We start from the raw sequence: 69,254 nt of genomic DNA on the forward strand, positions 1-69,254 counted from the left end.
TTGTAAAAATATTTTAGCCTAAAATCATTCTTTTTTGCTAGCTTTGGGGTGCAGGGGATGAAATGACCCATATCTTTTGGAAATCAATTAAAAAAAGCAAGTGATGAGCTTTTAGCCTTTTTATTTCAATTTTGTGTGCTGTACTATTTTTCTATCAATTTCCGCTGGAATGCCATGCAATTTTTTTTTTTTTGGTTATAAAAATCACTGTACAGCCAATTTAATTGGTTGTTGCTTTTTGAAATTGCTTGTTGCTTCTCATTTACCCATTCTTGGAGTTTGATATATAGTATTTTGACTAGGGGCTTCCTAATTTGGGATCCAGATGTCAAGGTGCAATAGAAAGTGCAGGAGCTCCTCTTAAGTGGCCATAGCGTTTTTAAGTTGCAAGATGTCTTCAATGCCTTTTCCCATTGTAGATGCTACCTCATGTTTTATATTTGCAATTCTATTTATGCATGCTAGTGTGGAGTTAAAGTTAAGGTTTGTTTATTTGGCCCATTTGCGCTCTTTGTTAAAATGAAAAACAATGGCCTGCTAAAAACTTATTTTCGTTTTTTTCCTCATGCACTACTGTTTGTTCATACTTTGGAGTTTGGAGCTGCTTTTTCTTCCCTAACTCTACTTTGTTTGTGTAGTTGAAATTAAGGCTTGTGTATTTGGTATCATCAATGTCTTTGTTGGAGTCATTGACCTTATATTTCTGCTGTTCGAATTTAATGTTTTGCTTGAAAAAGCTGTACCCACTCTGTGTTATATGATTTTACGTGAGAAATGTTTTGTATGTGGGCTCTGTGATAGACTTTTAGAATCTTCTAAAGGCATAATAGTTGGATGCCGTCAAGACATCTTAAAATAATTATAACATTGGTGGTTGGCTTTTTGGTTATTGTGGCATTCATGGAAGTGATTCTTTTCCTGGAGGACCTGGAACTACTTTCTTTTGCACTTGGTGTTGATGGTTGTCTGATTACGAGCTTTCTTGTCATTGAAATAGCTTTGTTGTTAAGGCCAGTGCATCCTAGAAAATCAGTTTTTTGAATAAGAACTAAATTATTGACTAGGCTCCTGGGCAAGAGATGCCTCGTCATACCCATATATAAGGACATTATGAATCTACAAATGTCCATATGGTAGTGCTTTAGACATATTTTACCTCTTACATTGTCACTTGTGCTACTGGTGATGCTTATTGAAAGTTTATTTGGATTTTTCTTTTTTTCTAGGTGTGTCGCAATGGAAAAACCATGGAAGTTGATGTTGCACGTGGTACAGTAACCCATCACTACAAATAACATTTCTTATATTTTGCTTGAATGGAAGGGCTTGTGCAGGTACTTTTTCCTTTGCTTTTGACTATAGCAATGGTTCTAACTGGAAGAAGTAACTGAGAAGTTGACTTTTATTTGCCTTTCACAACTGATATTGTTCATGATATACTTATGTAAATAAAGGATTTGTCAAAGGCTCTAGCTTTCTTTTGTTTGCCTAGAAAAACTTGATCATTATCCTCAATTCCTCATCATAATTTTATAGAGGATACTAGATTAATTAGTGGATTTATATGTTGCAATCATATGATTTTTAACACATCTTGATTGATTAGGTTTCACCTAATTGCTGAAATCAATAACACAACTGTCACAATTGTATCAAATGTTGATTAATGAGAAATTTGTTCCCCCTTTTTTTTTGATTTTGATCTTCTGTCCTATATGGTAAAATGCTCAGGCAATGAGAAGATGTTGTAGTCCTCAACGACGGGTTAATTCTCCTTTTGATTTTGATTCCATTCACGACCTTCCATTTTGAAAAATGTTATCTTTGTCTTGAATGGCCTTTGCGGCGTACTTCAATATAAAACATACTTATGTTCTCAATTTTACTATATACTATATTGAATGTCGTAGAATGTGTCAAGCAGATTGTAATCTCATAACTAATACTTAATTTTAATTAGGATGAGTCAAGACATGTTTAACTCGTGCCATTAATCCACTGATACTGTGTATTACGCTATTAGCACAGGCAATACTTTAGGAATTGGTGTCAAGTGTGTATTCATAACCATGAAGAGCATCAATCACTTCAAACCCTGTGCTTGTCAAGTCTCGCAATAGTTGCTTATGAAGATTATTTTAGACATTCAAATGGTAAGAGAATAGGTGATCACAAATAGATCTTCTGTAACTTGAGCGAGACATCAGCTAAAGCCAGTAACTTGCTTTTCTGGATCGTGCACAAGAAGTTACTAAATGAGTTGGTTTGAGACAAACTCACTTCTTGGTCTAGAACAATGATCAAATTATTTTTTTCTTTTTATTTATCCTATTGCTTCAAAAAGTTTGTCACTTTTTCCTGCCTGCACACTTTGTAGGGCACTTCAGCAAGAGAATGACAAATTCTAGTAGCAACTTCAATTCTCAGTAATGCCTTAGTCCAGTTATTATAGTCCTGGCTCCTACCATTTATGGCTCCTATATGGAAAATAAAAGCCTTTAATAGGTATGCCCAGTTTTTTTTGTAGTTAATGGCCGTGACGATAGTCTTTAGGCAATTTTTCTTCCTTTCTTTCCTTCTTTTTTTTATTATTTGATTAATTGGACAAAACAAAGTTAATGAAGTTAAATGCTAATGTTAGCCAAACTGGTATTCTTTGCACGTTGACGATGAAATGGTGGGATTATATTTCTTGCTGCCCCTCTATTTATCTACTCACGCTTCCAAGAGCATAGTAGGCCATTACTCAAATGGTGCAAGCATAACTATAGAAATACACACCTAAGAAGAAGAAGGCTTGCTCTGCCGCCATCGGGGCCGGCCACCACAGTTGCCTCTGAGTCCGACCGAGAGGGAAGAAGAAGGGGGGGGGTCACGGGCCCCTGTTTCACCAAACGACAAGAGAGGAGTCAGGAGAAGAAGGGAAAAGAAGAAGAAAAAAAAAAAAGAAAAGAAGGAAAAAGAAAAAAAATAAATAAAGAGAGGGGATGATTTACGGGTATGAACCCGAACTCGGGGTGCTAGGCACTTTTGCAGAATCAGCCATAGAAGCATATTAAAATTTAAGCTTTTGTATACATATATTGTGATGAATTTTAAAAGAGAAATGTGATTTTTAGATATCAGGTTTTGCGAGAAATTTGTGAAATTAATTAGATTTATTGTGGATCGCGTTCGCAAAGTAAGTAATGTAACTTTTTTTTTTAGATTTATCGGCAAGTTATAAATATTTTCTCGAGTCGAGTTATTCTTGATTTACAAATTCGATGCATGATGTTGTATGTCTATTTTTAGAATATTGTATAATTCTGATTGAACGTATTTGCTTTCGTTTTGGATTATGTTTGATTGATTCGATATCATATTTTCGGTTTGGAGCCTTGAACATAATGCAAGAAAAGATAATCATAACTCATAATAGATTCGGACTCGCAGTTGGGCTATATTGAGGACCTTTGCCAATGGGGGCTAATACATTAGTACCACAAGAACATTAGTCAGTGATATGACCCTGGCACAGGAAACATGTTGTCATAGTTTCCAGCTATTGAGTTGAATATGATAAATTAAAAGATATTAAGATATGGATGATATTTGGTTTGACACTGCATGTTTTCATAACTGAAATATGAAATAGAGAGCTAATTGAACTTCGACCTGGCTATGTTGAGGACCTCGCCAATGGGAGTAGATACGTTGACAATTGATTGTCCTGAAGGATTCACCGCAAGAAAATTAGTCGGTGTTGATGACTCTGCCACAGGGAACATGTGGCCATAGTTCAGAATTGACAACATAAATTAAATATGCAAAAGAATCTGGAAATCGTGAAAAGAATCTTAAAAATTTAAGAAATATTTGACTTATACCTTGGACTGCATATATATTTATTTTCTACATATTATTGCCGATTTATCTCGCTAGAGTGTTCATTATTTACTAGGCTGTTTAGCTCATTATACAATTTCTTGTTGTTTTACAGATTTCGAGAACTAGTCTATTGAGGTTCCAAAATGGAAGAGCGACTAGAAGGATTGTGGCGCAAGCTATCTTAGATTAGGGTTATTTAAGTTGAACTGTTATCTTGGACATTCATTAAGATTGTTAGACATTGCAAGGTTTTGTTATTTTAAGAACTAAGTTTTGCATATTGGTAAATTATTGTTTCGCTGTGTATTTAGAACTGTGAGACTTTATAACTTGAGTTAGTCAATGGAATAAGATTGCATTTATTTAGTTGAATTATTTTGGATTTATATAATTGAGATGTTGGTTAAGATGCCTTGCATGCTCGTGGGGAGAGTTTCCTATGGGTGTGCGGCGGTTGGCGCGCTCCCCCGGCTCGCGATTTTGGGCCGGAGGCATAACAACTTAAGTGGTAGTATCAAAGCTTAGGTTTAAGATTACTAGGGAATAATGATTAGTTATATCAGAGTTTAGCTTTTAGGATTCTTAGGATTCGTCGAAAAGTTTGAGAGATGGGGCAAGAAGACAAATATCTTTGTTTACTTTTGTTAGTGGTAAATTTGTGTTATCTTATCTGAATTTTGTGATGCTGAAATCAGAATGCTAGCTGTGTTTATAGCCAAAGTATGAATAGGCTATTTTGAGAGTTTTCTTGGGGGAGTAATTTGTATTCCAAGATATGAGTGGATTTTGACTAAGTTAAGTGAAAGAGTATTAGTTATGGAATATTATCGTGCAATGTAGGTATTTTGGAAGTTCAGATTGAAATCGGGTACTATGATGTTACTTCTAGCTTGAAGTTAATTAATTCAATGACAAGTTAAGGCTCAGATATGAAATGTTGTTTAAGGCTTGGGCTATATATATATATATATATATATATATATATATATATATATATATATATATATATATATATATATATATATATATATATATATATATATATATATATATATATATATTTGATGATATTCATTGAAATATTCTTCCGAGGATTGAAAACTATATGTGGATCATGTATGTAGATGGAAAATATATTTGGGATGAAATTCTAGAATTATTCTTTGGCTTTACCTCGAATTTGAAATTTTAGATCTTTTCAAATTACAATGCAAATTGGGATTTTGAATGGAAGTGATTTAGTAAATTATGAGAATATTGGTTGTTTAAATTATTTTAAGATGGTCAACAATACTAACTCTGTGATTGAGAAATATTTTCTGATGGGTTTTCTTGTTGAGGAGAATTTCGTTGTCAATGAAAAGGATAGTGTTTTTGATTTTGACTGATACGGATATTATCGTATTATTAGTAGGTTCTTCTATTTGCTATGAAAAAAAGAGAGAGAGAAATTTGGCATCCCAAGTCTAGGATTAATAGTTTCTGCATTAACTGATCTTGGATTTAGAATGTTTTAGCATAGATATCTTTTCTCTTAAATTTGTAGCTTATGCTTTTGAAAGAATTAAGGAATAATTATCAATCTTGAAGAAATAATTTTATTGGAGATTAGAAAGTATTCATCCCGGTGGAATTATTAATAATTTATATTATTATCTTTGGTTCCAAATAATAGATCTTGTTCATGTCTATCGGAGACTATGTGATGTATATGAAACTTCAATTCAATGTTTGGATTTAAGCCGATTTAGGGTCTTTTGTCAATATTGTTGCGGTTGCTGATCAAATCTAGATTTACATAAAGAATTTGAATTTTAGAAGCTTACATGGTTATGATGAAAGATTTTTGATAAATGCTGAAGATCTCGATGAAGAAAACTTTAGGAGAGATGGTTGAGTCGGTTTTATTCATTCATATTGATTTAACGTCTTCTAGTTTGGAAGAGCATTGAGAGAATTCTTCGAGTTGATTTTACTTGTAGTTTGACTTAGAATCCACTAGCTGAACTAATAAGAGAATTAAGATTCAATCAATCTTGAATCATAGTAACTAGCCTATATGATGGTTTGAATGCATCAATTGACTCGAGGGTGAATCTAGACGGATGTGCTCGAGGTAAATTAGGGGACGAGAATCAAAGATTTCTTTTTAGGCTTTACGTGGAAATTAAAATTTTGGATCTCTTTAGTTCATAATACAAAGCAGTATTTTGATCAAAAATTATTAGTGAATCCAAAGAATTTTGGTGGTTTGAATCAGAGTGCGCAGCAAAAGCGTAGTGGTCTGAATTATTTTTTTTAAATTGGTCAGAAGTATTATCTTTTTGATTCGGCAAGTTTTAAAAACAAAAGAATTGATCTATTTTCTTATGTAGTAAGATTTTTTTGATAAACGAAAAGCAAATGTTTTGATTCTTGGATATCGCTGCACTATTTTAGGTTCTCCAATTTTATGTCATGCTAAAGAAATTCTTAGCATCTTGAGACTAGAATTAATGGGCCATCAATTTTGACCTTCGGTCTCGAATATTTTGGTGTAGACCTCTTTTCTTTTGAATTTGAAGCTTGAACTTCTTCAATTAATATCAACCCTCTATCTGATTGAAAGAAATCAAGGTTATCCATTGATTTTGATGAATATTTTATAAGGAGTGGATTAGAATTATTTATGATCTAATCTTGTGATAGATCGATTAATCAAGAGCAGTTGATATTTTGACAAAAAAAAAAAATTTGATGTTCTTATTCAAACTTAAGACGTTGATTTTATTTATGAGATAGAGAAGTTTGACTTACATCATCTACAAAAAGAACTAAATTTGGAGGTATTGGACCTTATTCTAATGATAAGATGAAGTTGTATTGATAAGTAGAATTATTGAAAGATTTGAGTTAGTCTTCTAGTAGAGAAGAATGTTGTTGGTTCTATGAATAATTTGGAGGTAGCTATGTAATTTTCATCAGTAGGTTTTTCTATTGTTAATAATTTTTGAGAGAATCTTGGGCATTTTAAATTTAGTGTTAACGGATTGATGGTTACTTGGTTGGACTTAGACCTGAAATGTTTTAACATGGATCGCCTATTCCTAATTCTGACATTGTTAATCTGGCTATTTGAAAGGGGCTTGAGGCTTTCCTAAGACAAAGATTAATCATTATATTATGGGAAAAAAACGAGGAGCATTTGATACTAAAGCTTTCTCCTACTTATATTTAACCGATTAAATTTCTATGTGGAATTAATCAAGAGAAATTAATTTCTTGGAGAAAAGAATTATGGCATTTTAATCCAAGGCTGGAAGGTTAGTCTTATTTTGAAAGAGATCAAAAAAACTTGCTATGAATCATAGATGGAAAGGATTAAGTTTTGAGATGCCATGATTTTGCTAAAATCTTGTGAGGTTGCATTTCGAGATGGAGATTGTTTAGAAGCTCGGGAATGATATGATATTTCCAAACTTTCAAAATTTGAAGCCTTAAGTGAGTTAATTTCGGGGACAAAATTTTTTTTAGGAGGGGGGAATGTGAGACTTTGGACCTGGGCCTGGTCCACTTGACCGGCCTAGTCCCAAGTTTCAGCCTCACGTGCAACGGGATGGAATGATCCATCTCGAAGATGAAGGAGCCGTTGTTTTAGGGCTTCTTCTCCTTCTCCTTTGTGGTATCAGGAAGAGCCGCCACACCCAAGAAGAGGGAGGGGGGGTTCTTCTTCATGTTGCCGCTCGAGAGAGAGAGAGAGAGAGGGCCGTTGGGTCGGTCTTCTTTGGTACGGGTAGCCTTCTTCTTCCTTTGCCGTCGGAGAGGAAGAGAGGTGTCGGATCTTTGTCAGAGCGGAGGTAAGAGTCTCTAGCTTTCCTTTCCTCTTCTCTCAGTGCTTCGCCATGAGGTGTTGTGGTTTGGAGTCGGCCAAGCGCCGGATTTGGGTCCAAAATAGGGTGCTCTGCTTCGGCCTGTGTGCTCTAGCTGCCGGTGTGTTCGCCGCCGCCAGCCGCCGGGGGTGGTCGGGCTTGCTCCGCTACCTCCTGCCGTCGTCGGGGCCGGCCACCACGGTCGCCCTTGAGTCCGACCGAGAGGGGTGAAGAAGAAGAAGAAGGGGGGTCATGGGCCCCCTGTTTTGCCAAAGGAGAAGAGAGGAGTCGGGAGAGGAAGGGAAAAGAAAAAGAACAGAAAAACAAGAAAAAGAAAAGAAGGAACAAGAAAAAAATAATAAATAAATAAAGAGAGGGGATGGTTTACGGGTATGAACCGAACTCGGGGTGCTAGGCACTTCTGCAGGGTCAACCATGGGAGGATATTAAAATTTAAGATTTTGTATACATATATTGTGATGAATTTTAAAAGAAGAATGTGATTTTTGGATATTAGGTTTTGCGAGGGATTTGCGGAATTAATTGGATTTGTTGTGGATCACGTTCTCAAAGTAAGTAATGTAATCTTTTTCAAGATTTATTGGCAAGTTATAAATATTTTCTTGAGTCGAGTTATTCTTGATTTACAAATTCGATGCATGGTGTTATATGTCTATTTTTAGAATATTGTATAATTTCGATTGAATGTATTTGCTTTCGTTTGGGATTATGTTTGATTGATTCGATATCATATTTTCGGTTTAGAACCTTGAACGTAATGCAAGAAAAGATAATAATAACTCGTAATAGATTCGGACTCGCAGTCGGGCTATGCTGAGGACCCTGCCAATGGGGGCTAATACATTGGTATCGCAAGATTAGTCGGTGATATGACCCTACCACAGAAAACATGTGGTCTTAGTTCCTGGCTGTTGAGTTGAATATAATAAATTGAAAGAAATTAAGATATGAATGATATTTGGTTTAATACTGCATGTTTTCATAACTGAAATATGAAATAGAGAACTAATTGAACTTCGACCTGGCTATGTTAAGGATCCCGCCAATGGGGACAGATACATTGACAATTGACTGTCCTGAAGGACTCACCGCAAGAAGATTAGTCGGTGTTGATGACCCTACCACTAGAAATATATGGTCATAGTCCAGGATCGACAACATGAATCGAATATGCGAAATAATCTCGAAACCGTGAAAAAAATCTTAAAAATTTAAGAAATATTTGACTTGTACCTTGGAACTGCATATATATTTATTTTCTACATATTATTGACTGATTTATCTAGCTAGAGTGTTCATTACTTACTGGGGCTGTTTTGCTCATTATACAATTTCTTGTTATTTTACATATTTCGAGAACTAGTCTATTGAGGTTCCAAAATGGGAGAGCGACTAGAAGGATTGTGGCACAAGCTATCTTAGATTAGGGTTATTTAAGTTGAACTGTTATCTTGGACATTCATTAAGATTGTTGGACATTGCAAGGTTTTGTTATTTTAAGAATTAAGTTTGCATGTTGGTAAATTATTGTTCCGCTGCGTATTTAGAACTGTGAGACTTTATGACTTGAGTTAGTCAATGGAATAAGATTGCATTTATTTAGCTGAATTATTTTGGATTTATATAATTGAGATGTTGGTTAAGATGCTTTGCATGCTCGTGGGAAGAGTTTCCTATGGGTGTACAGCGGTTGGCGCATTCCCCCGGCTCGCGATTTCGGGCCGGGGGCATGACAATATTAATATTTGGATAGGTTGACTACTCTTTTATTTAGGGATAATTCCAACAAGTTAACTTCTATTGCATATGACTCTTCTTTATTTGGACTCTATTTGCATATGAACATTTGTTTGATCAATTTTATAAGCAATACATAATAGTGATAATTATTTTAGGATACAGTCATATCCAATGGTATTCATAGTCCATGGTTCCTTGCTCAACCGCCTTTTGTAAAAGAAACAACCATACATAATCATATGTATTTTATACGACTCATTGTATGGGTCCAGTTCGTATCTTTAGACATGACTTTCAAAAATTTTATATTTAGTTAAATAGTTAGCTATCATTTTACTTTTGGATCCGTTTAGCATATCTTCAGACATGTCTTTTAAAAATTTTATATTTATAATTTCACAACCATAATTTGATCAAGGTTTGAAAGATAAAAATTGATGAATCGAATTTGAATTGATTTTAATGATTAGGTAGATAATTTTTAAGTTTTGCATAGATTGATGGTGCAGAGCATAGTCATATTTAGTTCGATCTTACTGATTTTACTGATTTATATGCAGAGCATATAAAGTCATATTTTAAGACGCAGAGCATATAATATTGACGTTTCTTTGGGTTAAACCTTCAGTTTTTGGCAACTCTTTTCCAAAATGCGCAAATCATACAATTGTTTGAAACCTGATCAACATATTTTAGAGAGTCTATTTTAGGACATATTAATCGTCACCACTACAGCGTTGATCAACTTAGAATTTTCAAAGAAAATGTTCATGCTTGATGAAAATCAGGCTTAAATAAGCTAATATTCAAAACTTTATATGGCTCCTAAATAAAAATCCCTAAAGAAAAGTTTAATTTTTAAGTAGTCCATCCCTATCACAAAGTTTCACATAGCTGGCTTCACAATATTTGTAATCATGCTTTAAACTTCCGTAAATTTGTAAAACTTAATGGATTGGATTTAATATGGGTTCAGTTTGATGGCAGTTCAAACACAGAGCAAAAAATATATGAAATATATATACCTACTTGGATTCAGCTAGCTCTTACTTGACTTAACGACTAATCATCTTCTTCCCATTCTAATGATTAGGAAGGAAGGGGATGAAGTGGTGGCATGGATAAGCTTCAAATCAATCCAACTACTAGTTGCTGCCATTGCTCGATGACCATCTACTAAAAGTCCGTAAGTATCTTAATGGCTACTTGTTAACTAGTTTGGAGACTCTTAGTGAAGAACCAAGCTTTCTTCTTTTTTCTCTATTAGAATAATTTCAAAGCCAATATTGACCTACAGTCTGCATACCTGCTTCCACCAACCACAATTGCCAACCCATCCAGCAACTATAAGGTCAGTTTGAAAGCTAAAAAAAATTCATTTTCTCTTCTATTCTTGTTTAATAAATTAACTATCTCAAAGTTTTATTCAATAGAACAATGATTAACATGGATTGAATTTGGGAATTCAAACCTATTATTATTTGGAAAAGATGATTCCATCCAAATATGGATTTAACAAAGCAGATAGATTTATCTACCATTATAAAATAATGATTTTATTAATCCTAAAATAATAGAGAAAGCTTGGTAGCTTTCTTCTTTTTCTGTATTAGATCAATTTTAAATACGAGTTGACCTACTGGCTGCATACCTGTTGCAGCCAACCACAATTGTTTTGATAATTAGTTGTCAACCCGTCCAACAACTACAAAGCTAGTTTGAAAGCTAAAAAATCTTCATCTTCTCTTCTCTTCTTGTTTAATAAATTAATCATCTCAAAGTTTGATTCAATCTAACAATGATTAACACGGATTGAATCTAGGAATTCAAACCTATTATTATCTGGAAAAGATGATTCCATCCAAATGTGGATTTAACAAAGAAGACAATTTTATCTACATTATAAAATAAGGCTATATTAATCCTAAAATAATAGAGAAAGCATGATAGATCTTTAATAACCCAAAAAAGATTATTTACTCAATTGATTAGTGAAAATTAACTCGAATTGTAAGATCATATATTAACATGGATTTGATCATGAAGAGAAGAGAGGATTTGAACCTTCACAAAATTAGGATAATTATTTTAATCCAAAAATTAGAAAATAAACTCTTTAGGCCCATGCATTACCATGAACTAATCTTCTCTTGATTCCACATATTTGAAAAATTGTGTTGCCAAAATTGATCACAATAATACATAGGACAATGAGATAAGTTTTATTATAGCATACCTATTAGTCGCTAATTGATCTTATTGATTCTGAATCTTTCAAGAAAACAATGGCCAAGCCCTTCTATTCCCTCAAACTTCTAACTTGATTTAGACTAATTTTAGGATTTTACAATTATGAGAAGAGGGGGGACCTGAACCTAGTATAGGATTCTAATTGTATTATTAACTATATTTTAGGCTTAAATTTCTATAATGGTTGGTTAGACTTATGGGTCTTAATAAGTCAATATTTCTTAATAAACCTAGCTTAATTTGCTGTACCTTATAAATGCACCCTACAATCCAAGTTTTATAAAATATGAGTTGTTGCTACGAGGGATTACAATGGGTTGAGTATACTATTAGCCATACCTACCTCACACTTGCCTCGGAATGGGGCGGTGTGAGTAGAGTTAGATAGGATAGGTTGAATGGATCAGATCAAATAAAGCAATAAAATATTTTTTTCATACAAATCAAGCAAATAATAAAGAATAATAAAATAAATCTTAGTACCTTCCATAATATTAAATAAAATAAGAGTCGAAGACGTAGAACGTAACAAACCAAAATTTTAATATCATAATAAAAGAATAGTGATTTTTAAGAAGTCAAAAATTTCCCAAGCTAAGAAATGTAATCGACTAAAGAAATGAACAACTAAGCATATGGCATGTAACCTTTTCCATGCTCAATCTTTGTCATAAGTAGAATGACTAAGGCAAAGGATGAAAAGAAAATTTGTGAAGAGGTATATATATCTAGGTCAGGTTCCAAGAGACAATTCTTATTTGATATAGATATTTGCGCAATTAGGTCTGTATCCGCTACGGGTCGAGTAAAACTCGCTCTATTAGGATCAGGTCGGATTAGGTATACAATAAGGTAGACTAAATTTTTACGTCTATATGCCAATCACATAGAGTAACATTTGCAATACTTGAATGTTGTGTAGGTTTTGGAGCTGTCTTGCATGTGTTAAAATTTAGATATTATGAGAAAGGTAGGAAGAATATAGAGGAATAAAAACCAAGGACTTCTCTTTAGTTCTCTCTCATCACCCCATTCGGTGCAAGTTTGGGGGAGATAAGAGGCAAAGCAATGCCTTGAGGATAGGAGGAAAGCAAGCACATAGCTAGTAATTCATAAAGGTCCTATACTTTGGGGCTCAACAATTTTCCAATCTTTTGAGTCGTAGCTCTAGATTCGGATGGCTTCATAAATTTTTAAATCTTTTTTCTTTTAATACCTTCATTGTTATGATATATTAAGAACCTTTTCTACTGCATTCCACAAAAAAAAAGAATATTTTGATTGCTACATTATTGTGTTGTAGATCTTTTTTTCTTTGCAAAGCCCCAAAATAGCCATTGTCTTTTATTGCAAATTCTCAGAGTGATGCCTCAAAGTAAATACAAATAGATATTGATATAAAATGCAAAGTATAAAATAGTAAGAGGTATTAAAAGCTTAATATCATGCAGCTAGAAAATTGATGCTCATAGGTATTTGCAATTTCTTTTTATGATCAATCTTTCCTCTCTCTCTCTCTCTCACCCTCCTAGTTGAAGGCTTTGATTGAAAGAACAAGGCCCCCACCAACTCCTTCAATCAAGTTGATAACTAACTTTCTTAATGTTTTGGCATATAAGAGGAGACTATATTTTCTTATATGAATGCCAATAATCATGCTTTAAAAGATTACAAGTGGTATTTAGTTATTTAAGGGCCTTTCACATTGGAGATTCCCTTTTTTAAATAAAAGGATAGGAGAAATCTTGGCCAAAATCTGGATGAGAATTGGCTGAACCCCTTCTCTAAGTTGATTTTATTAAGTAGACTTATTATGGTTGTATGTTCAATCTACCAAATATTATCTAACATGACAAAATTCTTATGGCCAAATTGGATTCTCTCTTGATATGTTCCTCAAAAAATCTGATTCAAGTTGATTTCCCCCAATTGATGAAGAGATCTTCATAGACTTGAGCACAATTTTGCAAAAAAAAATCCATTTGTTTCTCGAGAAGACAAGGCAAACATGCTCAATATCATTTGCTTCAAAAGTTGCTTGAACTTCTTATTGCATGAAGAAAACCTCCCCTTTGATTGGTCTTTATCATGACTCCTAAATTGTCTTAAAATTACCAATAATAAGATAAATGCATTTTGACTCTATGTTTTTAGCATTAGCTTTGACCATTATCATCATTTCATCCAAATATTCTTGATCTAGACTTCAATTGTCATGACTTGGATTGCTTGAAAAAGATCTTTTAAAATTGGATCAAATTGAAGTGATTTGATTTCCTACTATGGATCTTTTAAAGAAATAGCTTAGCAAAGCTTTCTTTTTGTTGTTTCTCTTAGTGGTTGAGCTATAGATGTGGAGTGAGTACTATTGGTTATCCTTCCACTTCACCAATATTGAATCCTATTTACTTAGTCGTAGTAGAAGTCTTTTGGTTAGATAGTAATATTCATCTAATATGAGAAAAAAATGAATATAATAAAATCAAGAGAAAAGTTTGGAACCAATGTTGAAAAATCTAATCTTAACATTTTTCATGAAATAACATGAAAAATCTATTTCTATGAAGATCAAATTTAATCAATGAAAATAAATAAACAAAATTAGAGAACGAAAGAAGGATGGTTTTTGGTCAAGATGTGATTAGATGATGCCTACATCTTGATTATATCACTTGTGTGAGTATAGTAGTGAAGTCTTTTCCTAGATATAATAACTTTAATAGCTAAAATCCTTCCATTACATGATTGATCATGCACACAAACTTGTCGATCTTAATCATTCAATTTGTTAAGAATGACAAAAATGATACAAGAGTATCATTCGCAAGTTGGGGTTTCTTACTCAAAGATAAAAAAATAATATGTTTTCATGGGATAATCAAATCTCTCAATATGGATTTTCAAAATAAGCATCCAATTATTTGTTATCAAAGAGAGTAACTCCTTGATAAGAAAAAAAAGGGCTGCAACTCTTTCCATTAGACAACCAACATCTAGAAATAAATAAAAATATTAAAAAAATAAAAATAGAAAGGTACTACAAATTGAAGTGCAAAAAAACATTAAAACAGAAATGAGATAAAGGATAAATAAAATATCTATCAAATTCAAAATACATGCATGTGTAGGGTTGGATCAAATTTGGGGTAGGCTAAAAATCCTAAACTCATATTTGACCCATTTCGAATCAGACTTAGGAAAGTAAATCCATAGGGACTTATATCCAACATGCAAACTCATTCATATGATTTCACCTATTCAATTATATATTTCTAAAAGTAAAAACAAACAAGGATTGGAATAGGGGATTGAGCATCCAAATAATACACGTGCGTGTATAAAAGAGATATACATAAACTTGAAGTAAAAAATCCTAAAATCATATTTGACCCGTTTAGAAACTTAGGAAAGTAAATTCATATAGACTTATATCCAATATGCAAACTCATTTATATGATTTCACCTATTCAATAGACAAGGATCAGGAATAGAGGATCATAGATTGAGCATCCTAATAATACACGTGTGTATGATATATATATATATATATATATATATATATATATATATATATATGAAATTAAAGTAAAAAAATCATGATAAATCCTTAAACACTCTTGCACCATGGATTGAATCCTTTGTTAGAGAGAGAGGCGAGTACTACACGAGCTCGTTCCGTAATGAGCCTTGTCTACGAAGAGTAGAGCGACCTCATCTTGCTTGCTTCTGGCAAAGCTTAACGCTTCTAGCAATAGATAAGAAGCATTCTGGTATGGCACGCCCGCGCGTCTCGTGACTGTAATGGTTGGGGTTGGCTCTGCTCGTCGGTTGTGCTGCGTGAGCCTCCAGATGCCTCCAAGCAAGCGAAGTTCAAGTCCGAAAAAAATCCGTTCGAGAAAGAAGAAGATCAATTTAGGGTCGAACCACCCAACTTTTTTTATTATTCTTTATTTTTTACCAATCATTAATTGTATGACTTCTCTATTCATTTTGAATTTATGTTACCACTAATCTAGAAGTTTTAAAATTTTATGCACTATCTGTGATCCATAGCATTCAATAGGCTAAACCCAAAACTAACATATTATAATTGAGTTTGTGTCAACCAACCTAAGTCCAATTCAGTTTTCAAAAACTTGCATCTAAGCATGTTTATTTTGGATAGGTTAGAAAATGATCAACAAGCTTGCATTAAAAATAACCATTTTGAGTAGATAGTATGGTATAGCGTGACCCGTTTAATTGATAAAGTTATTGAAAGTTGATAGCAATAACCTGATCTCCTGCTTCCATCATTATAAAGTTTATTGTCTTAATAAATTAGGTGTGATCTGAAAAATCCTCTCTTACTCTTTAAACAAGAAAGTTTAGATGGTTTATTGGTAAAACTTAAAAAATTAGGAGGAGCTGGATATTTAGCATCGATTTTGGTTGTTGCCAGGTGGCTAGATATATTTTACAAAATTATTCACCCTCCGTTGCCCCGGTGTGCCCTCAAAATCTTAGGAAGCTACAAATATCATGTTCCCTCAAACGACAGGACCTTATCTCTAGATACTCCGAGGAAAACAAAAAAATGGAAGCGAGCTCCGCCGTTTTCTTCTTCTCCGTAAAACCCCTTCTCCCTTTCAACCTCTGCAGCTCTTCTCCCTCCTCCTCCTCTTCTTCTTCTCCTCCGAGACATCTCCTCGTCGTAAACTTCAAGCCAAGAACTATAAAATCCCTGATGTTTCCTCCGTCTTCTCGAGGTTCTCTTTCCCTTTCGCCACCCTTCGCCGTTGCTGAAGCCTTAGAGCAAGTAGCAGACACTTCGGATTCTCCGAGAGGGGCGTCGCACAAAATCGACAAGAACGGGAGATTTTGCAGCCCGAGAGCTGCACGAGAGCTTGCTCTGTGAGTTTGTGCACTTGTTTTGGCTCAAAGTTATAGTCTTTGGGAGTTTGGTTGCTTGTCAGGTTTCTAATTGGAAGAATTTTATTATTATTATTTTTTTGGACTGAGTTAGTTCAAAAAAATATTTTGAACACGAACCATGAGGGATGTTAGTTTTTCCATAATTAAACTCATGGAAAGAGTCATATTTTAGAGATGAAGAGAATACCGACCGAGTAACATGGAATGCATTATGAAACCCAATTTCATACTTGGTGATGCTTGGTATACTTAAAAGCCCACCGCGGGACACCAGAAACAGGCCCCACTGCCTATAAATTGGATCAAGAGCCCTCCGACAAACCGAGTCCCAGCGCCAACGCTTGTTAGGGTTTTCTCGGTCTCCGCGGCTCCTCGCCCTTCAGCTTCTTTGTGCGAGAAGCCCTTTTTACAATTCTTCCATGTTCCCTGATTTTTTTGATTTGATCTCTATTCTCTCCTTTCCTCCTGTTGGAAGATCTTATGCTAATTTCTTAGATTACAGGGTCATACATCGCTTCTCTGATATTTGCTTAGCTTTTCTATGGTTTCTGTTAGTGAATGATGTTGTTTTCATCCATTGTTTATTTTAGCTGTGTTTAAGGATGGCCTAATATTGCAATTGTTTGCTGCTGGATTTTGGGTGCAGCAAGGAATCTATCGTTAGGCCAAATGTTTCTCCTTCCTTTAGCTCCGAATCATCCTTTCTAGGGTTTTTCGGTGACAAGGTAGGTAAATTGCTTCAAATTTTTTTTCCAGTTTTATCGATATATTTCAACAATTTCTTCGATTACTTTTGCGTTCTTTTTTTCTTTTCTTTTCTGTTTGTTGTGATTTGGTTTATGTATTCTATAGGCGTGATGTTGGATGATGAAGAAAATCATTCGGATTCCCATTGATTTCCGTAAGATGATATTATTAACCAGCTACTTCTGAAACATTATGCCACCTCACTTCCATTACGAAGATAACGCTTCGTCAAAGTAAAGTTTGGTTTTTGATTTTCTTTGGTTATTCCTCTCATGCTCGTTATCGACTTCGTTTTAAATTTCTACATGCTTGTCTTTCTTTTCTATTTTGGTAGCATATGGTTCGAATTCCACTCTATTGAAAATTTTAATGAGCCTGTGATGTGAGAAAAATATATTTGCTACTCTTGATGGGAAACCCATCTGATGACAATCTACCACCAAGATCTCTGAGGCTCTGGTTTCCACTACCCTATTCAAGTCTTCTTTTTTCTGTTAAAAATCTCCTTTTTTTATTTAATTTATGTATGTTTAAGATTTAAACTATGGTCGCATGGTATAAATGTCATCAGGTCTCAAAAAACACTCGCATAGTTTAGATACTTTCATGAGCCTGTGATGATAGAAAAATATTTGTTGCTCTTGATGGGTGACCCATCTGATGATCATCAACTACCAAGATCTCTGAGGTTCTGTTTCTTCTTTTTTCTGTTTAAAATCTCATTTTCTATTTAAATCTTGTTTGTGTAAAAATTTAAATTTTGTGACCATTTCATACTAGGATTTTAGAATACATGCTTGTTGGATTTAAATAGTTAGCTATCATTTTACATCTGGATCTGTATAACATATTTTTTAGACATGTCTTTTAAAAATTTTATATTATAATTTCACAACCATAAGTTGATCAAGGTTTGAAAGATGAAAATTGATTAGTCGAATTTGAATTGATTTTACTGATTAGGCTGATAATTTTTAAATTTTTCACAGGTTGATGGTGCTAGTTAAGAATGTGGCACTTGCGGTGGAAATATTCTTTATTTTCTAATAAAAATAAAAATTTTGGGGAAAGCGGTTGATTCTTTGAATTTGTTGTTACAACCACTCTGTCATCTTATCTACACTCAACTTATAATGTTTGGAGAAATTAAATTGATTGAGGAATGAGACTGAACTTACTTCAGCATGCATGCATTAGATATTGGATTATATGTTGAATGCTGCGGAATCTAACATTATCCTTCTATATATCTCTTCTAGTCAAAATGGGTCATAACTCATTTGAGTTTTTGTTCAAGTCATTTTTTTTTATAATTTAGTTCAATCTTAACATAGTCATATTTTAAGATGCAGAGCATAAAATGTTGACATTTGTATGGATTAAACCTTCTGTTTTTGGTAACTCTTTTCCAAAATGTGCAAATCCTACAATTGTTTGAAATATGATCAAACTCTTTCGACCCATCTCCCATCCATCTTATCTTGTCAGATTGGAGTAACCCACTAGTTTTTGCTTGTGATGACCATCTAAATGGTAAAATAATCTTTAATATGATTGGTTTGAAGTTTAGCACCATGTCGTGAACATAATCTAGAGTTTTACATGAAAAATTGTAATGATTTAAATTGCAATGACAGTCCTTTATCCAATTTATACCTATGATGCCTGTCTAACTTGATGATCCCGATGGCTGATTTGAACTTTCTTTTTGCTAACCCTTTATTTGGATGCAGCAATATAAATCCATTGGAATCTATCCCATTTGTCTTGTCATCCACAGGTAGTCAGTTTTGATTTAAACTCAAAATGTTGCAAAATCTATTCAACCAACCAACCCAGATGGTACAACCATCTTGTTATTTTAAAAAAAATTGGGGGCAAATTTTTGTTATTTGTTAGCTGTTTGCTGATATTATACTTTTGGAAGGTAAAATTATAGTCTTTATTGCATGCGCTAGAACGGTTGTTGATGCTGCCAATCTTTGAGGCGCATTCCTATGGGCTCAATTTTCGAAATCAGCACACAATGAATGTAACCAATGGTAATGCACCTGGGTGAGTGGTGGCATGTAATGAATATTACGGGTTTTTTTTTTTTTTTTGATAAAAGCGGCATTTCATATAGCTCTAACTTGAGTACATCCAGCCATATCAAAAGAAAGTAAAGCATACAGGATAGGAGGAATATCTCCTATAGATGTCCATGTGACCTCTCCAGAATGCCGGGCAACAAAAGAGGCAACCCAGCCTGCTGCACTGTTTGCCTCTCGGAAAACATGTAACGCCCGAAAATCACTCGACTCCTGCGCCAATCTCCGAATCTCACTAATGAGAGGGTGCCCATCACCATATCTGTCCACTCCCCGAATCCACTCTATCACCACAGAGGAGTTCCCCCTCAAGGCATATATGCTCAGCACGAAGTACCCGCCTCGCATAGGATATCCCCTCCCAGGCTGCCCGCAACTCCGCACCGACAGCGGTGAGTCCCGGCGCACAGCGGCCACCAGCAGCTATCAGACCACCCAGGTGGTCTCTGATGATAAAACCAACTCCTCCAGACACCCCGTCCACCGACATACTACCATCAAAATTCACTTTGAGATGACCAAGGGTGGGGGTACCCAAGAAACTAGGGCGAACCTGGGCGCTGTGACAGCGGAAAGAGTACCCCAGGTGTCCCTGGCCATCTCAGAAGGGGACCTAACGATAGTAGTGGTAGCCTCCCTGGCAAGCCACATAGCTCTGTCCACCACCACCCTCGGGGGTAACCGTCTGCCCTCAAAGATACCAGCATTCCTGTCCAACCAGATAGAATGGGCCAAATAAGCCCACTGGATCCCCGGCCTCAACATTACTGGGCCTCCGCATGAAAACTCTCAACCAATGAATCCAATCCTGTGTCGACTCGACTGAGTAGGGCAGCAAAGATGGTGATCGGCTCCAGATTCCCCTAGCTCTGGGGCACTGTAGGATAACATGATCAATCGTCTCCACAGTCTCCGTGCCACTCCTCACAACACTGAGTAATCCTCACCCCACGCCGTGCTAACACACTCCTGGTCAGTAGCCAACTCCATACCACCTTCCATATGAAGAGCGCGACACGCGGGTGAATCCGCATCCTCCAAATCCATCCTCCATCTAATCTGTTGGGCTGGCTCTCGCTCAACAACATGGAAATATCCCTGGCTCGCACCTGCGATCGCCCTGTCGGCATCCAGACTAGTCTATCCGACCCCTCCCGGGCAGGAATAGGTAGAGCCAAGATCATCTCTGCCAACTGCTCCCCAAAAGCCTCTCTAATCAACTCAACGCCTCCAACGCCCCCCTTCCGGGCTCCATCAAATCTCTGACCCTGAGACCGACTAACCTCGACGTATCCACCATGATCGGTAGTCTACTCATAGGCTGCTCCGGTCACCCAGCGATTCCTCTAACACATCAATGGATCGCCCATCACCAATAGCCATCTAATCGCGGGAAGCACTTAACCCTGCTCTAGCGCAAATCTCCCTCCAGATCGGTGAGTGGCGAGCCCCGTACGGGCCCAGGCACCAGACCACCATACTTGGCCCTCATCAATGAGGCCCCACATGCTATCAGGCTCTAACACAACTCTAGCGGCGTGCCGTGCCGCTAGGACCTCCCGTCTCGCCACCCAAGGACTGCAACCCCAAGCCACCAAATCTCGTCGGCTGACATACCACCTCCCATGCCATGAGATGGATGCCCCTTCCGCCTCCGTCCTCCCCCAAATAAAGTTTCTGAAGATCGCTCAATATTCCTCACTGTCGCCACCGGTATAAAAGAGGTAGATAATAGGTAAATCGGGATCGAGGAGAGAACTGACCGTACCAAGATAATCCTGCCATCATAGAAAGTGAATGTATCTGCCACCCCTCCAACCTGTGCCTGATACTGATCTCCAGGGAAGAGCAATCACTGCTACGTAGACGCTGCCCTGAGATCGGCACTCCAAATACCTCAACATACCCTCCTGCCTATCCACCCCCAAATCTCCAGTATGGAGGTCTTCACATTCGGTTTGGTCTTCGGGCTAAAGCAAACTGCTGACTTGGATGAATTGACCCGTTGACCAGACACAGAGCAATAATCCCAAAAAATCCTCCATACAATCCGTGCTGCTTGTCTCGTCGCCCGGACTAACAGAAAACAATCATCGGCAAATAGTAAATGGGAGATCGGTGTGGCATCGGCACAGGCCTGTAAAACCTCCAGCTCCTGGTGAACACTGCATGCCGCAAGGTCGTAGAGAGTGCATCTGCACATAAAATAAACAGTAATGGGGAAAGGGGGCATCCCTGACGCAATCCCCCAGTAGACACAAAATACCGTGATGGCGTACCATTTACCAGGATGGCGAAGGAAGGAGCCCTGATACATCCCATGACCCATCTGACCCAAGTCTCGGGAAAGCCAAACCCCTGCAAAGACTGCTGCAACAAAATCCATCTCATCCTATCATAGGCCTCTCTCCATGTCCAGCTTGGATCCCCATCAAACCTTCTTCTACTCGAAGCCCTACCGAGATCAAACATAAACTCCTGGGCAATAAGAACATTATCTGTAATACTCGCCCTCCCACAAAAGCTCCCTGCTCCGGACTAATCAGTCTCGGAAGAATCTCCCTCAATCTAACAGCTAGTAACTTTGCTGTCGCCTTGTACAAGGTCGTACACAGGCTGATCGGGCGAAAGTGGCTAGGCTCGGAAGCATCCTGTCGCTTCGGTATCAGGGTGACTAGGGTCCTCTGCCAATCTGAAGACATCACGGCTGTGCTAAAATACTGCTGTATGGCAGCCGTCACCCCCTGACCAACAATCATCCAGTACCTCCGAAAAATAATGGTGGAAGCCGTCCGGACCCGGCGCCTTGTCCCCCTCAAGGGACCACAACACCTCCTGAATCTCCCTCGCCGATACCGGCCTAATCAGTGCGGCCATATCCTCCTCCGCCACCCGTATCAGTGGCGGCACGATACCCTCTTGAGATCCCAGTACCTGGCTGCTCAGACCATTTGGCCTGAAGAACCTCCAACACCCTCTGGATGTGTTTCATCCCTCATGGAGCTGCCCATCCTCATCCTGATCAACCTAATCGTGTTCGATGTCCCTTATCATGCCGCCTGGTGAAAAAATTAGTGTTCCTATCCCCTCCTGGATCCACTGTACCTCGATTTTCTGTCTCCAAAAGATCTCCGCTGTCTCAATAGGGATTCATGCATAGTAAGGATGATCTAAGCTCCCTCATCTCACCTCCGCCAGACTCCCCCATGGCTTCCTGAGCCTGCAACCTGGCAATGGCCTCCTCAGTCTCCTCAATCCTCCTAAAATGTTCCCTACCTCCTCCGGTTCCACCTTCTCAACCTTCTTTTCGTCAGCTCCAACCGGCGAGAACCGATACATAGCATCCCTCTCACGGTACACCCATGCCTCTCACAATCTCCCAAGACGTGGATAACATGTCCAAAACTTCTCAAATCTTGAAGAGAACGAATGGACATCTGCATCAGTATACAATAAAGGGCAATGGTCGGAGCAATCCTCGGAAGTGACGAACTGATAATCAGAAAGCACTGAGCCCACCCAGCTGTGGCATAGACTCTATCCAGTTTCTCCAAACCCGGGCCTGTCCCTGCTGTTATTGCACCATGTGAACTTTGGGCCGAAAGCCCACATCTATCAATCCATTTGACATAGTGAAATCTTGGAACTCCCGCTTTCCTCTTTAACAAAGGCCTTCCTTCATCTTCTCCTGGGGATCAAATACAATTGAATCACCTGCCAACATCATAGGATAGCCTGATTGATAAGCCTGAGATGCCTCCGCCACATCGCCTCCGGACTCTATAATCTGTACTGGCATACACTGCCTGCTAGAACCACGGCCTTCGATTAACCTCCGAAATCCTAAATGACCTCTTGTCTACAGACATTGAGACATCTAGTTTATAGTCACCTGTGCCAAGTCACAATAATGCCCCTGACAATCCTAAGAGATTCCACTGCATAGAATCCCAAGACCTTGGAACTGCCGCTCTAGCTTCTGAAGGCTTCGCCGGATAGTCGGGGTCTCAAACAAACACAATTTCAGGTTTGTGCTGGTGCACCAACCTGCGAAAAGCTGGGGCAAAGGAGGGCTTCCCTGCACCCGGGCAATTCCAAGGAGGGCTCTCATGGTGCCATGGTGCGTCGGCATGACCCACCTCCCTTGGGCCACTACCGCATCTTGGATCCAAATCACATCCTCATCACCATCACTTCCCTCCTTCTCAATTCACTGTGCATAACCCCATAGCAGACGCATCAGCCGTGCACAGCATTGTTATGTGACTCATGTGAATCTGTGCCAAATGTCCCTCTGTCACTGCTGATTACACCGAAATCTTCTTGGATCTTCCCAAACCCTCACCACGGCGTGCCGGCTCCTCCCTACTTGGAACAAAACGTGTTCCCACCAGAGCTGAGTCGGAGAAGAGAGCTAACCCTGCACAATTGTTGTCCTGGTGATGGCGTGCCAACGGCACACAGTCTCGCCCCTCGGAACGCTCCGTGGCCATAGAGCCTTCCTTACCGTACGGGTGATCTTCCCTTGTCCGCCGGCTTCCGTCCACCGCCTGCACATCGTCCAACCTCAACTGCCACGCGGCTACCGGTACCGCCGCCAATAGCTTCGCCGCAATCGACGCAGCTCGTGTCAGCCCCGCCGTGACGCGGTTTGCTTCCCAGGTATCCGGCATCCTTCCTCCGCCCTCCTCCTCGAGGCATGTCCGCCGACGAGGGGTGGCGGCGAGCTCTTACTAGCCTACGGCCACTCGACAGAACGGAACTCTCCCGGGGAGGAAGATCCCACTAGGTGTCACGGGGGGACGGTCGTAGACGACTCCAAGTTCCCTATTCGGCCGGAACTGGCGGAGCCTGCTGGGTCTTAGGTGGACTCGGGCCTTTTTAACGGACTTGGGCCCGGCCCAGCCCTACCAGTCCGCCTGGCCATAGAGGACGCCGATTCCCCCACCGGGTCCCTCACTGATTCACAAGTGGACTCGGGCTGCTCACGGTTGACTCAGGCCTTCGCCACCTTCCCGTCGAGCCGCCAACTCCTTCTCCAGCGACTCCGCCTAGCAACTTTTGTTGGTTTGCAACCTTCAAGTCTGCGTGAACGGGCATTTCGGCCCTCATCTCCATGCATGGCGCTGCAAACTGTTGGAATTGTGTCCCAAAGCCAATTTTTAATTGTAGAAATTGGATTATGTATATATTTTTATTAAAATGAATAAAATTTTTCTGGCATTTTCTATTCATCAACGTGTTACATCTTCAATTGAATCCTGTGTATTGTGATGAAGTCCTTAGGCTAATTTAGTGGTAAAAGAGGTGTTTATCATTTAGTCCTTAAACCGTTCGCGACCAAATGATGAGCTGTCAATTGGACAATAGCTATGTCAAGTTAAGGTCGTTGTGTGTCATTTAGTTGGTTGTCCTCTAAAACCAAGAAGTGTGGAGACACTGTATGGCATACAGGTGATGTAGGAGTACATCACACTGAACAGTGACTCACTGCGTAGCACTCTACTGTCGGGAGTTAGCTCGCAAAGCGTATGGGCATAGTACCTTGACCTGAGACTGTCACGGTGACTTGCAAGCAACTCACTGTACTAGGCACTGGATGACCTGAATTTCTATTCAGGGATCGAAGGATGCTGGGTGCAGTCAGTACTCGCGAAGTTCTGTGTACGAGTCAAGATGGATTGACCGCTCCAGATTATAGGGTTGATGTTCGCTATTTCATTCAGTAACCTTGGCCAGGTAAACCAAGTGATGGTCATTGATTTGATTATTGAAATCACTATGGATGACGGACCAGAGTTCGACAGTCCTCTGAGGTCATCTTGAGCATCGATGGTCATAGGGATGAATTATGCAACACCATACGTCTAGGTTCTTGAATGTTGCTTTGCATATTCGACCTATCGGACGTCGGTATCATTGCTAGATGGTCACCTCGATTAGTGCTGGAGTAGTCCATGTACTACCGCTTAGTGTCGAACCTATCGGAGTCACGCACATTAGTCAAACTAAGTAAGAAGGTCTTGACCAATTTAATTAAGAATTAAATTGTGGGTCATTTGGAATTTGGTTCTGTCTATTTCAGCTAGCACTGACATGAGGTACATGCTAATTCATGGATGACAACTAATTAAGTCTGTATTCGGGTCAATCAAGTTTCAATTAATGTAATGGAACTTGTCAGGACTCAATTGTTGAGATTGGATTTGATTGGGTCTAAATTAGTGTAATTGGGCTCGATCATGATTTAAGTGGGATTTAATTTCGTTTTGTTCTGATCTAGTCGGACTTGGATCGAGCCGAACTATACCCAATTGAATTCCCATGAGTCGGATCATGTGGAATTTTTTCGAGTCAAATCATTTAAATCGGCGTCAATTTGGATTAGAACCAAATAGGCTTGCTTTATTACAAAATGGGCTACCCTTTCCTATTTGGCTAAACATTTCAATGTTAACGGCTGACTTGGTTTTTAAATCCATTTAAATACCTCCTGTGGACCATGGACCTTAAGCTCATGGACCCTTAAGAGATGCTTGTGAGCCGCGATGGAAAGGAAGCCTGGGAGCAAAAACAGAGTCTTCTCCGTCCTTGGTTCAACGCCACGACGTGCCACCATCCGGACTCCGTTCGCTTGCCGTCTGGACCGGAATGTTCGTTTTGAACCGGCTACATTCCGGTTCATTTAGATCTTGAAATCTGGCACGTTTTCATCAATTCATTAGTTTTTTCCCACCGTTTGTTTTGAACAAGCGTTATGAAATTCATCCATAAATGATTCTTTAATGTTGGTCAATAGCGCCTCTTAACTCCTCTTGCGTTGGCTTTTGAGGCACCGTATCATTTGAAGACGAGAGGATGAGAATTTTCTTGAGAAGAAAATAATCAGACAGAAAGGAGTTTTTGATTCTGTGGAGAAGAGAAGAGGAGAGGAAGGAGTCCTTTCTCTCTGGTGGTTTGGAGCTCGGCCCAGATTCGATGTCCTCTCCTCCTTCTATTCCCTCTGTGATCAGGATCAAGAGACGGGCGTCTGTGGCTTAGGCGTGCTGTGAAGAAACGGGAGAAAAGAAACCGAAGAAAGAAAGAAAGAGAAGAAAGAAAGAAAGAGAAAAGGGAAGGTCCTTTTTCTGGATTTCTTTTCTTCCAAGGGTCCTTTTGCAAAAGATTGTTTTGCACGAGTAAAGACATCATCCAACCTTCTTGCGAAGCTTGACGTGCGTGCGAAGTAGAGGGCTTGCAGATCCAGGCCTTGCAGAGCTACCTTCAGGGATCCAGATCCAGATCCAGATTCAAATTACCTCGACCAACTTTCGCTACGGCTTGAGGTAATTTTATATAAAATTTAAATTTAATATTATAATTGTTATAAATAAAATAAAAAAAAATTTTAAAACTGATTTTTCATGCCTGGCGTTCGATTTTATCGGACAACTCGGGAAATTTTCCCTTCAAAAACGTCGTCAGAGCCGAGCCCTTACTGGTACTTGCCCCGGTCGTCTTCATCTTCCCACTCCCCCTTTAGGAGCCCAGTGCTATCGATCCAGTTCATGGAAAGCCAGGGACCATAGATCAGTGGGTCCTCCGATTCCCCTGGCGTCTTCCCTGTGTCTGAACACCGAACACCAACTCCAGCTTCCACCTCCATGCCTTCCGTCGTCGGGGAAGAAAACTCACAAGTCTTCTCCCCGTGACCGATACGGCCGCACCGGTAGCAGTAGTTGGGTAAATTTTCATAAACGAACTCGTGCCATAGCTTCTCTCCAATCCCTCCTTAGCTCCCTTCAAGAAGATCCCCGGCTTCAAAGGAACTCTTATATCGAGCTCCACTTTCACCTAGCAAACCCCCTCTTCCTCCCTTGATCAGTGGCCGCATCCAAAGCCATAGGTCTCCCAGCCGTAGCAGCTATCTGGAGTAGGGTCTCCTTTGCCCAGAAATCCAGCAGCAGCCATGGGAGACGCAGCCAAACTACCACCCAGCCAGCACCACCGGAGCCGGTGATGAAATTCGGCCTCCAGCGTTCCATTGTGAAGAGTTGGCCGGCCACTAAGCACGGCCCCCTCGCCAACATAGCCTCACAGTCCTTCTCACAGGCGAAGCGAACCACCAGAACCTCGTCAGCCATGGTGACGACCTCAACATTGTAGTTCAGACTCCCATCCGCCTCATCCCGCCCTACCCACTCCGCCGGCACCTTCCGCCCCACACTCTGCATGAACACCGAGGTATTTCGCCACTCCTTCCTGGTCATCTCCAACCTTTCCTCAGGGACCTCCAATACCTCCGTGAAGCGGCTTTGTAAGGCTCCCAACTCCCGCTCCGAGATCCGGTGACGATTCCATCTACCCTGGTTCGCCGAGCCCTTTGCCACCGCCGCCCACGACACACCCCTCGGATCAGCCCGGAAAGTCTGGCGCCCCACCTCCTCTGCACTCCCTCCCTTCCCCGTCTCCCTATCATTAGCTCTGTTGTCAGCCATTACTCCTCCCAAAACCCGTTCGAGAAAATTCCCAAGAGACCGCACGACTATTGATGCGGCTCTCTCTCTCTCCTCTCTCTCTCTCTCCTCTCAATATTACGGTTTCATAGTCTGGCTTGGACTATAGACAATTTGGCTCAAGCCAATAAACTATTAATGTTATTTTTGTAGAAGAAAATTTTAGAGACATTCACTTTTTTAGAGAGTTGTATATTGATTTTTTCTTTTTGATACATTGTTGTTTTTTTGATAATTTATTAAGATTAAGCTCAGTCCCATGGCATCTCATGGCAGTCCCATGGCATCTCATGGCTATACTCCTTCTTGGATAAACGTTATATCAGTTAAGCCTAGTTTAGTCCAATAAACTTGTCCCCTTATCATGAAGCTTAGACTAATTGAGAGCCCATTTGATATTGTTTTCATTTTTTATTTCTATTTTCAAAATCCAAGAAGAAAGCACAATAGACAAACAACCTGCATGATAGAAACCATTTTGCATTTTCAAATTTGTTTGATCAAAACTTTCTCAGACTTTGGAAACATAAACTTATTGCGTTCGAAATAAATGAAAACATAATGAACGTATAGTTTTGAGTCTCATGGGAATGCTGTCAGCCACATCAAGCTCCATGCTACTTTTTGCTAATTTGTGGATAAAAAAGTCACAAAAATAATAATAGTATCAAACAGATCCATAGTGTTTAAGCTAGTATAGCATTTAGGTTTGGTAACCGTGACTTGCTTTCTTTGATAATTGCTATGCGTACTCTAGAGTTGTATTCTAGAGTTTTATGTTATTGGCTGATGAATTGTCTTGCTTTTCAAGGCTTAGTTACCAACCTTCCATTCAATAGTTGATCATAAAATCTAGCTTGCAGCTTTTCAATAGACTTGCAAGGGCGCTCTGGTGGAGAACCTCCGGAGGAGGAGGTGGAGAACCTTCGGAGGCACTTTGCGATGGTCCTCAAATTGTCGGAGGATATCAAAGCCGGTAGGCACCTTGGGAGAAAGTTGCAGTCGTTATTTGGAGCCTTGGTCGATGGGTTCTGTTGAAGTGGGTGCCTCATGAGGTGGCGGCGCACGGAAAGCTTTAGTATGAGGTGGAGGTGTCTCCCCTTGCCGACGACCATTTGGTGGTTGGTTCAAATTGCAGGAGGACGGGACACACTCTATTCGGTGGCCCTTAGGTGGTGGCGGGTGAGCTGTTGGCGATGGAGCCATAGGCTCCTGACTTCATCCCTAGCCTGGACGTTGTCAAATCGGCGAGGTGTGGCTGTGGATGTTGAAGCTCTTGGTGGAGTACTGAGACAAGGATATAATCTTGCAGATCACTCAGCTGTAGTTCAATCGTTAGTCATGGATGGCTTTACCGACTAGTTGAAGAAGTTGGAGCTAGGGTTTAAGTTGGCCATTGATGCCAATGAGCTGTTGATGCGGAGATTCAAGTTAAGGGAGGAATAAGGTTTTGGGGTAGCCTTTCATGTACGAGAATGTTCTGGATTTCTGCTACCATTGTGCGTGAATAGGGCATGCAGATGAAGAGTGAATTCCAGTGCCGGAGCTAGCGGTGGAGTTGTAGATTTGCAGGGCGTTCAAGGTCATGGCTCCATGGTGGTGGAGGTAGGCGGAGGCTAGGGGATTGGTGGCGAACCTGATACCAGCTTGGATGAGCAAGGTTTGAGGCCTATTTTTGGCCCTTGGCTGACGATTGCGAGGATCCGGCCGTAAATGTGAAGGGACTGCCGAGGATGAGGAAATGACTGAGTAACGTTGGAGTTGTCAGGTTGGGTTCCTTTCCTCACGGGTGAGCTTCCCCTCCAATCGTCCAAGTTTTCTTAGCTCGTCGTCGAACTCGAATGGGTGGCAGAAGCCGACGAAGGTAGTGCATCAGCGATCGCCCTCGAAGGACTGGGTGATCGTTGATGGCGATGACTCGGGTGCTGTGGATGAGCAAGGTTGGAGGCCTATTTTGGCCCTTGCCTGACGATTGCGAAGATCCGACCATCATAGCTTTGAAAGGGGTTGTGGGATGAGGAAGATGACCGTGTAACCCCGAAGTTGTCAGGGTCGAGTTCCTCATCTCACGATCGAGCTTCCCCTCCAACCGTCCTAGTTTTCTTAGCTCGTCACCGGACTCGAATGGGTGCAGAAGCCGACGAAGGTAGTGCATTGGCGATCGTTCCTCCGAAGGACGGGTGTTAGTTGATAGCGATGACTTGGTGCTATGGCAACTTAGGTGGGGATCCGAATCGGGTCAGGGTCGACCTGTTGAGAGACTCGACTGACTCGATTGAGGAGACTGGCGGAGCCGGGGCCAGGGGACGAGCTATCTGGTGCATGGAAACTGTAGGAGGGCAGGCAAGCCCCCCTTTTATTTCCTCATTTCAGGAGACTGATTCGGATGTATGGCCGGTCATTTGTTTTTTGTGTGAAATTCAGCTTTCTAGAGACAGCCTCCCTTCAAACGACGGCGTCGGTTTCTAGCGACCTGGGATTCTTATGTCATTGAATCACTAGGTTTATTGGGGGTATCATTGTTTTGTGAAGCAGGATGTAGCTACTGTGATTTTTTCTATAACTGCCCCCAGTAAGTTGTAATAGTAATTTTGGAACATAATGAACCTCCTTTGATTTTGGTCGAATGTGTGTTTCTAAGTACCGACTTCAGAGTGAGGAGGGCCCGTATGGGGCGAGGTGACTAATCTTGTTGCACAAGGTATTATGGACCTTGATTGCTGGTGATTTTTAACTACATCTAGGGCCCATGGACAAGAGAGGAGGCAATGCTATAGTGACAAGTAGAAAGAAGGGGAGTTTCATGGACTTCATGGGGGCTAATGGGTTGGTGGATCTTGGCTTCTTTGGATCGAGGTTTTACTTGGTACAACAACCATTTTAGTTCATGCCAGAGTATGGCAGAGGATTGATAGGGTTATAGCCTCGACGAGTTGGATTCAACACTTTTCTATCTATTAGGTTTATCACCTTTTTCGAATCGCTTCATATCATCGTCCGCTCTTGATTAGCATTGTTTCTAGCACTTGTCACCACAACCCATTTCGCTTTGAGAAGATATAGTTGTCGAATCCAAAGTCTTGGGACATCGTCCGTGGGGTGTGGGGGATTTGGTGCGGGAGGATGCTATGTGGAGGTCACCTACAAATTGGAGCTCACTAAGTGGAGGTTGCGAAGATAGAATGCTGGAAGGGTGGCGGGTGATATCTTTAGAAGTTTCAATGAGGTGATGCATTTGTTGCTGACCTTATAGGGAATGGAGGATAATAGTGGTGTCTTGTTAGAGGAGGAGCTAGCTGATCTTCGACGAAAACTGGCTACACATCATTTTTTTTGCGGGCATGAGGAGGTATTATGGCGGCAGAAGTCAAGAGTTTCGTGGATTAGAGAAGGGGACATGAAACATTAGGTTCGTCTTCCGATCTACCATCATCAAGAGAAAGAGAACTTGGTCCGATTGTTGAGAGATGAGACTGGCAAAGTGTGGAGGAGGAGAGTGGGGTTAGATAGGTGATGTTCGATTTTTTCAGATTCAGGTGGATGGAGGGCTGCGATCGAGAGGTGGCCAACTATTTTTTGCCCCTAGATGTTGGGGTTGGGGGAAGCAGAAGAAATGCTAGACTCGTCGAGTCGGTCCTTGGAGATCGAGGTGGTGGGAGGGGCATTTTGGGCCTTGGCGGAGGATAAGCCCACCGTGTACACCGCTCAATCTCCTCCGATTACAACAAAAGTGTACAAACATGAAGATCCTCAAACCAAGAGAGACATTTTGATGCTCCTATCTTTCTGAGTAATACCATTGAGTAATATGGATGCATTATGGATGCATTATGAAACCCAATTTCATACTTGGTGATGCTTAGTATACTTGAAAGCCCACTGCGGACACCAGAAACAGGCCCCACTTGCCTATAAATTGGATCAAGAGCCCTCCGACAAACCTAGTTGTGATTCCATAGGCTATTCAAATTTTCTTCTTTTTAGGAACTAAACATATCTTATATCTTTGCAGTGAACCTTAATGTATACCTTGGTAACTCAGCTTAATGTACTCTACTTATGCCTTGTTTTACTTCCAGCTTATGGATCATGCCTAATGTTTTCTGTGGTATAGTTTCTCCTTTGCATTATATTGCACACCATTTAATTCTCCAGAAATTGGATGGGAGAGAACTTTTAACTGGTTTCATTATGGAAGCAGAAGCCTACGTCTCATAACATTCCTAATGCAGGATCAGCCTGCAGCAAGAATTTTGGAGCTCTGCATTCTTCACCTTGCAATGGCAGAAGTAACAGTGATAGGAACAAGGCACCAGATTGTCATAAATGAGGTCAGTTATCCTCCCCCTTCAGCCTACCTAGTGGGTTTTACCTTATCATCTTAACTCATTATTTGAGTGTCTTTCGCGAAGGCGGTTGATCTTGCAAAACGATTCTATGATGGCTGTGCTTCCTAGGATTATCAATGGATGCCCTCCGGACTTTTTCAAAGATTTCAGTGCAATGGATGCTGTTCAGTCTTTGGAATCATCAAAGCTTGAAATTTAAGGACATCTTTATAGCAGATCGGAGTGGAAGCAGCGGCAAAAGTTAAAGAAATCCTCATTCTGTTTGTCAAAGGCTAACGGTCATGTAAAGTGGGAGTAGGGAAACTGCAGGTTAATTGTGGTGATCAAAAGGACTTGATAAATTTCCATTGGTTACTGGAGAACCAAGGGTGGGGAGAAAACGAAATGTACTTAGCCTTAGAAATGAATCACGAGATCCATATTTTTTACGCATGATTGAACCTTTAGTTTTATTTTGATGAATATTGTGCCCACATCTGTATTACAAAAATAATTCAGACGAATGCATTGTAGATTCTGAGTTTTTGTATTACTGATACCATATTCACATATTTGCATTTTGTTGTACAAGTTATATTGTAAGATGTGGTGAGCTCGAAGAACTACCCAACTAAATAACTCATGTAGTTATTTTATAAGAGAGATGTGTTTTTTTTTTTTATTTTTTCATTATGGAAGAGTCGTAGGTTTTTGAGTATTCTTGGTTTTTGTTCTTCTCTCTTGCCAAATATTAAGAATTTCAATAACCATCTGAAAGAAAGATATGGCTTTGTGATTCTGAGGGCATAACATATATCCATGTCAATATACAAAATGAGCTGAGTCAAGACGAAGATCCATACGCTTCATTATATTGAACATATAAATGGAACCAAAATTTGTGATTCATATACATTCTAGCTTTGTCTTGGGAAAAATAAACCCATTCTATTGTTTGAGGGGCCCTTCATTTCGTGATTTTTTGGTTGGTAAGAAGTCTCTAAATCATTTGAAGGTGTTGCTTTAAGTACTTTGGATGATAGATATCCAAACTTACAAAGCTCAAATGCTGTTGTCGCCTCATCTCCCTAAAATCCGATTTGTGTCCAAGAATCTCATTAACAACTAAAATTTTTTGTGGTGCCATCTGTACACCGTAAAGTGCAATGCATCCCTGAATAGCTGCCATCAGAAGATGGATGACTATCAAACAATGTACGTGACTATCAAACAATGCACGCCATATATGACATGACGTGCACTTTTGGATTATTTTGTTTGATGGCTATTTATTTCTTGATGGCAGTCATCCAAAACTGCACAATATTTTATGGTGTTGTGCGCGCCCTGCAGAGGATCCATGCTCTTTTATTAATTTTTTTTTTGGACTGAGGTAGGTCAAAATATTTTGAACATGAACATGAGGGATGTTAGTTTTTCCATAAACTCATGAAAATAGTCATATTTTAGAGATGAAGAGAATACCGACCGAGTAACATGGAATGCATTATGAAACCCAATTTCATACTTGGTGATGCTTGGTATACTTAAAAGCCCACCGCGGGACACCAGAAACAGGCCCCACTGCCTATAAATTGGATCAAGAGCCCTCCGACAAACCGAGTCCCAGCGCCAACGCTTGTTAGGGTTTTCTCGGTCTCCGCGGCTCCTCGCCCTTCAGCTTTTTTGGGCGAGAAGCCCTTTTTACAATTCTTTCCATGTTCCCTGATTTTTTTGATTTGATCTCTATTCTCTCCTTTCCTCCTGTTGGAAGATCTTATGCTAATTTCTTAGATTACAGGGTCATACATCGCTTCTCTGATATTTGCTAAGCTTTCTATGGTTTCTGTTAGTGAATGATGTTGTTTTCATCCATTGTTTATTTTAGCTGTGTTTAAGGATGGCCTAATATTGCAATTGTTTGCTGCTGGATTTTGGGTGCAGCAAGGAATCTATCGTTAGGCCAAATGTTTCTCCTTCCTTTAGCTCCGAATCATCCTTTCTAGGGTTTTTCAGTGACAAGGTAGGTAAATTGCTTCAATTTTTTTTCCAGTTTTATCGATATATTTCAACAATTTCTTCGATTACTTTTGCGTTCTTTTTTTCTTTTCCTTTCTGTTTGTTGTGATTTGGTTTATGTATTCTATAGGCATGATGTTGGATGATGAACTGAACATTCGGATTCCCATTGATTTCCTTAAGATGATATTATTAACCAGCTACTTCTGACACATTATGCCAACTCCCTTCCATTATGAAGATAACGTTTCGTCAAAGTGAAGTTTGGATTTTTGATTTTTTTTGGTTATTTCTCTCATCCTCGTTATTGACTTGGTCTTAAATTTCTACCTGCTTGTCTTTTTTTCTTATTTTGGTAACATATAGTTGTAATTCCACTATATTGAAAATTTTGATGAGGCCTGTGATGTGAGAAAAATATATTTGCTACTCTTGATGGGGGAAACCCATCTGATGACAATCTACCACCAAGATCTCTCAGGCCCTGGTTTCCATTACCCTATTCAAGTCTTCTTTTTTCAGTTAAAAATCTCATTTTTTTATTTAATTTCTGTAAATACCACCTCCAGCTCACGCCAACTCTCTTCCGTCCCTTTTCTCTCGAAAATCGAAACAACGTGGGTTTTTTCTTGTCCTTCCGGCCATCCCCTAAGCTCCCAGGCTCTACTTTCACAACCGATGCCCCGGTCGCATCGGTCTCCTCCATCCGCCCATCTTGGAAGAAGAAGATTTGCATAAGAAGCTCTTCTTTTTTGCTCTGGGTCAAAGGTATGAATTCTTGGGCCTTCTCCCTTTCCCTTTTTATCGTTTTTGGTGCTTCTTTTTGTGGTTTGAGTTCTTGGCTTTTTTTTTGTTCGTTCTTGGTGCTTCTTCCTGAGGTATGGATTCTTGGTCTTCTCCTTTTTTTGCTCGATCGTTTTTGGTGCTTCTGCTTGAGATCTTTTGTAAGAAATTTTTCTCTTCGGCTCTGATCATTGTTTATGTTTCTCGGGATCGTACTTAGATATCTCTCCTCAGAAAATTTCGGTTTTCGACTTAGGATTTTAATGGGTGTTCCTCCATGCTTTTTTATTTTTTTTATTTCTTTTTATTTTTCTAGACTAGAGTTTATAAGGAGAAAATAAGATTTCGATGCTTGGTATGTTGTGAGCTGTATTTCTAGTCGTCTAACGACTAGAGCTGTCAAAAGAGATCATGGATCACCTACGAATCCACTATCGCCACAGCTTCGATACCGTTTCATGTCATGATGAATCTTAATTTGATGATTAGTTGGATGATTAGAAGTACAACTCACAACATACCGAGCATTATATTCTTATTTTCTCCTTATAAACTCTAGTCCAGAGAAATAAAAAGAAATAAAAAAAATAAAAAGGATGGAGGAACACCCATTGAAATTTTAAGTCGAAAATTGAAATTTTTTGAGGAGAGATATCTAAGTATGATCCCGAGAAATATAAACAATGATTGGAGCCGAAGAGAAAAATTTCTTGCAAGAGATCTCAAGCAAAAGAACCAAGAACGATCGAGCAAAAAAAAGGAGAAGGCCAAGAATCCATACCTCAGGAAGAAGCACCAAGAATGAACAAAAAAAAAGGCTAATAACTCAAACCTTAAGAAGAAGCACTAAGAATGATCAAAAGGGTTTTGGAGAAGGCCCAAGAATTCATACCTTTGACCTAGAGCAAAAAAGAAGAGCTTCTGATGCAAATCTTCTTCTTCCGAGATGGACGGATGGAGGAGACCGATGCGACCGGGGCATCGGTTGTGAAAGTAGAGCCTGAGAGCTTAGGGGATGGCCGGAAGGACAAGAAAGAAACCCACATTATTTCGACTTTCGAGAGAAAAGGGAGGGAAGAGAGTGGCATGAGCTGGAGGTGGTATTTGTAGGCTATGACGGATACTATGTGAGTCGGTTATAAAGCCGTTACTTTGTATGGATTACTTATGCAAATAGCATGAACCGGATAGGCTATACGATGTGAGTCATATAAAATACACGTAACTATGTATAGTTGTTTCTTTGACAAAGGCGATTTAAACAAGGAAGCGTCGACTATGGATCCGATTGGATATGGATCCAGGCCGAGCAGGTGCATGAATGTTCCCGCACACGCAGAATAACATGCCTGGTGCAAAGGAGATTAGGCTTGCACTCTGATTTTTTTATTCGGCATTGTAGTGAACCTTGTTGGTGGTTGCTTGATGAGCTGGATATTTCATAATATATGATTTAGAGAGGTACCTAAAACTAGTCATGCTGATTAAATACAGGTGTCATGAATGCAAAAAAACCAATGAAGAGAAGGGGCATATATTGGATCAGGTTAAGTCACGTCTAGACTGATATCAATAAAACTTTTATCCAATCCCGACTTAGCCCACTTTTAGGTCAAAAAGTCAAAGTCCTATCATAACACATCTTAAAAGTACAAACCGAACTTGAAAACAAAAAGCCAACCTAAGCTCCCTACATGGGAGACAACAAGAGAGAGAGAGAGCTTTGAGCCTCCATGTTTCTAGCCAATTTGAATAGAAAGTGGGGTAAAGGTGTTGACGATTACACCACCGCTCCACGGGTATGTTGATGGCTTTGTCTTAGATAATAATAGTGACTGTTGAATAAGCACAATCAATTAATTGCAGCCAGAAATCCCATCATAAGTAAACAAAAGGAACACAAAGACATACCAGGCGTCCATATTTTGATGATGCTGCAGAGAACGATACCTTGATCGGATGGTTTAGACCAGTGATTGACTAACTGATTGGCCTTTGATGGTGGAATTAGTTATCTAACATGATTATGTTTAAGAAAATAAAACACATTGCTAAAAAAATAAAAAAGAAAAGAAAAGCATACAATATCTTTCTTCTCTTTAGTATGGCTGAGAATAAGTGTACTTCAGCTCATGGGCCAAACTTTCATTGTCTGGTACAAATCATCAAGCCAGTCTGTTTAACAATTTTGCATGCTATTTCAAATTCAGGCCCGGTCCGTTTGTCCTCCTTAACACCATACTTAATCGAATGCCTGTCATCGCCACATCATTACTCTGCATGTCACGCCATGCCTAGGCGGGGAATATGGTCCTTAAGTAATTAAATGTGGTCTTATTTCGCTAGAGAAAAATTGTTGCCCAGTAGATACAACCCAAGAGGGGGGTGAATTGGGTCTTTTAAAACTTTTATGCTACTTCTAAAACTTTATGATTAACTATGCTAAGTTGTATAGATGCACAGTGAAAGTTAAACTTAGCAAGGGTTTGATGTATAGACTTCGACTTGATTAAATATGCTTGCAACTAAAGGATGTGCGGATAAGAATTAAGCAAGCAATTTATCTAAGTAAGTAAGTGTGTTAGTTAGACAATAACTAGAGGCATTACAAACACAAAGGACATATAGTGGTTCGGTGCACCCCAGCACCTACATCCACTCCCCAAGACCTCTTGAGAATTTCACTATAATCCTACCGATTACAGCCGGTTGTTTTACAAGCTCACAACCCAACTTGTTGTTTTACGAGATCACAACGAACTCGGTCGGTTTTCACAGGCTCACCGACTCGAACCACCGATTGTTTTCACGGGGCTCACAATCCAACCCGGTTGGTTTTCCCAAAGGCTCACCAACCACAACCTTAATCCCGTTGGTTTTTCCTTGGGCTCACCAACAAACCTTACACCGTTGGTTTTTCCTTTGGCTCACCAACAAACCTTTAACCCCTTGATTCAATCCCTTGATTGAATCAAGTTACAAGATATTAAAATAAAGAATAAAAACAAATCAAAGCTTCTTAAACAAGCAGATATGACAGTATAAACAAATAGAGTAAAGAGAAGCCCTCAAACGAGTTTTGAAGATGGAGGAGCTCGGCTTCTTCTTTACTTGATCCTCCTCTGATTTGGCATGAAGTAGAGGATCTCCGAGGCAGCACACGGATGGAGAGGAAGCTTTCGGATTCACTTGGATGCTCTTCTTCTCTCTATTTCGTTTTGGATGGTCCTTTTGTGCTTGTGGGAGATTTCCTTTGTAATCTCTTTGAGATCTCTTTCCTAGATGATCTCTCCCACTTCCATGATTTCTCCCCTAGCTCTCTTCTTGTTTTATAGCTTTAGATGGCGTGGAAACAAGAATATAGCCGTTAGAGACAAAAATAGAGCCGTTGGACACAGTCTGCACTTTCTGACAATATTACCGTTGGGATCGGAGTCGACTCGCGCGATCAGGAGTCGACTCGCCTGTTGCAGGAGTCGGCTCGTGCTTTACTGGAGACGACTCGGCCACTGTTCCAAATTTGAATTAAAGTGCATGCCTTGACTGGGAGTCGACTCGGCTTAACCTGGAGTCGACTCGCCAACTTCTGGAGCTGACCTGGCAATTTCGGAGTCGGCTCATCCACTGAAGTCCGTGGATCCAATTTTGAATTTGTCCTCTCGAGTCGACTCGACTGTCCTGGGAGTCGACTCGAATCTCAGAGCCCGAACTTCCGATCCTCTGTCTTTTGGCTCGTCCAGTCTTGGAGTCGACTCGAACTTCCTTGGAGTCGACTCGGCTCTCAGTTTGCGAAACACAGCCTTCTGCCATCTTGGTTGTAGCGCTGCCTTGGAGTCGACTCGAGCTGTCTGGGAGTCGACTCGAATCTCAGAGGCAGTAACTTGGTTTTCTGTCTGTTGATGGTCGCGGAGTCTCGGAGTCGACTCGTGCAATGCGGGAGTCGACTCGAATCTCAGAGTCCCAAAAATGCTCTCTGACTTTTTCCTTGTGTTCCGCTGAGAGTCGACTCTTGCTTTCTTTGGAGTCGACCTACCAACCATCGGAGTCGACTCGCGTTCCACTGGAGTCGACTCGAATCTCAGACCCGAAAACTGCTCTCTGACTTTTCTGCCTGTGACTCCTAGGAGTCGACTCATACTTCTCCGGAGTCGACTCGGTAAACATTGGAGTCGACTCGAATTCCTCAGGAGTCGACTCGAAGACTATTCTTTGAATTTTTTCTTTGATTTTACTCCTCCAATTTGAATCCTTTGAACTTTAAGCTTGGGCCAATAAATTGTAGCTTTCTTCCAACTTGAGAGCTTTGGAGGCCTTCTTGTGTTCTCCCAACTTGCTATGTTCCTTGCAAAATAAATATCTTTCTCCTTGCAACATAAACATTAGTATCTATACTTCAAGGTTTTGTGATCATCAAAATCAATCTATGAATCAATCTTTGGGTCATCAATCTCCCCCTTTTTGATGATGACAAAACTTGGAGTATATGCAATATAAAAGATATTGATTTCTAGAAGTAATACATAGCTAAGTTGCATGAAGTAGAAAACATATATATGTAAAAACATACTTCATGATAATGCTTTAGATTTAATCAGCTTAACACAATTAACATATTTAAATTTAAGCTGATTTGTATTCAATTCAAAGTAATAAAGCATTATGAGTATATATAGCATATACTTAGATATTTCTCCCCCTTTTTGACAACATCAAAAAGATAGTGAAACATTAAGCACAAAGATCAGAGCAGAACACATCGAGTGTGAATTCAAGAGGTTTTCTAATTTGATACCACAGATAGTTTTCTAATCAAGTGTAGGTGGAATCTTTCTTAGGTTAATTCAAGAAGTACTACAAACGATATTCAAGGAAAATATGAGTAGAAATCTAACCTCTCTTCACTGAGTATGAAAGCTTGTTCGTTTAAGACCTTTTGCCCAATCTATTAAGTATTTTATCAACCATGAGAGCAATTTAATTAATTTTCTTAATGACTTCAAAGTTCTTTTATGATAATAGGAGCATTGGGGCACAAATATCAAAATATACATTCATGCAATTTTTGATACATCTTAGAGCTCTTTTAAAGACTTTCTTTTATTTTTTTAGAAAATAAGCACAATTTGATACATAAAATAATGAATTTGCACAAAATTGAAGTTCCAAAAAGCAAGCCAATTAGAGCTCATTAGTGAAGTTCCAAAAATAGATTTTCTAAGAGATACTCAAGAAAATTTAACACATTATTCTCCCCCTTTTTCATTAAATTAGAGGCTCTTAAGATTTGCAATTTGGTTCAAGAGTGATGCATGAGATATACTAACCAAATAACACGCCTCAAGGTGTATCATACAGATTTTCAGATTTAAATTTCAGATGATACATATTGGAGAGTATTAGAATTACTTTTCATTTAGTGTTCTTTCTCTCTCCTTTAGTTATAGATTTATGCGATTAAGTTCCATAAGACCTTTCCTTCTGAAATTTTCTTTCTCCCCCTCAATTGATCATTCCATTTAAGAGTTTAGAATCCTAAGATAATGTTCAATAAGATTGTCAATCTCAAAAATATATTTCAGCTTATTTTCATAAGACTCAAGGTTTGAGATAAGACAACCTTTATAGAACTCATCTCAAGGAAATTAAAGCATGTCTTGCAATATAAGGAGGTTCATCAAAATCAATCCATAAAATTCAAAGTATGCATCAAAATAAAGTGTCTTTGGGATAGGATACTGAATATCTAAAGCTCCCCCTCAAAAGATGCATTCTTCTTTAATCATTTTAAATTGTTGAATTTCAGATTTTAGTGATAAACGTGAATAACACTGAAATTCTGTAATATCGAGAATGTAGAGTAATCTAGTATTATTCCAAAATTTGTAGTAATTACTCTTTCTAATCCTTTACGAACAAGTTATGCTTTCTCTTAATCTTAGAGAAAATGTATAGAAATATTAATCAGAAAATGATTCATTTGAAGCTCAATTTCTTTCAAAAGCATTTACATTTTCTTTCTTTTAGAGTCATTTGAGTGAACTGAAATATTTCTAGTTTTAAGATCATTCACTCTATTGATGGAAGTCTTTAATAATGTAGGAGAGAAAAACATATAGATGATCATTGAAGTATATCTATTTATAGAACTCAATTTCTTAATTATAGTTTTTCTGCAATGGATACATGAAACACAATAAATCTTTTTAATATCAAAATAAGATCATATATTTAGAAATTTTTGTTTGCAATCAAGATCATCGAAAGACACATCATTTGGACCAATATTAGTACACTTTGAAGATAAGAAATGATATGTTTCGGATGCGTATCGGAGCAATCAACCAAAGGCATCAGAATTAATTCTGTTTTTCTTACATTAAGATTTTATTTAGAAATCATATTGAGTCTAAGCTTGTATACAAAATCAGATTCTGAATTACATAGGATTTTCAATTGAGGCTTTCAAAATCATAATTTGAGATATGTATCTTCCACATTATAGCTCATCTTAAATCATTAAGATTGAAAACGCATATTTCAATAACATTAGAGCACTTTCAGAATCTTTGTATTTAATTTTGAGTTTTGATACAAAATGGAGGATATTTTAACAAGTATTAGGATATTATGTATCAAAGTTAGGCAAGTAGAAAGATAGATCAAGATTAATTCATTCTGCCTAAATAGAGATATCTTTCTCTTCTCCTTTTTACAAATTTATTTAACTTTCAGATTTTAAAGATGATTGTGAACGACAAATCTGAAATTTCTTTTCAATAATACCCAAAAATTTATGCAGTATTTCAAACATTCAATTAAATTATCTAAGCATGGAGCATTACAAAATATTGAGAACCCATAATTCAAAACATCATACCATATGCACACTATATTAAGTGTTAAGTCATACATTAAAATAATAAGAACAAGCATGTCAAGGATCAAAATCAATTCTTTTCAAATAAACTCCTCCTATTTAAATATTATCTTGCATTGATTTCATCCTTAAATTATGTTTTCAAGTGATAAAAAAGACTTGATTCTTCTTATATACTTTCATTTACTTTGTCTTTCATTTTTACTTTCTTATGCTCTATACTCTATTTGCTCCCTATCCGGTGGAGTTGGGAAGGGGCACGAGGTACTACCACTAGCCTCCCTCTTGTGCCGTCCCTAATATGCCCTACACCGAATAGTTGGGTCAAATAGTGCCGGGTACTACCACTAGCCTCCCCATTGGCACCATCCCTATGATGAGCAATATAGAAAGGTTAAAATGTTTACTTCAAACTCTCCCTGTTTGAGTGTAATTAATTATAGATTTTATCCCTTCCAAATGTGCCGAATATATTATGCTTGTTTTGCTTTTCCTTAAGATTGAAGTACTTGCCTTTGCTCAGATTTTTCATCTCTTGAACAATGTCCATTTTCTTTTCTTTATCTCTCTCTCTTTTTGTTATTCTCAAGTAATCTACATGAAAGAGCAGAATAAAGAAATAATGAAATGTATCGTATAGAGGTATATCATGCAAACACTATTTTCATTATGCCCAAGAATTCGTAGCTTCTCACAAGTCATTCTAAATCAGAGTTTTAATCATATACTTGTGTATTTCATGGTTATGATACAGCCATAGAAATATTTTAGATTGAGCAAACCATGAAACAATTTCTAAAAGTATAAGTCAGTCAATACACATATAGACATGATATCAAAAATTAATAATTAAAAAATTTAATCATGCCATAATAGGATTTAAGTTATTGACTTTGCTCAATTAATTTGTGAGAAAGGTATCTAAAATTACCTATTCATTATATGTTCTTCAAGCCAAACTAGATTTCTTATGTGTGAACTTTTGGCTGAAGAAGATCCTCTCTCTTGTTTGCATGTGAATGTTTAGTGTATCTTACATGAAGATATCCTTCAAGTTGAAATTTCTCATTTTTTTTTCTTGAAGGAAGGTCATTAGTTTCTTTAAGATACAAAGCATTCATCCAACATATATATATTTTTTAATTAGATGACTCAATATAAGATATGACAATAGTTGCATGTTGAGTCACTTTACTCAAGAGATTGCCTAAATATTAGCAAGCACATATCACTTGAACTAAAGAGATAGAAAGATAGTTCAAGCATGTGAGGCAATAGATAGATTTATCAAGATCAAATCAATTTAGTTTAAATTCTATTTGCTTAAGATAATTATCAGTAAGATATGTTAACTAAGTTTTAATCAATTTATCTTAACCGTTTGTTTCTATCAAAATTCAGATTATGATTTATTGGTTATTAATAAAATATGATTCATTAAAATTAGATTGAAGTCTTGCACACGGTCACATAATGAGCGTACAATCTGGTCTACTAGCTGTATGATAAAATAATTATTCTATCATGCTTCAATACAGCTTTAGCACAATAGATCTACTTTTCTCATCTTTTTCGAATTCTACAAGATGGGGTCATAGATATACCTTCTTCATGCCAATCTTCTATAAGAGTTTTCTTGTGGACTAACGTTGGTCAATGAAGATCCCCTTTCCTGTTTGTCTTAATTTGGAGTTTGAGAGAAGATGTTAATTCATTCATCATATTTCAAACTCACCTTGCAATATAACTATTCATATAAATTTTCATTGGTAGAACAAAAATGATGCCATCAATGTGTGCTATGAGCAAGCAAGATATCATAGATTCTTCTTTTTGATGCATAGATTCATCACTATTACTTTCTATCAACAAGGTTACCTAAGCTTTTATATATCAAGCTTTTGATGCTTGTTTTAAATCACATATTGCTTTATCATATATGTAATGTGTAATTTTTAAATATGGTGGTTATTTAACATAGATCTACTTTTTAATGAAATAACCACATAGGAGTGAATTCTACACATTCATTTGACAGAATATAAAGCTCATGAGTCAAGCAAATGATAGTGGTGATCTTTACTTTTAATCATGCAAGAATCAAGATCTATTTCATCTTTTCTTGATTCAGTCTTTTAGTAGTTATCAATTTTTCTTCATTAAGTGCATTTCTGAAAAACTCAATTTTGTTATAATTATTAACAAGTTTTTAGATTGTTATATGTAAAAGATTAACCATATATAATTTGATCTTAGTATCTTGACAGTAAATCATTAGTCTCATAGAGAATAAGACGACTTGATATTTTTGCAACTAAAATCTTTTCATTGAATATTCTATATGCATTGCTTGATGAATGATATCCAAGGATAGACATATCTCTATCAGATTTGGCATTATTTTTCATAAGAACATATCAAGCATAACATGTACGACTGAAAAATATGAAAGATATGCAATGGTTCATTTTCCATTTTTCAGAAGATCAAAAGAAGTTTTCATCTAAAATAGATCTAATAGAAATCATATGTATGACAAGCAGTGATGATAGCTTTTTAAAAATCATTTAAGTAGATGACTATCATACACAATTGTCTTTTTCATTTCTTCAAGAATTCTATTACCCCTATTTTACTTAAGATGTCCTTGGTGCTGAAATAGTTAATTTCTGCATAAACTTTATCAGGATTTTGGTTTTCAACACTGTGCCATGATACTCTTTATCTTCACAGTTAGAAAACCTTTATCATTTGAAACACTTTTACAAGATTCAGCAAATACAGAAAATATTTTCAAGTTTATTTTCCAAGAACAAATCCAATGTAAGCTTTTGAAAACTTAGAGATGGAAACAACATCTTTAGATTTAGAAATAATTTTTTGGTTGTTTTCTTAGTTAGCATGCATAGCAAAACTTTGACCTTTAAGAAGATAATTTAAGTAAGCCAATGGCAAGGTCTTTTGAGATTAAGTATATACTAGCATGAGTTGATTTTGTATGCTAAAGATGGTTTCTTTAATCTTGGTATTCATAGTGCATATATTTAAAAACATACCAAGTACACATTATCATATCTATGATCAATAAACAATAATGCCATGGATAAAAACTCTCAATCAAGCATATAGAGAATTCATAGAATTATTCTTAATAAATTAATCATTTTGCAACTTATCCAATAGTGAGTAAAGTATACTATGAAGTGATTTGATCATATTTCCAAAAGTATTTTCTATATCACAAAATTGATCACTACTAGCAATTCATATCAAATACTAAGCAAAAATAATGATGAGATGCAAGGATTACTGATTTTTGTTAATAACTTTTCATAAGTATATTTTAAGTTTCTTTTGTTCCATGGGTATCTTGGTACACCTATGTGTACATCCTCATTTTCTCATTTTGGGTACCCAAGCTTGCTTGAGTTCTTGAGAGTTAGGACATATGGTTCCTTTTGGAACCCATATCTGTTTAATAGTAATAACTTTACCATTTGATTTAATTATACTAGAACGATAGGTAAAGTTGTTATTCCCATCCTTTTCATTTTTGAAATAACTTATCTTATTTAATGGTTTGCTTGATGAATTGATAACCTTTTTCTCTAGAGATTTATTGTTAAGTAAAGGAATCAAGCCAAGTTTTGATTTATCACAAGCAACATATTGGCTTTCAAACATCATTTTTAATCGTTCTGAACTTACGGTGAATTTGTTAATAAAAGATTTTAATTGATTAATTTCTTTACTTAAGTTTTGATTTTCTTTAATTAAGCTATGATTTTTCTGAATCAATTCTTCTGAAAATGACCTTAAACTTTTATTTTCAGAATTTAGTTTGTCTTGTATTTCAGTAATAGAATTTCTTTCTTTTGAAATTTCCAAATTTAGCTTTTTAAGATTTTTATTTTTCCTAGCTAATTTTCTACATTCACTATACAAATCATGAAAAGCATTTAAAAGTTCATCATAAGAATATTTTTCATGAAAGTCATTTGGTGTAAGATTAGATTCAGATTCTACTTTATCTTCTTGTACCATAAGACATAAGTTAGTTACCTCTTGTAGTTCATTGTTGCTCCTAACTTTCAATTCCTTGTCTGACTTTCTCTTGGTCAAGGCTTTCTTGCGCTTTACCTCTTTCTTCCTTTCTTCTTGCTTCCTCTTCTTCTTTGTCTTTAGGAAGCTGATTTGCCTCGGAGTCGACTCAGACCTTATTGGAGTCGACTCGACTAACTTGGGAGTCGACTCTGAGCTACTTGGAGTCGACTCGACTGAGGGAGATTCATCACCCTTTTCTGCAGTCTCATTGTTAGTATATAATTGAAGCATATGAGAGCTAATCTGAGATTTATCATAAATATTTTCTAAAGTATCCCAGATCTCCTTAGCAGATAAGCATGCAGAAATTTCATTAAACTTTGTTTCTTGAATAGCACAATATAATATGTTCATAGCATTAGCATTTAATTGTGCTAAGTCCTTCTCATTAATATGAGAGAGTGTGTGAAGGTCATTTATTATGATTTTCCATAGATAATAGTTTTGTGATTGAATGAAAATGCGCATGCGTATTTTCCAATGTGGGTAGTTTATACCATTAAACAGTGGAGGTGTATCAATTGATTGTCCTTCTCCTAGAAAACTATCTATTTGAGTTGTCATGATCTTTGGCTCTAGTCGGTTAAGACTACAAATAATATTTGAGCACCTGCTCTGATACCACTTGTTGCCCAGTAGATACAACCCAAGAGGGGGGGTGAATTGGGTCTTTTAAAACTTTTATGCTACTTCTAAAACTTTATGATTAACTATGCTAAGTTGTATAGATGCACAGTGAAAGTTAAACTTAGCAAGGGTTTGATGTATAGACTTCGACTTGATTAAATATGCTTACAACTAAAGAATGTGCGGATAAGAATTAAGCAAGCAATTTATCTAAGTAAGTAAGTGTGTTAGTTAGACAATAACTAGAGGCATTACAAACACAAAGGACATATAGTGGGTCGGTGCACCCCAGCACCTACATCCACTCCCCAAGACCTCTTGAGAATTTCACTATAATCCTACCGATTACAGCCGGTTGTTTTACAAGCTCACAACCCAACTTGTTGTTTTACGAGATCACAACGAACTCGGTCGGTTTTCACAGGCTCACCGACTCGAACCAACCGATTGTTTTCACGGGCTCACAATCCAACCCGGTTGGTTTTCCCAAAGGCTCACCAACCACAACCTTAATTCCGTTGGTTTTCCCTTTGGCTCACCAACAAACCTTACACCGTTGGTTTTCCCTTTGGCTCACCAACAAACCTTTAACCCCTTGATTCAATCCCTTGATTGAATCAAGTTACAAGATATTAAAACAAAGAATAAAAACAAATCAAAGCTTCTTAAACAAGCAGATATGACAGTATAAACAAATAGAGTAAAGAGAAGCCCTCAAACGAGTTTTGAAGATGGAGGAGCTCGGCTTCTTCTTTACTTGATCCTCCTCTGATTTGGCATGAAGTAGAGGATCCCCGAGGCAGCACACGGATGGAGAGGAAGCTTTCGGATTCACTTGGATGCTCTTCTTCTCTCTATTTCGTTTTGGATGGTCCTTTTGTGCTTGTGGGAGATTTTCTTTGTAATCTCTTTGAGATCTCTTTCCTAGATGATCTCTCCCACTTCCATGATTTCTCCCCTAGCTCTCTTCTTGTTTTTATAGCTTTAGATGGCGTGGAAACAAGAATATAGCCGTTAGAGACAAAAATAGAGCCGTTGGACACAGTCTGCACTTCCTGACAATATTACCGTTGGGATCGGAGTCGACTCGCGCGATCAGGAGTCGACTCGCCTGTTGCAGGAGTCGGCTCGTGCTTTACTGGAGACGACTCGGCCACTGTTCCAAATTTGAATTAAAGTGCATGCCTTGACTGGGAGTCGACTCGGCTTAACCTGGAGTCGACTCGCCAACTTCTGGAGCTGACCTGGCAATTTCGGAGTCGGCTCATCCACTGAAGTCCGTGGATCCAATTTTGAATTTTGTCCTCTCGAGTCAACTCGACTGTCCTGGGAGTCGACTCGAATCTCAGAGCCCGAACTCCCGATCCTCTGTCTTTTGGCTCGTCCAGTCTTGGAGTCGACTCGAACTTTCTTGGAGTCGACTCGGCTCTCAGTTTGCGAAACACAGCCTTCTGCCATCTTGGTGTAGCGCTGCCTTGGAGTCAACTCGAGCTGTCTGGGAGTCGACTCGAATCTCAGAGGCAGTAACTTGATTTTCTGTCTGTTGATGGTCGCGGAGTCTCGGAGTCGACTCGTGCAATGCGGGAGTCGACTCGAATCTCAGAGTCCCAAAAATGCTCTCTGACTTTTTCCTTGTGTTCCGCTGAGAGTCGACTCTTGCTTTCTTTGGAGTCGACCTACCAACCATCGGAGTCGACTCGCGTTCCACTGGAGTCGACTCGAATCTCATACCCGAAAACTGCTCTCTGACTTTTCTGCCTGTGACTCCTAGGAGTCGACTCATACTTCCCCGGAGTCGACTCGGTAAACATTGGAGTCGACTCGAATTCCTCAGGAGTCGACTCGAAGACTATTCTTTTGAATTTTTTTCTTTGATTTTACTCCTCCAATTTGAATCCTTTGAACTTTAAGCTTGGGCCAATAAATTGTAGCTTTCTTCCAACTTGAGAGCTTTGGAGGCCTTCTTGTGTTCTCCCAACTTGCTATGTTCCTTGCAAAATAAATATCTTTCTCCTTGCAACATAAACATTAGTATCTATACTTCAAGGTTTTGTGATCATCAAAATCAATCTATGAATCAATCTTTGGGTCATCAAAAATCCTTTTATTTGAACATAGTATACATGAGTAAATCAAGTGGTGTTGGATATACATTGGTTTATAGATATTTGCTCCAGTGTGCTACCAAGATTCTCTAAATGAAACATCATCAAATTAGGAAAAAAATTATAAATTTAAAAATGATTCATCGCCATATGCTAAATAAAACATCTACAACCTACAAGTTTATAATCCATTTCGAGACTTTAGAATTAAAGACCAAGGATACAAGATATAGGTTTAGGAGAGAAGAAGATCGAGAGAGGGAAAGTAGAGTCAGTTGCTGGAAACAAACTAGGTTGTCGGTGGCCCGGTCAGATTGAGCCCACTCAGTTGCAACTTGAAACCAATCAGTTTGTTTAGAGCTCAGCCTAAGCCTGGCCCAAGTCCCAGCGAAGATTATTCAGAACTATAGGTAATTTCTCCCTCCCAATCGGGTTCGGTTGGAACCCCTTAAATTTTATCCCAATCAAAATATTCCGGCTTCCTGGGTTTCTCAAATAGTCAACATTTAGGGCCTGAAAACGACCAGGGTTTTCGATATCAATTCCATATAATTCACTGCATAATGTTTTAGTCTAATTCGAAGTGTTCAAATTGACATTGTAATTATTATATTACATCATAGATTGTTCTATTGACACTATGGTTATTTAATATAAGTAATGAAATTGATGAAGTTTTTTTAAGTATTATAGCTAATAATTCAATATTGATTGTTACATAATTATATAATAATTAAATAGATCTTACTACTCAAAGATCACCGAGGAGTTGAACGTTAAACTAGAGGAACAACAGCTAGGCTCGAGTGAAATCTTCCAAAGTTTTTTTGAACTATCATATCATCCCTTGGCATGCCTTGTGCTTCTAACTTGCAAGTATGTACAACAAAGATTTTCCATGTTTTTTCCTCCTTTGTCTTGTGTGTGTGGGATTGGTTTAACTCACATAAGCAGAAAATGATTCACTAACATTCACCATGACCTTCTATACACTACTATGCAATAATGAATTATAAGTTCTCTATTTATAATGACCGCTTAAGCTGTACAGGCTTAACGTGAAAATAGGAGCAGTACCAAATTGCTTTCTTTGTTAAGGTCTACTTTCAGGAAGATCATGATAGTTGGGGTCCTCAGTTGCTGTTCTTGTTGCACCAAGTTGGACTAAGCTCAGCTATCCTTTTCTATGAGTTCATTTTTCTCCAGTGAAAAGCATTGATTGTACCATAAAGTTTAATCTCTTCTTTCACAGTACAATCATTATTCTATTCATTAGATAAGAATATTACAGGTTCTACCCACTAATTTGATGATGTTACTAATGTAGATTGAGGAATGTTCCTCTAAGCCAATGGGTAGCTATATTGATGGTATGATTCTTCTGATGCTTATTATTTTCTTGTTGGTGTACATGTAATTTGTTGTTAGCAGAATATGGTGGAATAGTGTAGCTGGATCTTCTTATTTCTCCTTTGAGGAAGAATAAAACTATGTAATCTTCTATAAGAATTTATATGCTTGATAGTTAATACCGAAGAAACAGCTGCATATGAAAATGTTTGTAACATTCTTCAGAAAGTCTTCTCTTGATTTGGTTGGGCAATCTGCTACTATTTATGTTTTTAAGTGTTTATATGCAGAAAACAGAAGCATTATGCTTTCCAAAAAAGTAAGTTTGGAGAATATGGCATGAGATGCTGGTATTATGTTTCTAAATTACCATGTGGCTATTAATTTGTTTAAGCGCAGGGACATGAGATGAGTGGGAGATCCAAGGACCTGATGACTCAGTTGCGATCTGCAAAAAATAAGTTTGAAGAAGTAGAAGCGAAAAAAATCTGAAATTAATATATCAATCAGCAAGGCATTTCTTTGATTACAATTGATGGAATCAATTTACAATTATGGATGGGGACTAATGTTCTGTAAGTCGAGCATCCTACAATAAGAAAATGCAAATGATTTTCTTTCGTAGCAGTCAAAGCTGGCTTGTTGAGCAAGTAAAGCACCAAATTGAGAGTGTTCCAGGGGGTCCATCAAACCAAATTAATAGATGATTGGCTATCATTCCTTCCAAGGTCAGTCCACAGAAATCTGTTCTGCTTCATGTATGTTATCATATGATGTGCTGGTTCATCCAGTCTCCTTTGATGGAAATGGATGAGGATGCCCTGGAAGAGGAATACAAAGCTCTGTTGGCTGATAACACTGGAGAAATGGAATACCGGAACTCTCTAGAGGTGTATTCTGGTTTGAACTTCTGCTTTATTGATTTGATAGTTTACCTGTTTTTATTGCTGATGCTAGTATCTTTTACTAAAGATTTTGCTTTGTATCAGTTCGTCTATGGTGTTCGTAGGTCTTAAATCGCCTGATATTTTTGCAATTTCATTGTTTTGTGAACAATCAACTTCTTTATGGTATCTGTTATTGGAGATTTTCAATTAATTTCCTCCGGGGACTAGGTTTAGAGGAATAAACCTGGCTTACCTTCTGTATGTGTGCTAATGTTGTGAAATATCATGTTTTGTGTGCAATCGGTAATCATTCTGATATTTTTGTAGTTGCATTCTTGCTTGATTGCAGACACCGGAGCTTCTTCCACAAGAAATGGTCATCCTTTCAATAAAAATAAAAGAAAATGGTATGCATCAGAGTGAGAGTTCAATCACATTTTCGTCATATAGATCAGTGAATTTTGTGTACTTTGTCTTCAATAGATCTTACTACTCAAAGATCACCGAGGAGTTGAATGTTAAACTAAAGGAACAGCAGCTAGGCTCGAATGAAATATTCTAAAGTTCTTTTGAACTATCATATCATCCCTTGGCATGCCTTGTGCTTCTAACTTGCAAGTATGTACAACAAAGATTTTCCATGTTTTTTCCTCCTTTGTCTTGTGTGTAGGATTGGTTTGACTCACATAAGCAGAAAATGATACAAGATGCTTGGCCAGTATGCTTTCACTAACATTCACCATGACCTTCTATACACTACTATGCAATAATGAATTATGAGCTCTCCATGTATAATGACCAGTTAAGCTGTGCAGGCTTAACATGAAAATAGGAGCAGTACCAAATTGCTTTCTTTGTTAAGGTCTACTTTCAGGAAGATCATGATAGTTGGAGTCCTCAGTTGCGGTTCTTGTTGCACCAAGTTGGACTAAGCTCAGCTATTCTTTTCTATGAGTTCATTTTTCTCCAGTGAAAAGCATTGATTGTACAATAAAGTTTAATTTCTTCTTTCACAGTACAATCATTATTCTATTAATTAGATAAGAATATTACAGGTTCTATCCACTAATTTGATGATGTTGCTAATGTAGATCGAGGAATGTTCCTCTAGGCCAATGGGTAGCTATATTGATGGTATGATTCTTCTGATGCATATTATTTTCTTGTTGGTTTACGTGTAATTTGTCGTTAGCAGAATGTGGTGGAATGGTGTAGCTGGATATTCTTATTTCTCCTTTGAGGAAGAATAAAACTGCGTATTATTCTATCAGAGTTTATATGCTTGATAGTTAATACCGAAGAAACAGCTGCTTATGAAAATGTTTGTAATATTCTTCGGAAAATCCTCTCTTGATTTGGTTGGGCAATCTGCTGATATTTATGTTTTTAACTGTTTATATGCAGGAAACAGAAGCATTATGCTTTGCAAAAAAGCAAGTTTGGAGATTATGGCATGAGATGCTGGTATTATGTTTCTAAATTACCATGTGTTATTAATTTCTTTAACAGCAGGGACATGAGATGAGTGGGAGATCCAAGGACCTGATGACTCAGTTGCAGTCTGCAAAAAATAAGTTTGAAGAAGTAGAAGCAAAAAAAATCTGAAATTAATATATCAAGCAGCAAGGCATTCTTTGATTACAATTGGTGGAATCAATTTACAATTATGGATGGGCTCTAATGTTCTATAAGTCGAGCATGCTACAATAAGAAAATGCAAATGATTTTCTTTCTTAATAGTCAAAGCAGCTTGTTGAGCAAGTAAAGCACCAAATTAAGAGTGTTCCAGGGAGTCCATCAAACCAAATTAATAGATGATTGGCTATCATTTCTTCCAAGGTCAGTCCACAGAAGTCTGTTCTGCTTCATGAATGTTATCGTATGACGTGCTGGTTCATGCAGTTTCCTTTGATGGAAATGGATGAGGATGCCTTGGGAGAGGAATACAAAGCTCTGTTGGCTGATAACACTGGAGAAATGGAATACCAGCACTCTCTAGAGGTGTATTCTGGTTTGAACTTCTGCTGTATTGATTTGATAGTTGACCTGTTTTTATTGCTGATGTTAGTATCTTTTACTAAAGATTTTGCTTTGTATCAGTTCGTTTATGGTATTAGTAGTCTTAAATCGTCTGATCCTTTTGCAATTTCATTTTTTTGTAAACACTTTTACTATAATCAACTTCTTTATGGTATCTCTTACTGGAGATTTTCAATTAATTTCCTCCAGGGACTAGGTTTAGAGGAATAAACCTGGCTTGTCTGCTGTATGTGTGCTATTGCATTCCTATCTTCACTTTATTTTCTCTAGCTTAGTGTTGCTGATTGTTGACCTATATTCTCTTGACTGTTCCCTATGGTCTCATAGTTTTATTATCATCATATTAAACACAATATTTGTTTTTCCATTACACATATGAAATAGAAATCAAATGCAAACGTTGGTTCCAGCTGAAGTCTTGGTTCTGCAATATTTTATCACTTACCGGACTGAGCTATTTAATTACAGTTTTCTTTTTTTTTCTTTCAAACTTCTTAGTTTACTCACTTTCGGATATGACTTGGCTCTCTTATTCCACAGGAGATCTTTTCAGATTCACCTATTTTGTCTTTGAAACATTTATTTTGTCAACTGATTTCAAGATGTAGTGTTATTCGCTGCAAATCATCGAATCATGGTGACAGGAAGTTGTCATTCATTCACAGTTTATCTTTGTGGACAAGTTACACCAGTTAATTACTCTTCTCTTCCTTTTGAATTGGTGGATACCTATTAACCGATCTTAGTAGGATGCTGCATAAATATCATTCTTGTTAGGTTCTTGGTTAAGTATTGATGAGTAGCCATTGTTGGATACCAGCTGTATGATCTTGGAAGGATGGTTGGTTATATATTTGTAAAACCCCAGAAAAAAAAAAAAAAAAGAGGGCGGATGGGCTGGCCCGAAAAGACCGGGCCCATCCCCCTTAAAACGATCGTGCCTAGGGCACGATCGTGGAAGAGAGGGGGAAGAAGGGGGGACCGGTGGTGGCGGCGTCGGAGGGATTGGCTGCCGGAGGAGACCGAGCACCGGAGATCCGAGATCCGGCCGTCCGCGGTGAAGCCCTCCTCCTTCCTTTGGTGTGAGAACCCTCCGCTAGTTGCTCACAAGTTTTTTTCCGTCGGTTCCTCGCCGGAAACATCACCGGAGCACCTCGTCGGGCTGAGGTAAGTACATCTCCTTCCTTATGCTTCATGTCCGGGATTTTGGGTGGAGATGGAGGGGTTATTAGCCGGGGAATCGTCGAAAAAGAGCCGAAACAGGGTACCCCTGTTTCGGCCTCTTCTTTCCAATTTTTGGCTGCCGCCGGCCGCCGGGATTGGCCGAGAACCATGGCATTGTGGTCGGTCGGGACTGTGAGAGAATTATTTTGGGATTTCTAGGGTTTATTGGAGAAGGGGAGAGATGGATCCAGGGTCTTCTTCCTCGTGATCCCATCCTCTCGTCCTCTTCCCCTCGTCGGTTGGCCACCGGCGGCGGCGACGGCGGCTGGGTGTCGTCGGTTGGGGGCCGAGCCACCATCACGGTGGCCTTTCCGTGGAAGAAATGGAGGAAGGGGGAGGGGTCTGTGTCGGCTGGAAAGAAGAAGAAGGAGAAGAAGAAGAAGAAGAAAAAGGAGGAAAAATAAGAATATAATAATAATAATAAGAGGAGAAGGAAAAGAAGAAGAAGAGGAAGAGGCTTCTTCTTCTCTCTTTCTCTTGGCCGGCCACCATCGCCGGTGACTGCAGCAGGGGCGGCCGGCGATGGTTCGGCCAATGGTGGCCGAGGGTGGGGAAGGTGAGGGCACAGCCACCCCGGCTGTTGCCCTTGGACCAAAGAGGTGGAGGAAGAACCCTTCTCTATCATCCACCCTTCTTTTGGTCTTTTCATCGGGACCGGCCATCGTCGCCGGCGTGGCAGCGGCCACGGCTGGCGACGACGTAGGCCGGTGGTACAAGATGTGAGTCGGACTATCCCGACTGCCCTAGATTTGGGAGGATTGAGATGTTTGGGGACCTGATGATGGACCCCATAACAGATGAGAATTATGGTTTAGAATATTTAAATATTGAATAATTTAGTTTGTGAAATATAATTGATGTTGTAGAGGAAGAGTCGGCGGAGCCAGGAGGTTTTGATCAGGGGACTCAGCACCCCAGCGCGTAGGTTGCGATTCGGACTGTGTTTGAGTCAGTCTACAATTTCTGTAAGAATCCCTACATCTGAGCACTTCTATGCATATATTGATTTATCGTTGAATTTATTTACGGTTTTGATGTTATTGCTTGTGAGTTGATATGATACATATGAGACGAATTTTTATCAACATATTTTCATTATTATGTTGTTATTGTTTATGAGTTGATGCGGCACCTATGAGGCGTGCATGTTGTTTATAATGAAAATATTGAGATAAATTCATTTGGGAAGAAATAACATATTTTTGAAAATTTATGAAAATATGTGATGTGATGGGAATGTGATTGAACATGTAAAACTAGACATGTAATATGGGTTGGACTAACCTTGTCATAAGATAGCGGCCACGAGCTGATGCGTGGGATAGCCTCCACGGGCTTACGCGTGGGATAGCCTCCACGGGCTTACGGATAGCGGCCACGAGCTGATGCGTGGGATAGCCTCCACGGGCTTACGGATAGCGGCCACGAGCTGATGCGTGGGATAGCCTCCACGGGCTTACGCGTGGGATAGCCTCCACGGGCTTACGGATAGCGGCCACGAGCTGATGCGTGGGATAGCCTCCACGGGCTTACGCGTGGGACAGCCTCCACGGGCTTACGGATAGCGGCCACGAGCTGATGCGTGGGATAGCCTCCACGGGCTTACGCGTGGGATAGCCTCTACGAGCTTATGCGTAGGATAGCGGCCACGAGCTGATGCGTGGGATTTGTGCAGTCTTGGACTGGGACATGATCTTGGTTAGTCCAACGCCAGAAATGAAAAGTTTGAAAACTTTGGAATTTGAGTAATATGGGAATGGATCACATAATGTGAAAACAACAAAGGATTTGTGTATATGTACTGATTACATATATTTGTTGTTTGTTGAGCTTTTGAAATGATGAAATGCTATATATATTTTGATACTTGATTATTTTATGATTTTGTTGTGTGTGGCTGTTGGGATTCTTACTGGACTGGAAAAGCTCATACTACACTTCCATTTTTTTTCAGAGGCACTGGATTCGTAGAATCTGTCGGATGGGACAAGAAGTGAGCTCGATCTGGAGTCAGACTGCTAGATAGTTAGAAGTCAATTTATCTTTTATTTATGGACATTTGAAATTATGTAATAAATCAGTACATTGTAGCTGGATTTGATTGAATTACATCAATCTTTGATTTTGGCATTTATGGAATTATTGGAATTGTTGTTTATTTTAGGCCTTGCATGATCTTTAGGGCCTTGCTCTAGGGCTCATGCGGCCGGTCGCGTGCCGGACCCGGGTGACGGGTTCGGGGCGTGACAGAGTGGTATCAGAGCTTAAGGTTAAGGTATCCTAGGGTTTATGTTCAGGTGAGTATCAGTGGAGAATTATGATAGAAAAACTATCAGAGATTTGGTTTATAATCATTTGAGATTATAACAAGAATGATATTATAATCTAAGGGTTAAGACCACTAGGGACTGTGGCCTTAGTGGCATTAAAGTTTGAGGTTTAAGATTGTTGGAAAATGTGACCAGTTGGAATCTGAGCATATGTTTAAGATCATTAGGTATTGTGACAGAAATATATCATAGCTTAAGGTTATGATTACTTGAAACATGATAATTAAATTCAGTGCTTACGGTGTAAGATCACTGGGCATTGTGATAAAATGTATGCATCGGTTTGGTTTTCGATGCATACGGAAGGAAAGTATAAATTGTCTTTGATCATGATAAGAGAGGTTTGACCTAAGATAAGTGTAGGTCAGCAATGGCATATCGAGTATACCATGTTCAGATATTATTTAAATGATTTGAAAGTTCAAATTTGATGTGGGTTTTGATGTGATCATACTTTTGGTTTTGCTGCTAATTATTAGAGTGGGATTTGTACGTTGATTTAGTATTGGAATAAGCTAAGGAGATTTCATAATATTGAAAGGAACGTTCTTCGAAGTTGAAAATGTATGTAGATTATATTTGGAATTGACATGTTTGAATATTGTAAATCGGCATATTTCTATTAGTGGATTAAATTCTTAAGGCCATATAGTATGCAAATTGGTGGAGTATTCTAATTATTTGAATTTGTATATTTGGATTGGGCTCCTGAATTTTTCTTATAATTGTTGGAGATTATTGGATGTGTTAACTTGAACTCAAGTCTAGGATCCTGATCTAACCAGAAATTTTTGTCATTGTAAAATACAATATTGAGTAGAGATTTCGATTTTGAGATACTTATGTGAGTTATTATGTGTAGCATTGATCATAGACATCAAGGATTTTGGTGAAGAAGGATTTGGAGGTGGATAGAGTTAATTCCTACTCATAGTGATATTAGCTCAACAGTTCTAACCCATTGAGTTTGAAGTAAATTCTATTGGAAGGAAAATCAATGTAGATTTTCTAATTAAATTGCAAAGAAAATACAAGAATTACTCCCTTTAAATTAAGCCTAGATATTTTGGATTCTAAGAAGGTTGTGGAGATCACGTAGTGACCTTAAACTTGACTAAAGGATTGGGGGTTAGTTATGGTTAGTATACTCTGCATAAATTGAGGACAGAGAGATCAGGAGGTTCTGCTCAATTAAAGTTCTAAAATTTGGATTTTTCTTAGTCTCGGTGCAAAGTGATGCTTTGGTTAGAAATCATTTTGTGACTTAGAGATTTTGATGAGATAGATCAGAGTGCGCAGCGGAAGTGTAGTGGTTTGAGTTAATTTGAAATCGATTAGAAAAAGAAAAATATTTAATAATAATACCTTGATCTGAAAGGTATTATTATGGAAGACTTGAGTTAGTTTTTTTAGTAGAGGGGAATGTCGTTGATTCTTTGCCTACTGGAAGTAGTTGTGGGCTCTCCTATTTTTGATAATTCTAAGAAGAATTTTGGGGCATCTCAAATTTAGCGTTAACGGATTGATAGCTCTGTGATTAAGCTTGGGCCTGGAATCCTAGGATAAAGGTTGATCATTTAATCACAGGCAAAGTTAAGAAAAGAAAAATGATTATAGAATATTAAGAGCATTTGATACTAAAGATTTCTCCTATTTATGTTAAGCCAATTATGATCTCTGTGTAGAATCAAGAGAAATTAATTTCTTGGGATCTAATTATGACATTTTAATCTAAGGTTGGAAGTTTGGAATTCTTTTGAAGGAGATCAAAAGAACTTACTATGTGTGGTAAATAAAAAGGATCAAGTTTTGAGATGCTGTGATTTTTGTATGTCAAAATCTTAAGAGTGGTACTCCAAGAGGGAGACTATTTGAGATCTCAGGAATGATATGATGGATGTATATTTTTTTTTTAAAGTTTGAGGCTTCAAGTAAGTTAATTTCGAGGACGAAATTTTTTTTTAAGGGGGAGAGTATGTAAAACCCCAGAAAAAAAAAAAAAAGAGGGCGGATCGGCTGGCCCGAAAAGACCGGGCCCATCCCCCTTAAAACGATCGTGCCTAGGGCACGATCGTGGAAGAGAGGGGGAAGAAGGGGGGACCGGTGGTGGCGGCGTCGGAGGGATTGGCTGCCGGAGGAGAAGGCTCGCCGGAGGAGACCGAGCACCGGAGATCCGAGATCCGGCCGTCCGCGGTGAAGCCCTCCTCCTTCCTTTGGTGTGAGAACCCTCCGCTAGTTGCTCACAAGTTTTTTCCGTCGGTTCCTCGCCGGAAACATCACCGGAGCACCTCGTCGGGCTGAGGTAAGTACATCTCCTTCCTTATGCTTCATGTCCGGGATTTTGGGTGGAGATGGAGGGGTTATTAGCCGGGGAACTGTTTCGGCCTCTTCTTTCCAATTTTTGGCTGCCGCCGGCCGCCGGGATTGGCCGAGAACCATGGCATTGTGGTCGGTCGGGACTGTGAGAGAATTATTTTGGGATTTCTAGGGTTTATTGGAGAAGGGGAGAGATGGATCCGGGGTCTTCTTCCTCGTGATCCCATCCTCTCCTCCTCTTCCCCTCGTCGGTTGGCCACCGGCGGCGGCGACGGCGGCTGGGTGTCGTCGGTTGGGGGCCGAGCCACCATCACGGTGGCCTTTCCGTGGAAGAAATGGAGGAAGGGGGAGGGGTCTGTGTCGGCTGGAAAGAAGAAGGAGGAGAAGAAGAAGAAGAAAAAGAAGGAGGAAAAATAAGAATATAATAATAATAATAATAAGAGGAGAAGGAAAAGAAGAAGAAGAGGAAGAGGCTTCTTCTTCTCTCTTTCTCTTGGCCGGCCACCATCGCCGGTGACTGCAGCAGGGGCGGCCGGCGATGGTTCGGCCAATGGTGGCCGAGGGTGGGGAAGGTGAGGGCACAGCCACCCCGGCTGTTGCCCTTGGACCAAAGAGGTGGAGGAAGAACCCTTCTCTATCATCCACCCTTCTTTTGGTCTTTTCATCGGGACCGGCCATCGTCGCCGGCGTGGCAGCGGCCACGGCTGGCGATGACGTAGGCCGGTGGTACAAGATGGGAGTCGGACTATCCCGACTGCCCTAGATCTGGGAGGATTGAGATGTTTGGGGACCTGATGATGGACCCCATAACAGATGAAAATTATGGTTTAGAATATTTAAATATTGAATAATTTAGTTTGTGAAATATAATTGATGTTGTAGAGGAAGAGTCGGCGGAGCCAGGAGGTTTTGATCAGGGGACTCAGCACCCCAGCGCGTAGGTTGCGATTCGGACTGTGTTTGAGTCAGTCTACAATTTCTGTAAGAATCCCTACATCTGAGCACTTCTATGCATATATTGATTTATCGTTGGATTTATTTACGGTTTTGATGTTATTGCTTGTGAGTTGATATGATACATATGAGACGAATTTTTATCAACATATTTTCATTATTATGTTGTTATTGTTTATGAGTTGATGCGGCACCTATGAGGCGTGCATGTTGTTTATAATGAAAATATTGAGATAAATTCATTTGGGAAGAAATAACATATTTTTGAAAATTTATGAAAATATGTGATGTGATGGGAATGTGATTGAACATATAAAACTAGACATGTAATATGGGTTGGACTAACCTTGTCATAAGATAGTGGCCACGAGCTGATGCGTGGGATAGCCTCCACGGGCTTACGCGTGGGATAGCCTCCACGGGCTTACGGATAGCGGCCACGAGCTGATGCGTGGGATAGCCTCCACGGGCTTACGGATAGCGGCCACGAGCTGATGCGTGGGATAGCCTCCACGGGCTTACGCGTGGGATAGCCTCCACGGGCTTACGGATAGCGGCCACGAGCTGATGCGTGGGATAGCCTCCACGGGCTTACGCGTGGGACAGCCTCCACGGGCTTACGGATAGCGGCCACGAGCTAATGCGTGGGATAGCCTCCACGGGCTTACGCGTGGGATAGCCTCTACGAGCTTATGCGTAGGATAGCGGCCACGAGCTGATGCGTGGGATTTGTGCAGTCTTGGACTGGGACATGATCTTGGTTAGTCCAACGCCAGAAATGAAAAGTTTGAAAACTTTGGAATTTGAGTAATATGGGAATGGATCACATAATGTGAAAACAATAAAGGATTTGTGTATATGTACTGATTACATATATTTGTTGTTTGTTGAGCTTTTGAAATGATGAAATGCTATATATATTTTGATACTTGATTATTTTATGATTTTGTTGTGTGTGGCTGTTGGGATTCTTACTGGGCTGGAAAAGCTCATACTACACTTCCATTTTTTTTCAGAGGCACTGGATTCGTAGAATCTGTCGGATGGGACAAGAAGTGAGCTCGATCTGGAGTCAGACTGCTAGATAGTTAGAAGTCAATTTATCTTTTATTTATGGACATTTGAAATTATGTAATAAATCAGTACATTGTAGCTGGATTTGATTGAATTACATCAATCTTTGATTTTGGCATTTATGGAATTATTGGAATTGTTGTTTATTTTAGGCCTTGCATGATCTTTAGGGCCTTGCTCTAGGGCTCATGCGGCCGGTCGCGTGCCGGACCCGGGTGACGGGTTCGGGGCGTGACAATATTGATCTTGTTAGGTTCTTCGGTAATTCTAGGGGGGATTAGTAGAATAGGTTGGACTATTGCATTCGCATCCTCACTTTGTGTTCTCTAGAATAGTGTTGCTGATTGTTGACCTATATTCTCTTAACTGTTCCCTATGGTCTCATAGTTTTATTATCATCATATTAAACACAATATTTGTTTTTCCATTACAAATATGAAATAGAAATCAAATGCAAAATGTTGGTTCCAGCTAAAGTCTCGTTTCTGCAGCATCCTTGACTTATGCCGTATTTGATCGATGTAAACATGGATCTCCGCCTTGACTGCATTTTAAGTGTATGGGTGCCTGGATAACCAAATTTTTTGAGTAATTACTTTTCTTCCTGTTTTTCTTAACACACGTTTTTCTACATGTACAGAAGTTTGAGAGCCAGTTATCTGTATAAAGTTTCGGCAACTTGATCTAGGTATTGGAAAATATTGCAATTCCCTTTCTTTGGTGCCCGAACATTTTACACTAGCAAGACTGTTCTATTTTATTGTTATTTTATTTCTTTTACAGTCTTAATTTACTCATGTTTGTATATGACTGGGCTCTCATATACGACTAGTTTTTGTTTCAGATTCATATGCTTTGTTTCTGAAACATTCATTGCCAAAATTATTTCACATGCAGTGCTATTTACTTCAGTTCATTATAACATCATGATAAGACATTGCTGTTCATTCATAGTTCATCTTCATGGGCAAATTGCACTGAAATGTTGCATTGGATGGGAGGTTCCAGGTAGTACATATTCATGATTTAAGATGCTGTGTTATTTACTTAAAATTACTGTTTCATTGTGATAGGAAGTTGTCGTTCATTCACAGCTTATCTTTATGGACAAATTGCACAAAAATGTCAGTGTTGTATCCGTGATGGTGTTTTAACTTGTTTACAGACTCTTGTAAAAATATTTTAGCCTAAAATCATTCTTTTTTGCTAGCTTTGGGGTGCAGGGGATGAAATGACCCATATCTTTTGGAAATCAATTAAAAAAAGCAAGTGAAGAGCTTTTAGCCTTTTTATTTCAATTTTGTGTGCTGTACTATTTTTCTATCAATTTCCGCTGGAATGCCATGCAATTTTTTTTTTTTTTTTTTGTTATAAAAATCACTGTACAGCCAATTTAATTGGTTGTTGCTTTTTGAAATTGTTTGTTGCTTCACATTTACCAATTCTTGGAGTTTGATATAAGTATTTTGACTTGGGGCTTCCTAATTTGGGATCCAGATGTCAAGGTGCAATAGAAAGTGCAGGAGCTCCTCTTAAGTGGCCATAGCATTTTTAAGTTGCAAGATGTCTTCAATGCCTTTTCCCATTGTAGATGCTACCTCATGTTTTATATTTGCAATTCTATTTATGCATGCTAGTGTGGAGTTAAAGTTAAGGTTTGTTTATTTGGCCCATTTGTGCTCTTTGTTAAAATGGAAAACAATGGCCTGCTAAAAACTTATTGTCGTTTTTTTCCTCATGGACTACTGTTTGTTCATACTTTGGAGTTTGGAGCTGCTTTTTCTTCCCTAACTCTACTTTGTTTGTGTAGTTGAAATTAAGGCTTGTGTATTTGGTATTATCAATGTCTTTGTTGGAGTCATTGACCTTATATTTCTGCTGTTCGAATTTAATGTTTTCTTGAAAAAGCTGTACCCACTCTGTGTTATATGATTTTACGTGAGAAATGTTTTGTATGTCGGCTCTGTGATAGACTTTTAGAATCTTCTAAAGGCATAATAGTTGGATGCCGTCAAGACATCTTAAAATAATTATAACATTGGTGGTTGGCTTTTTGGTTATTGTGGCATTCATGGAAGTGATTCTTTTCCTGGAGGACCTGGAACTACTTTCTTTTGCACTTGGTGTTGATGGTTGTCTGATTACGAGCTTTCTTGTCATTGAAATAGCTTTGTTGTTAAGGCCAGTGCATCCTAGGAAATCAGTTTTTTGAATAAGAACTAAATTATTGACTAGGCTCCTGGGCAAGAGATGCCTCGTCATACCCATATATAAGGACATTATGAATCTCCAAATGTCCATATGGTAGTGCTTTAGACATATTTTACCTCTTACATTGTCACTTGTGCTACTGGTGATGCTTATTGAAAGTTTATTTGGATTTTTCTTTTTTTCTAAGTGTGTCGCAATGGAAAAACCATGGAAGTTGATGTTGCATGTGGTACAGTAACCAACACTACAAATAACATTTCTTATATTTTGCTTGAATGCAAGGGCTTGTGCAGGTACTTTTTCCTTGGCTTTTGACTATAGCAATGGTTCTAACTGGAAGAAGTAACTGAGAAGTTGACTTTTATTTGCCTTTCACAACTGATATTGTTCATGATATACTTTTTCCTTGGCTTTCTTTTGTTTGCCTAGAAAAACTTGATCCTTATCCTCAATTCCTCATCATAATTTTATAGAGGATACTAGATTAATTAGTGGATTTAAATATGTTGCAATCATATGATTTTTAACACATCTTGATTGATTAGGTTTTACCTAATTGCTGAAATCAATGACACAACTGTCACAATTGTATCGAATGTTGATTAATGAGAAATTTGTTCCCCCTTTCTTTTTGATTTTGATCTTCTGTCCTATATGGTAAAATGCTCAGGCAATGAGAAGATGTTGTAGTCCTCAACGACGGGTTAATTCTCCTTTTGATTTTGATTCGATTCACGACCTTCCATTTTGAAAAATGTTATCTGTCTTGAATGGCCTTTGCAGCGTACTTCAATATAAAACATACTTATGTTCTCAATTTTACTATATACTATATGTGAATAATGATTATAATTCTCCAATGTCTTTATTTTGATCCAGTCATCTGTTGTGTTAATCATGATTTAAATCATACAGAGTCCCAGTATGGTTGAGATGTTTACTTGTATAATTAACTTCAACTCTATCAGGTGGTTATTTTAAATCTTGAGAACTGCAATTGGAAACTTAATTTGTTTTATGATTTTAGATTCAACAATATTATATAAGATTCTCTAGATCATTCTTTCTTAAATACGATATTATTATGTATGAATGTCGTAGAATGTGTCAGAGCAGATTGTAATCTCATAACTAAATACGTAACTAATACTTAATTTTAATGAGGATGAGTCAAGACATGTTTAACTCATGCCATTAATCCACTGATACTGTGTATTACGCTATTAGCACAGGCAATACTTTAGGAATTGGTGTCAAGTGTGTATTCATAAGCATGAAGAGCATCAATCACTTCAAACCCTGTGCTTGTCAAGTCTCGCAATAGTTGCTTATGAAGATTATTGTAGACATTCAAATGGTAAGAGAATAGGTGATCACAAATAGATCTTCTGTAACTTGAGCGAGACATCAGCTAAAGCCAGTAACTTGCTTTTCTGGATCGTGCACAAGAAGTCACTAAATGAGTTGGTTTGAGACAAAACTCACTTCTTGGTCTAGAACTATGATTAAATTTTTTTTTCTTTTTATTTATCCTATTGCTTCAAAAAGTTTGTCACTTTTTTCTGCCTGCACACTTTGTAGTGCACTTGAGCAAGAGAATGACAAATTCTAGTAGCAACTTGAAGTCTTAGTAATGCCTTAGTCCAGTTATTATAGTCCTGGCTCTTACCATTATGGCTCCTATATGGAAAATAAAAGCCTTTAATAGGTATGCCCAGTTTTTTTGTAGTTAATGGCCGTGACGATACTCTTTAGGCAAATTTTCTTCCTTTCTTTCCTCCTTTTTTTTTAATTTTTTGATTAATTGGACAAAACAAAGTTAATGAAGTTAAATCCTAATGTTAGCCAAACTGGTATTCTTCGGCATGTTGATGATGAAATGGTGGGATTATATTTCTTGCTGCCCCTCTATTTATCTGCTCACGCTACCAAGAGCATAGTAGGCCTTCTTCCAGTGCTTGACACCTGTCCAGCATAGTATTCTTTTAGCCACATGCATGATGCTTTGGGTTTCACAAGAACAGTTGAAGGCACTTAGAAAATATGCCCTAAGCATTAAAATTAGATTCCTAGACTATATGTTTTATGTACAACAATTTATGATATTGAGGACAATGAGATAGCAGATAAGAAACCGAAATATATTAACTGTATATGATGATTTACTTATTAATCCTAGAGTGTTCATATAGCTTACCTTGTGCACATAATATGCATGTGTTTTTGTGTGCGTTGCCACTATATTTTTTTTTTTTTGTAATATTCATTTGAGTAAGTTGTGTGTGTAGGTGTGTATTTCTATAATTATGCTTGCATATGAGGCTCATTATCCTATCATGATACTTGTATGGAAAATTATGTCAGACCACTTTACGTAACAAATCTTTGCCAGTAATGTGTTCTTTTTCTTTACCTGCATATTAATTATTGTATGTTGCATGGTTGGCAATGAGTGACCTAAGAAAGTTGGACAATATGTATGAGCACTATATTTGTGAGACCCTGGAACTGGGCCCAGTCCACTTGACCGGCCCAGTCCCAAGTTTCGGCCTTACGTGCATGTGAGGCAGCGGGATGGAAGGATCCATCCCGAAGAAAAAGGAGCCCCTATTTTAGGGCTTCTTCTCCTTCTCCTTTGTGGTATTAGGAAGAGCCGCCACACCCAAAAACCCACGCGAGGCAGCGGGATGGAAGGATCCATCCCGAAGAAGAAGGAGCCCCTGTTTTAGAGATTCTTCTCCTTCTTCTTTGTAGTATCAAGGAGAGCCGCCACACCCAAGAAGAGGGAGGGGGGGTTCTTCTTCGTGTTGCCGCTCAAGAGAGAGAGAGAGAGGGCCGTTGGGTCGGTCTTCTTCGGTACGAGTAGCCTTCTTCTTCCTTTGCCGCCGAAGAGGAAAAGAGGCGCCGGATCTTCGTCGGAGCGGATGTAAGAGTCTCTAGCCTTCTTTTCCTCTTCTCTCAGTGCTTGGCCATGAGGTGTTGTGGTTTGGAGTCAGCCAAGCGCCGGATTTGGGTCCAAAACGGGGTGTTCTGCATCGGCCCGTGTGCTCTAGCCACCGGCGTGTTCGCCGCCACCAGCCGTCGGGGGTGGTCAGGCTTGCTCTGCCGCCTCCTGTTGCCATCGGGGCCGGCCACCACGGTCGCCCCTGAATCCGACCGAGAGGGAAGAAGAAGGGGGGGTCACAGGCCCCCTATTTCACCAAACGAGAAGAAAGGAGTCAGGAGAAGGGAAAAGAAAAAGAAAAGAAGAAAAGAAAAAGAAAAGAAGAAAAAAGAAAAATTAAATAAATAAATAAAGGGAGGGGATGGTTTACGGGTATGAACCCGAACTCGGGGTACTAGGCACTTCTGCAGGATCAGCCATAGGAGGATATTAAAATTTAAGCTTTTGTATTCATATATTGTGATGAATTTTAAAAGAAGAATGTGATTTTTGGGTATTAGGTTCTGCGAGGGATTTGTGAAATTAATTGGATTTGTTGTGGATTGCGTTCACAAAGTAAGTAATGTAATTTTTTTTTAGATTTATCGGCAAGTTATAAATTTTTTCTCGAGTCGAGTTATTCTTGATATACAAATTCGATGCATGGTGTTATATGTCTGTTTTTAGAATATTGTATAATTTCGATTGAACGTATTTGCTTTCATTTTGGATTATGTTTGATTGATTCGATATCATATTTTCGGTTTAGAGCCTTGAACATAATGCAAGAAAAGATAATAATAAGTCATAATAGATTCGGACTCGTAGTTGGGCTATGTTGAGGACTTTGCCAATGGAGGCTAATACATTAGTACTGCAAGAACATTAGTTGGTGATATGACCTTGGCACCGGAAACATGTGGTCATAGTTTCCGGCTATTGAGTTGAATATGATAAATTGAAAGAAAATAAGATATGAATGATATTTGGTTTGACACTGCATGTTTTCATAACTGAAATATGAAATAGAGAGCTAATTGAACTTCGACCTGGCTATGTTGAGGACCTCGCCAATGGGAGCAGATACGTTGACAATTGACTGTCCTGAAGGATTCACTGCAAGAAGATTAGTCGGTGTTGATGACTCTGCCATAGGGAACATGTGGTCATAGTCTAGAATCAACAACATAAATTAAATATGCGAAAGAATCTCGAAATCGTGAAAAGATTCTTAAAAATTTAAGAAATATTTTACTTATACTTTGGAACTGCATATATATTTATTTTCTACATATTATTGCCGATTTATCTCGCTAGAGTGTTCATTATTTACTGGGCTGTTTAGCTCATTATACAATTTTTTGTTGTTTTACAGATTTCGAGAACTAGTCTATTGGGGTTCCAAATTGAAAGAGCGACTAGAAGGATTGTGGCGCAAGCTATCTTAGATTAGGGTTATTTAAGTTGAACTGTTATCTTGGACATTCATTAAGATTGTTGGACATTGCAAGGTTTTGTTATTTTAAGAACTAAGTTTTGCATGTTGGTAAATTATTATTCCGCTATGTATTTAGAACTGTGAGACTTTATGGCTTGAGTTAGTCAATGGAATAAGATTGCATTTATTTAGTTGAATTATTTTGGATTTATATAATTGAGATGTTGGTTAAGATGCCTTGCATGCTCGTGGGGAGAGTTTCCTACGGGCGTGCGGCGGTTGGCACGTTCCCTCGCCTTGCGATTTTGGGCCGGAGGCGTGACAACTTAAGTGGTATCAGAGCTTGGGTTTAAGATTATTAGGAAATAATGATTAGTTATATCAGAGCTTAGCTTTTAGGATTCTTAGGATTCGTCGAAAAGTTTGAGAGATGGGGCAAGAAGACAAATATCTTTGTTTACTTTTGTTAGTGGTAAATTTGTGTTATCTTATCTGAATTTTGTGATGCTGAAATCAGAATGCTAGTTGTGTTTATAGCCAAAGTATGAATAGGCTATTTTGAGAGTTTTCTTGGTGGAGTAATTTGTATTCCAAAATATAATTAATTGGATTTTGACTAAGTTAAGTGAAAGAGTATTAGTTATGGAATATTATCGTGCAATGTGGGTATTTTGGAAGTTCAGATTGATATCGGGTACTATGATGTTACTTCTAGCTTGAAGTTAATTAATTCAGTGACAAGTTAAGGTTCACATATGAAATGTTGTTTAAGGCTTGGGCTATATATATATATATATTTGATGATATTCATTGAAATATTCTTCGAGGATTGAAAACTATACGTGGATCATGTATGTAGATGGAAAATATATTTGGGATGAAATTCTAGAATTATTCTTTGGCTTTACCTCGAATTTGAAATTTTAGATCTTTTCAAATTACAATGCAAATTGGGATTTTGATTGGAAGTGATTTAGTAAATTATGAAAATATTGGTTGTTTAAATTATTTTAAGATGGTCAACGATATTAACTCTGTGATTGAGAAATATTTGCTGATGGGTTTTCTTGTTGAGGAGAATTTCGTTGTCAATGAAAAGGATAGTGTTTTTGATTTTGACTGATACGGATATTATCGTATTATTAGTAGGTTCTTCTATTTGCTATGAAAAAAAAAGAGAGAGAAATTTGGCATCCCAAGTCTAGGATTAATAGTTTCTGCATTAGCTGATCTTGGATTTAGAATGTTTTAGCATAGATCTCTTTTCTCTTAAATTTGTAGCTTATGCTTTTGAAAGAATTAAGGAATAATTATCAATCTTGAAGAAATAATTTTATTGGAGATTAGAAAGTATTCATCTCGGTGGAATTATTTTCTTTTTAAAAGATCTCTTTTCATCTTTTTGATTCGGCAAGTTTTAAAAACAAAAGAATTGATCTATTTTCTTGTGTAGTAAGATGTTTTTGATAAACGAAAAGCAAATGTTTTGATTCTTGGATATCGTTGCACTATTTTAGGTTCTCCAATTTTATATCATGCTAAAGAAATTCTTAGCATCTTGAGACTAGAATTAATGGGCTATCAATTTTGACCTTCGATCTAGAATATTTTGGTGTAGACCTCTTTTCTTTTGAATTTGAAGGTTGAACTTCTTCAATTAATATCAACCCTCTATCTGATTGAAAGAAA

The 69,254-nt window shown here is 38.5% G+C and overlaps 1 protein-coding gene and 5 non-coding genes across 19 annotated transcripts; all 6 read left to right on the plus strand.

Moving 5' to 3' along the window:
• Window positions 1–16,208: 16,208 nt before the first annotated feature.
• On the plus strand, window positions 16,209–32,875 carry LOC120112482. 14 transcript variants are annotated; one of them, XR_005514131.1, is made up of 5 exons: window positions 16,209–16,622; window positions 17,290–17,368; window positions 17,496–18,078; window positions 32,208–32,306; window positions 32,388–32,756. XR_005514131.1 is itself a non-coding variant. In XM_039132009.1 (5 exons), the coding sequence occupies exons 1-4, from the start codon at window positions 16,306–16,308 to the stop codon at window positions 32,266–32,268; spliced, it is 504 nt and encodes a 167-aa protein (XP_038987937.1). In that variant the 5' UTR covers window positions 16,219–16,305; the 3' UTR covers window positions 32,269–32,306; window positions 32,388–32,756. The 14 variants fall into 14 exon arrangements, 3 of the variants coding, with proteins under 3 accessions (XP_038987937.1, XP_038987936.1, XP_038987938.1); XM_039132009.1 differs by lacking the exon at window positions 17,496–18,078 and adding an exon at window positions 19,124–19,170 and having other exon boundaries at window positions 16,219–16,622; XR_005514136.1 differs by lacking the exon at window positions 16,209–16,622 and adding an exon at window positions 16,630–17,146 and having other exon boundaries at window positions 17,496–17,623; window positions 32,388–32,875.
• On the plus strand, window positions 17,501–17,581 carry LOC120112689. Its single transcript, XR_005514260.1, has one exon. It is a non-coding gene; the product is annotated as a small nucleolar RNA R12 (small nucleolar RNA).
• On the plus strand, window positions 17,763–17,846 carry LOC120112631. Its single transcript, XR_005514205.1, has one exon. It is a non-coding gene; the product is annotated as a small nucleolar RNA SNORD24 (small nucleolar RNA).
• Window positions 18,000–18,081, plus strand: LOC120112663. The gene has a single exon (XR_005514238.1). It is a non-coding gene; the product is annotated as a small nucleolar RNA SNORD24 (small nucleolar RNA).
• A 1,582-nt stretch (window positions 32,876–34,457) lies between the features above and the next one.
• On the plus strand, window positions 34,458–34,537 carry LOC113461799. The gene has a single exon (XR_003384074.2). It is a non-coding gene; the product is annotated as a small nucleolar RNA R12 (small nucleolar RNA).
• A 183-nt stretch (window positions 34,538–34,720) lies between these two features.
• On the plus strand, window positions 34,721–34,806 carry LOC120112639. The gene has a single exon (XR_005514213.1). It is a non-coding gene; the product is annotated as a small nucleolar RNA SNORD24 (small nucleolar RNA).
• Window positions 34,807–69,254: the final 34,448 nt, after the last annotated feature.

The sequence above is a fragment of the Phoenix dactylifera genome, chromosome 11 (assembly GCF_009389715.1).
Source record: "Phoenix dactylifera cultivar Barhee BC4 chromosome 11, palm_55x_up_171113_PBpolish2nd_filt_p, whole genome shotgun sequence".
NCBI classification, from domain to species: Eukaryota; Viridiplantae; Streptophyta; class Magnoliopsida; order Arecales; family Arecaceae; genus Phoenix; species Phoenix dactylifera.

Coding starts and splice junctions, on each gene's coding strand:
- LOC120112482 (XM_039132008.1), top strand. CDS start 16,306: ATGGAAGCGAGCTCCGCCGTTTTCTTCTTCTCCGTAAAACCCCTTCTC. Junction 17,369..32,207: donor TAGGGTTTTTCGGTGACAAG/GTAGGTAAATTG, acceptor TTCCTAATGCAG/GATCAGCCTGCAGCAAGAAT. Junction 32,307..32,387: donor ACCAGATTGTCATAAATGAG/GTCAGTTATCCT, acceptor TCTTTCGCGAAG/GCGGTTGATCTTGCAAAACG.